Source organism: Vicia villosa, linkage group LG7, assembly GCF_029867415.1.
Source record: "Vicia villosa cultivar HV-30 ecotype Madison, WI linkage group LG7, Vvil1.0, whole genome shotgun sequence".
Lineage (NCBI taxonomy): Eukaryota > Viridiplantae > Streptophyta > Magnoliopsida > Fabales > Fabaceae > Vicia > Vicia villosa.
Window position 1 is genome coordinate 32,975,819 of NC_081186.1, and position 71,341 is coordinate 33,047,159.

General features: G+C 35.3%; 7 protein-coding genes and 1 long non-coding RNA gene across 12 annotated transcripts; 2 read left to right on the plus strand and 6 right to left on the minus strand.

The window, feature by feature from the left end:
* Nucleotides 1-11,501: 11,501 nt before the first annotated feature.
* Nucleotides 11,502-15,250, minus strand: LOC131617092 (uncharacterized). Of its 2 annotated transcripts, none has more exons than XR_009288422.1 (6): nt 14,627-15,250; nt 14,448-14,527; nt 14,100-14,273; nt 13,101-13,989; nt 12,847-12,938; nt 11,502-11,873 (listed from the first exon to the last, which is right to left on the minus strand). It is a non-coding gene; the product is annotated as an uncharacterized LOC131617092 (long non-coding RNA). The 2 variants fall into 2 exon arrangements; XR_009288423.1 differs by having other exon boundaries at nt 11,553-12,710.
* A 4,462-nt stretch (nt 15,251-19,712) lies between these two features.
* On the plus strand, nt 19,713-26,701 carry LOC131620432 (la-related protein 6C-like). Of its 3 annotated transcripts, XM_058891504.1 has the most exons (11): nt 23,327-24,379; nt 24,470-24,564; nt 24,655-24,726; nt 24,826-24,905; nt 25,012-25,090; nt 25,199-25,246; nt 25,340-25,408; nt 25,518-25,646; nt 25,777-25,972; nt 26,077-26,141; nt 26,452-26,701. In XM_058891504.1, the coding sequence occupies exons 1-11, from the start codon at nt 24,295-24,297 to the stop codon at nt 26,572-26,574; spliced, it is 1,041 nt and encodes a 346-aa protein (XP_058747487.1). In that variant the 5' UTR covers nt 23,327-24,294; the 3' UTR covers nt 26,575-26,701. The 3 variants fall into 3 exon arrangements, 1 of the variants encoding a protein (XP_058747487.1); XR_009289111.1 differs by lacking the exons at nt 24,655-24,726; nt 24,826-24,905; nt 25,012-25,090; ... (4 more) ...; nt 26,077-26,141; nt 26,452-26,701 and adding exons at nt 19,713-20,083; nt 20,692-20,746; nt 20,825-23,083; nt 23,170-23,232 and having other exon boundaries at nt 23,321-24,018; nt 24,133-24,379; nt 24,470-24,563; XR_009289110.1 differs by lacking the exons at nt 24,655-24,726; nt 24,826-24,905; nt 25,012-25,090; ... (4 more) ...; nt 26,077-26,141; nt 26,452-26,701 and adding exons at nt 19,713-20,083; nt 20,692-20,746; nt 20,825-23,083; nt 23,170-23,232 and having other exon boundaries at nt 23,321-24,379; nt 24,470-24,563.
* On the plus strand, nt 25,971-28,729 carry LOC131620433 (paired amphipathic helix protein Sin3-like 2). 2 transcript variants are annotated; one of them, XM_058891505.1, is made up of 8 exons: nt 25,971-26,566; nt 26,661-26,758; nt 27,059-27,084; nt 27,389-27,527; nt 27,609-27,761; nt 27,859-28,022; nt 28,117-28,228; nt 28,309-28,729. In XM_058891505.1, exons 2-8 carry the CDS (start codon nt 26,690-26,692, stop codon nt 28,453-28,455), a joined length of 810 nt encoding a protein of 269 aa, XP_058747488.1. In that variant the 5' UTR covers nt 25,971-26,566; nt 26,661-26,689; the 3' UTR covers nt 28,456-28,729. The 2 variants fall into 2 exon arrangements, with proteins under 2 accessions (XP_058747488.1, XP_058747490.1); XM_058891507.1 differs by lacking the exon at nt 27,059-27,084.
* A 154-nt stretch (nt 28,730-28,883) lies between these two features.
* On the minus strand, nt 28,884-30,268 carry LOC131618839 (thioredoxin H9-like). The gene is made up of 4 exons (XM_058889998.1): nt 30,253-30,268; nt 29,704-29,834; nt 29,291-29,413; nt 28,884-29,214 (listed from the first exon to the last, which is right to left on the minus strand). The coding sequence occupies exons 1-4, from the start codon at nt 30,266-30,268 to the stop codon at nt 29,068-29,070; spliced, it is 417 nt and encodes a 138-aa protein (XP_058745981.1). The 3' UTR covers nt 28,884-29,067.
* A 390-nt stretch (nt 30,269-30,658) lies between these two features.
* LOC131620434 (uncharacterized) lies at nt 30,659-31,442 on the minus strand. The gene is made up of 2 exons (XM_058891508.1): nt 31,072-31,442; nt 30,659-30,976 (listed from the first exon to the last, which is right to left on the minus strand). The coding sequence occupies exons 1-2, from the start codon at nt 31,183-31,185 to the stop codon at nt 30,767-30,769; spliced, it is 324 nt and encodes a 107-aa protein (XP_058747491.1). The 5' UTR covers nt 31,186-31,442; the 3' UTR covers nt 30,659-30,766.
* Nucleotides 31,443-38,970: 7,528 nt separating this feature from the next.
* On the minus strand, nt 38,971-39,641 carry LOC131617093 (protein STRICTOSIDINE SYNTHASE-LIKE 12-like). Its single transcript, XM_058888470.1, has 2 exons — nt 39,380-39,641; nt 38,971-39,247 (listed from the first exon to the last, which is right to left on the minus strand). Exons 1-2 carry the CDS (start codon nt 39,616-39,618, stop codon nt 38,971-38,973), a joined length of 516 nt encoding a protein of 171 aa, XP_058744453.1. The 5' UTR covers nt 39,619-39,641.
* Nucleotides 39,642-39,747: 106 nt separating this feature from the next.
* Nucleotides 39,748-41,372, minus strand: LOC131618840 (pentatricopeptide repeat-containing protein At1g80880, mitochondrial-like). The gene is made up of 2 exons (XM_058889999.1): nt 40,972-41,372; nt 39,748-40,603 (listed from the first exon to the last, which is right to left on the minus strand). The coding sequence occupies exons 1-2, from the start codon at nt 41,370-41,372 to the stop codon at nt 39,763-39,765; spliced, it is 1,242 nt and encodes a 413-aa protein (XP_058745982.1). The 3' UTR covers nt 39,748-39,762.
* Nucleotides 41,373-42,883: 1,511 nt separating this feature from the next.
* Nucleotides 42,884-44,802, minus strand: LOC131617094 (uncharacterized). Its single transcript, XM_058888471.1, has 3 exons — nt 44,289-44,802; nt 43,641-43,868; nt 42,884-43,465 (listed from the first exon to the last, which is right to left on the minus strand). The coding sequence occupies exons 1-3, from the start codon at nt 44,338-44,340 to the stop codon at nt 43,263-43,265; spliced, it is 483 nt and encodes a 160-aa protein (XP_058744454.1). The 5' UTR covers nt 44,341-44,802; the 3' UTR covers nt 42,884-43,262.
* Between the last annotated feature and the right edge of the window lie 26,539 nt (nt 44,803-71,341).

A 71,341-nucleotide genomic window follows, 5' to 3' on the forward strand; every position in this document is an offset into this window, starting at 1 on the left:
GATTATTGTTGAAGGTAGGGGAGACTACGTTTTATTCGAAAAGCTCAAGAGGTTGAAGGAGAGAATTAAGTGGTGGAATCGGGAGATTTTTGGGTGGATTGATTTAAAAGTCTCTGAGGAGGTGGAAACTATCAATGAAATGGATTCTTTGTTGATAGATAACGTCGGTGGTAATATAGATGGTTTGGTGGAAAGGAGGAAAGATGCTATTAGTGAAATGTGGAACTGTTTGCAAACGAAGGAAAGTATGTTAAGACTCAAATCTAGACAATTATGGTTGAAGGAGGGTGACAAGAACTCTAGGTTCTTTCATAATTCTATTAAAGACAGACATAGAAAGGGGGCTATTTCGGTGTTGGAGGGAGCCGAGGGTAGGGTGGAGGGTGTTGAGGAGGTCAAAAAGGAGGTTAGGGATCACTTTGAAGGTTTTTTCAAGGAAGAAAATAGCGATAGAGCTGTTCCGGAGGGGCTGGACTTTCGCTCTTTGACCAAAGAAGATAGAGAGTGGTTGGAAAGGCCTTTCTCGGAGGATGAAATCAAGAGGGCGGTTTGGGATTGCGATGGAAACAAAAGTCCGGGCCCGGACGGTTTTACATTGGAATTCTTTCAACAATGTTGGGATACGGTAAAGGCGGATGTAGTGAGATATGTGACAGATTTCTTTGACAAAGCTAAGCTTACGAAAGGTTGTACATCGTCCTTCATTATGCTTATTCCTAAAGTCAAGCACCCTATTAAATTGACCGAGTATAGGCCGATTTGTCTTGTGGGTAGTCTTTATAAGATAATCTCTAAGATATTGGCGGGTAGGATGAAGTGTGTGCTTGGAAAGTTGGTTTCGAAAAATCAAACGGCCTTCGTTCCGGGGAGAAACATTGCGGACGGTGTGTTGGTGGTGAATGAGGTGTTAGATTTAGCCAAAAGAAAGAAGCGGAGGTGTTTAGTAATGAAGGTGGATTTTGAAAAAGCTTATGATCGGGTAAGTTGGAGCTTTTTGAGGTATGTCCTCATCAAAATGGGGTTTGGAGCTAGATGGTTAAGGTGGATGGAGGGATGTGTGTTCACTAGTAGTTTGTCCGTTATCATAAACGGGAGTGTCACTAAGGATTTTAAGGTGGAAAAGGGCCTTCGCCAAGGAGACCCGTTGTCCCCGTTTTTGTTTGTTCTAGCCACCGAAGTGCTAACGGGCCTAATGGAGAAAGCTATCTCGTTAGGAGACTTTAGAGGCTTTATGATTAATGACCAAGAAGCTATAAGTATGCTCCAATTCGCGGACGATACAATTATTTTGGCGGAAGGTGATCTTGAGAATATATGGAGTATCAAATCAATCCTTAGAGGTTTTGAGATCATGTCGGGGTTGAGGGTTAACTTCAATAAGAGCAATATCTTCGGTGTCAATGTGGGAGATTGGTTCATCGAAGCAACTTCGACCTTCCTTGCGTGCAAAGTTGATAAGTTGCCGTTTAAGTTCTTAGGTGTGAGAGTGGGAGATTGTAACACCCCAATTCTACCCAAAGCATTTAGGCAAGAAAATATCAGAGTATTTAAAATTTCATACAACACAATTAGGATGTTACACTAAGTAACCAAACAAACACCTAGAAAATAAACGGACATCAACGATGCCAAAAGCATACACACCTGCCAATAAAATGATACATAACACACGGAAGATATGAACATATATATATATACATATATCTCTCACTCTCAAAGAGGAGTTTTCCAAAATAAAGTGTTTACAATACACATCAACACATTAATCACATATACATGTTCAAAGAGTCATATATAAATAAATAACAACAGACTCCCGACTCCCCGGTGTTACGTATCAGAGCGACCGACAAGACCAACTGGAGAACTACCTCTTCCAAAAGACTCCCAAAGCGGCTAATCTGCAGGATGCCACTCAAGCATCAAATCAGCAGAAGGGTGAGAATATAATTCATAATGAAAGCATGACAATTATAGTAATGCCAACAAGTATCATCAAGAATCATACAACAAAGTAATCCACTCATCTAACCACAATTAATATATAAGTAATGTGACACATGAATGATAACATAATTATAAAGACAGACAATGATGAATGAGACTCGACTATGCATATGCATGTGGTACCAAATCCGGAGTAAAACTCCCTTGTCATTATGACAAATACACCTTTGCCGAGCATTATGCTGGGACTTCTTTCCCTCAGGAAAATACACCTTTGTCGAGCATCAAGCTACGACTAAACGTCATCGAGCATTTAGCCCCCACTGATGACCTCTTGCCACTAGGGCAAATACACCTTTTTACCGAGCATTAAGCCCCCACTGGTAATAATTGCCAATACAGGCCACCTGCTAATAGCATTCCGCCATTAACGTAATGAAATGTTATGCTGTGCAAATATATGACTCTATTACACGACAACAACATCATCAACAATATAACACGGTCACATACCCACGTTACACCGTTTATATTCTATCCAAAAGGATACATCACCAATTAATAACATCGTTATCAATTACATCACACCATAATTACCACACAGGCATTAATAAGCACACAGCACACATTCACCGTTCAAACATACTGGCCACATCGGCATAGATGAACGTATAACACACTTATACACATCAAATTAATATTGGCCATCGGCCCACAACTTCATCAATACATCATCAACAAGTTGTAATAACAACAATTCAACAATGATAATACATCATTCTCATAACAACATTTACTTGCCATAAGGCCACACATCATGTTAATAACAAACAACCAAACATTGTCACATATCAAGAATGAACATTCATTAATACATAACACATATGAACATGATCTCATGTTATCGACAACTAATCACATACCTCGTACCAATACGATAACATTCACACAACACATCATTATCAATTACAACCAAGCACTATGATAATTTCCCAATCATATCGCGCATATAAACAATTATGTGTTTTCATCAACAACACCTCATAACTAACTAATAACAATCTAACCAAGCCTATACTATCATATAGAACATCCAACTAGCTTCCTAACACTTCGAACGGCGTACGAAACGGAGCTAAGGATCAAAAGTTACAAGGTTTCAAAGTTTGGTTAATTGAACATACTACACAACTCATCACTTGATCCTAATAAAAATAATGGGATACTACATCCTATGAATCATTTAATTAGATAATAATATAGGTTATTGCGTTAGCTTTCCAACGCTTCGAACGGCGACAAAATCGGAGTTACGGTTCAAGAGTTACGAAGTTTCAAAGTTTTGGAAAAACAGAAAAAGCTGCCATCCGCTTCAGCTCCGCTCAGCGGACCTGGGCAGAGAAATTTCTGCAACAGAACCTCCGCTCAGCGGACCCACCTCCGCTCAGCGGACCTGCGTAAACCCAGAAAAAACCAGAACGCACCAGAACGGTTCCAGGCCCCTTATACCCACCAAAACCACTCCTAAACATCATTATAACACCAATACAACACATACAAACCATAGAAACAACCTAACATCAAACTTTTCACGGTTAATTCATCAATCTAACTCAAAACCTAACTTTATCTCCAAACTCAAACAAGCCATGGTAATGGAAAACAAACATGATCAATCACCATAACACAACAAGGATATCATTTAATCATCATACAATCATTCTCAAACAAACTTAATTCAAACAAAGATCACACAAGAAAATTGTGGAAATTGGAACAAGAAGAACAAGAACAAGAACAAGACTATAAGAATCATACATCCAAGATAAATTAGATTCACCCCCTTACCTTGCTATAGCAACGATCGGAACTCGAATCGGTCGAGAATCCACCAATCTACACTTTTTCCTTCTTCTCCTCTTCTTCTTTCTCTCTTCTCTTTCTTTCTTTCTTTCTTTTCTTTCTCTTTTTCTTTCTATCTTTGTTTTCTTTATAAAGAAAATATCTTCCTCGCGGAAATGACCAAAATGCCCCTACGCTCAAATATCGTTCAAACGCCCCAAAACGCGGAATATTACCTTAATAATATTTCCGGTACCAAAAATATGAAAACCTTCAATTAAATATTAGTCCGCCATCCCGAACTAATACCGACTGAAACAACTCCAAAAACGGTACAATTCCAATAAACGTCACAAACGTCCAAATCAAGTATATACTTATTTTCCGGGCGTTACAACTCTCCCCCACTTAGAAGATTTCCGTCCTCGGAAATATCCCAAACGCAAACAAACTTGGATACGCTCTTGTATCCGACTAACCAACTATCAAGCCACGAAAGCAACGACACAATCAGCGCCAAACAACGAATTACTCTAGCTAAAAGCAAAACAACTAAAACACAACAACGACAACAAGATGCAATGCCCATACAATGCACTCATCGACTAACACCAAAACACAAGAAATAACCAAGACACAGACAACAACCCAGTCGCACAACATCCAAATAACCATGCCAAGACATAGCAGTCAAACATGTAACCAAAACATCTGGTGGTCTTATAATTCCTACCACATCCACTGTCCATAATTTGAACTCTAACAATTCATACACATACGAACCGCGTCATTTCACGCTCCCGATGCGCACTCTGATTCCCCACAACAAACAGATTTACCAATTCCATAACCATCTTCCAGCTCCTTCTAGTATTCACCAGAAACCCATTGTTCTCTCTTATCATACTCAACCTCTTAATCTGCTGTGTCAGCTTGCACACCAGACAAAAGTCTTTGTATTATCCAATGAAAGGCAAAAAGCTAATCCAAACACATCCTTGTTTCACAACACAAGCCCTCATAGATCCTTAAGTGACCAAATCGTCCTCTCAGTCTGACCATCCGTTTGAGGATGATACGCCAAACTCAAACGCAACTTCGTACCCAAAGTACTTTGTGAACCTTCTCCAAATTTCAAAAATAAACCTCGGATCTCAATCTGAACAATACCTTTCGAAACACCATGCAAACAAACAAACCAACAAACAATTTTATCAACATACCACTCGCCAGTACTTCCATCGGTTAATCCATTCTTATCGAAATAACGTGAGCAGATTTCGTCAATATATCCACAATGACCCCAATCGCCTCACAATTACTCGACGTCCTTGGCAAACCAGAAACAAAATCCATAGAAATGCTATTCCACTTCTACTCAGGAATGGATAACAGTTACATGAAACCAGACGACTCCTGACAAGTCAAACACAAATAAACAAATCCCTTCATATCCTTCTTCATTACCTTGCCACTAAAATGACCTTCTCAAATCTTGATATCTCTTAGTAGCATCAGGATGAATACTCAAATTACTATGACGCACTTCATCCAAAGTCCTCTTTTCAAATCCGAACATTAGGAATACAAACTTGATCATGACATCCCATGATATTGCTCTTATCAATCCGAAGATCACCATCTTTATCTTTGACTACTGAATGTCATCTTATCAACCCATTCAAATCCGATTTCCGACCTTTTCTAATCTCATCAAGAATACCATAAGTAAGCTTCCACATATAAAGCTCAACACTTGAAGAAGTCTCTTTACACACCCAACTCAAATCTCACAACTGTTTCAACAATCACAATACTCGAATCATCCACATAGACGTATGCAATGGTTTCTCATATTCAACTCGTCCTGATCAAATGAATACTTCAAACTCTTGTAGTCACTTACACACACAAATCTCGATCCGAATAATTAGTGCCTTCAAATTTCCCAAACAGAAATAACAACTGCCAACTCTAAATCTTGTGACAGATAAATCCTTTCAAAAATCTTAACTTGCATAAAAGCATAAACCTCCACTTACCCCTTGAACATTCACTTCATTCAACCAAAAACTCACATAAGGAAACTTAGCAAACAACTTCTTCTTCCCAACACGGACAAAACAATTCTCAAGTACTTAGCATGATCATCTTCACACTGATGATACCCATACCTCAAATCAAACTTGCAAAACAAACAAGCTCAAACCAACCCGATCCATCAAAATATCAATCCTCGAAAGTGGATACTTTTCCTTAATTGTCACTTTTCTCAATTGTCTAAAATCGACACAAAGCCTCATAGAACCTTCCTTCTTAACCAACAAAACACATGCACCCTACGGCGACACACTTGAACGAACAAACCTCTTCTCAAGAAAATCCTTAAGTTGACTCCTCAACTCTTTCAACTCAGAAGTTGGCATCCGATACGGAACCCTCGACACAACAATAGTTCTAGGAACTAAATCCGTCAAAATAGAACTCCAAGACAGAATTCCTCTTTTTGACGATGAATCAATTAAACCTTCAAGAAACACTTATACAAATGCATAACTATCCGTAATTCCCAGAATTGCTCTTCTTCAAGAACATCCAAAATCGTCGACAACATAAACAACGTCGTACCACCTTGCACCGACTCATTCGCTTCCAATATTATCAAACTAGCCAGATAATCCTATCACATCCAATACGATTCCGTCTACTATCAACAAGAGATTAAGGGTGATCAAGTCCTCAATTTGTCAATAGGTAGCCGACAATCATAATAGAGTATAAACTATCAGTACTAACATTAATAATATTCTTTTCCAACTTTTGCTCATAGCACAGAAGCACTATGATTCCATAATTCATAAATCTCCCAAGATCATCTGAACCAGCTAACACCGACGTCCAGTAGCTACGTACCAAAACACTTCTAACAATATCTCAAAACAAAATACCTGAGATCCTACTCATCTCTTCATATTCCTAATTCTCACTCGAGTTCCAAAACGTTTCCAACAACGTCAATAACTCCTACAACAAGGTCTACCACGATACCTTCCTTAATCATTGATCCAACAACGACACTTCAAACAAGGCTACTCAAACAACAACTTCATAGTCCATCAGTAGCGTTAGAGCATCACAACTCTCTAAATTCCATTCCTTAGAATTAACCAACATCTACTCCGTGACACTCCAACTTGATTAACAACCAAAGTCTTAAGTCCAAGTCGCCTTCACTTCAGAGAACAACAAATTCCAACAACACTAGTACTGCTGCCCTCAATAGCACACTAACATCTTGCAGCTGAAACATATCCGAGAAGCATATCTTCTCCCTCACTTAGCTTCAAACCACTCCTGCATACAACCGACTAGAGGCACAACAAGTACTGACAGTGCTCCACACACTTATCACGTACTGAGGAATTAAACAACATTAGACAACACTGGCCGGACAGACCGACCTGCTCTGATACCACTAATGTAACACCCCAATTCTACCCAAAGCATTTAGGCAAGAAAATATCAGAGTATTTAAAATTTCATACAACACAATTAGGATGTTACACTAAGTAACCAAACAAACACCTAGAAAATAAACGGACATCAACGATGCCAAAAGCATACACACCTGCCAATAAAATGATACATAACACACGGAAGATATGAACATATATATATATACATATATCTCTCACTCTCAAAGAGGAGTTTTCCAAAATAAAGTGTTTACAATACACATCAACACATTAATCACATATACATGTTCAAAGAGTCATATATAAATAAATAACAACAGACTCCCGACTCCCCGGTGTTACGTATCAGAGCGACCGACAAGACCAACTGGAGAACTACCTCTTCCAAAAGACTCCCAAAGCGGCTAATCTGCAGGATGCCACTCAAGCATCAAATCAGCAGAAGGGTGAGAATATAATTCATAATGAAAGCATGACAATTATAGTAATGCCAACAAGTATCATCAAGAATCATACAACAAAGTAATCCACTCATCTAACCACAATTAATATATAAGTAATGTGACACATGAATGATAACATAATTATAAAGACAGACAATGATGAATGAGACTCGACTATGCATATGCATGTGGTACCAAATCCGGAGTAAAACTCCCTTGTCATTATGACAAATACACCTTTGCCGAGCATTATGCTGGGACTTCTTTCCCTCAGGAAAATACACCTTTGTCGAGCATCAAGCTACGACTAAACGTCATCGAGCATTTAGCCCCCACTGATGACCTCTTGCCACTAGGGCAAATACACCTTTTTACCGAGCATTAAGCCCCCACTGGTAATAATTGCCAATACAGGCCACCTGCTAATAGCATTCCGCCATTAACGTAATGAAATGTTATGCTGTGCAAATATATGACTCTATTACACGACAACAACATCATCAACAATATAACACGGTCACATACCCACGTTACACCGTTTATATTCTATCCAAAAGGATACATCACCAATTAATAACATCGTTATCAATTACATCACACCATAATTACCACACAGGCATTAATAAGCACACAGCACACATTCACCGTTCAAACATACTGGCCACATCGGCATAGATGAACGTATAACACACTTATACACATCAAATTAATATTGGCCATCGGCCCACAACTTCATCAATACATCATCAACAAGTTGTAATAACAACAATTCAACAATGATAATACATCATTCTCATAACAACATTTACTTGCCATAAGGCCACACATCATGTTAATAACAAACAACCAAACATTGTCACATATCAAGAATGAACATTCATTAATACATAACACATATGAACATGATCTCATGTTATCGACAACTAATCACATACCTCGTACCAATACGATAACATTCACACAACACATCATTATCAATTACAACCAAGCACTATGATAATTTCCCAATCATATCGCGCATATAAACAATTATGTGTTTTCATCAACAACACCTCATAACTAACTAATAACAATCTAACCAAGCCTATACTATCATATAGAACATCCAACTAGCTTCCTAACACTTCGAACGGCGTACGAAACGGAGCTAAGGATCAAAAGTTACAAGGTTTCAAAGTTTGGTTAATTGAACATACTACACAACTCATCACTTGATCCTAATAAAAATAATGGGATACTACATCCTATGAATCATTTAATTAGATAATAATATAGGTTATTGCGTTAGCTTTCCAACGCTTCGAACGGCGACAAAATCGGAGTTACGGTTCAAGAGTTACGAAGTTTCAAAGTTTTGGAAAAACAGAAAAAGCTGCCATCCGCTTCAGCTCCGCTCAGCGGACCTGGGCAGAGAAATTTCTGCAACAGAACCTCCGCTCAGCGGACCCACCTCCGCTCAGCGGACCTGCGTAAACCCAGAAAAAACCAGAACGCACCAGAACGGTTCCAGGCCCCTTATACCCACCAAAACCACTCCTAAACATCATTATAACACCAATACAACACATACAAACCATAGAAACAACCTAACATCAAACTTTTCACGGTTAATTCATCAATCTAACTCAAAACCTAACTTTATCTCCAAACTCAAACAAGCCATGGTAATGGAAAACAAACATGATCAATCACCATAACACAACAAGGATATCATTTAATCATCATACAATCATTCTCAAACAAACTTAATTCAAACAAAGATCACACAAGAAAATTGTGGAAATTGGAACAAGAAGAACAAGAACAAGAACAAGACTATAAGAATCATACATCCAAGATAAATTAGATTCACCCCCTTACCTTGCTATAGCAACGATCGGAACTCGAATCGGTCGAGAATCCACCAATCTACACTTTTTCCTTCTTCTCCTCTTCTTCTTTCTCTCTTCTCTTTCTTTCTTTCTTTCTTTTCTTTCTCTTTTTCTTTCTATCTTTGTTTTCTTTATAAAGAAAATATCTTCCTCGCGGAAATGACCAAAATGCCCCTACGCTCAAATATCGTTCAAACGCCCCAAAACGCGGAATATTACCTTAATAATATTTCCGGTACCAAAAATATGAAAACCTTCAATTAAATATTAGTCCGCCATCCCGAACTAATACCGACTGAAACAACTCCAAAAACGGTACAATTCCAATAAACGTCACAAACGTCCAAATCAAGTATATACTTATTTTCCGGGCGTTACAGAGATAGTCCTAGAAAAACTTCGATGTGGAAGGACTTGATATCTCATTTAAAAAGAAGATTAGCCGTGTGGAAAGGATTGAATCTCTCTTTAGTGGGAAGGGTGTGTATGATTAACTCCGTTTTAAACGCTATTCCAATCTACTCTTTGTCCTTCTACAAAGCACCTACGAAGGTTCTCAACGAAATTCGGTCTATCCAATGTTCCTTCCTTTGGAATGGTAGTGAGGAGAAAAGGACCATCCATTGGGTTCGATGGGATACGGTTTGTAAAGATAGAGATGAAGGAGGATTAGGCGTAAAAAATGTAGAGGTGATGAATATAGCGTTGTTGAGCAAATGGAAGTGGAGGATATTGACGGATGAGGAGGCGGTTTGGCGCGGAATTCTCATCTCAAGATATAGAGATGTGAAGAGGAAGGTGTTGGTTGGGGATGTTTCCGTTATAGAGAAGGCCGATTCAATTTGGTGGAGGGATTTGCTTTTATCTGACAATTATTTATCTCTTTTAACTCACAACTTTGCAGGTGCTATTTTCTGTAAAATCGGGAGCGGGACGGATACGCCCTTCTAGCACGGCTGCTGGGCAACCCAGCAATCTCTAGCAGCAGCTTTTCCAGAATTATTTGTGGTGGCTGGCAGCGATTTATTGTCAGTGGCTGAGGCTGGAGTTTTCAACAATCATGTGGGTGAAGGTTTACAAGTGGATTGGTACTATAGACGATTTATCTTACGAGGATTTTCTTAGGTATCCTTTTGCTATGCATAAGGTGAATGGTTCGATTGTTAGGGACACGATAGCGGTAATTTTGTTAGCGTTGGTGTGGGGAGTTTGGTCGGTAAGGAATGCTATCATTTTCAAGCAGGAATCTTTTAAGTTTAGCGATTGTTGGGACGGAGTGGTTTTTAATTCGTGGAGGTGGTTATGTTCTTTCTATAGGCTAAAGTCTTGTTGTAATTACTTTACTTGGAATATTCTTCCGCTCTCTTGTTTTGAGCGGTAGAAGTTTTTCCGCTTTGTATCATCGGGTGAGCACCCCTTATGCTCTTCATTAATTCCATAGCCTATTCAAAAAAAAATTTATAATTAGTATTGCAATCATGGTTTTATGTATAAATCGTCAAAATTAAACCCAAAATCAAATTCCTATTTAAACTTTATCATGTTAAATCCAAAATTAAACCCAAAATCAAATTCCATAATGAGTTTATATAGTTCTTAGGATTTTGTAATCAAATTCCTATATAAACTTTATCATGTTAAATGGTACGTCTTATATGGATATCTCTTTCTTTCTATACTTTTAATATATTTCTTTTATAATTTAAAACAAAGGTATAGAGATACATTAAAATAACTTGGAGGTTAATGCTGGAAAGATAATGGTTTATATTGCAATGGCTACTTATGGTGAACTATAATGCACATCAACTTCTATAGAATGATGTGTTTGAGAAAGTACTCTCCCTCCATACATAGTAAAATCACATGAAAGAGGCTAAAGTTAAATTTTCAACCTTGACTCACAGGACAAATTTGACAGCTGATACATAGTTTCTTGCATGCAAATTCAGCATTTTGTAGAACACTATCAACATTAAACTAACAACTACCCTGCAATTCAGTTTCTCAATAGACTGTATAAATATGAAAACTCACTTCTGAGTTCATAATAGAAATAAAATTACAAAGTAACAAACTCAATCCTTACTTGCTCTAAATATCTTTTACTAAAAAAGCAAACTAATATCTTTTCCTAAAAAAGCAAACAAATATTATTATGGCCATTGACAAAATTTGGATGCACCTGTGTATTTCATCATCTTTCCCTATAACTGGATCAAGTTTTCCTGCTTTTTCCATTGCTGTCAGGTCTTTTCCATATTTTTCTACTGCTTCATACTTTCCTTAGGGATCTGTAGTGTACATATAGTAAGGTTTGATCAATAATAAATGCAAACAATCATATACAATGTGTAACTCCTAAAAGCTTGTAAAGAAGAAGTTCAAGGGTAACATTAATCTACTGCTTCACAATTTTCCCAAAGATATGGAGGTCTTCAATAGGACAAAGTTAACAACTCAAACAACCCTTTTCACCAAACAAAGTTAATAGCACAAGAAGGAAAATGAACATCACACTTTATCATATAATAAAGGATATAAAATGAGACAAATTGATAATGTATTGTTGTTGCGTTGAAGCTGAGTGAAACATATCAATGGAGACGTTATGCTGCGGCGTATTTGTTGCGAAGCTTCAAGTTGAAATTGGTACGGGTCGTAACTTTGATGAAGGTGTAGCGTTCGGTCGTGATGTTGTCGTTGTTTATGATGCAGGTTCACCGAGTGTCAAAGATGTGATGCTGCCTGCTGATGAGAAGCACGCGTATTGCTATGATGCAGATCGGTCGAAGTCGTGATCTGAGTGTGAAGCAGAGTTGTTGTTTGGTTCAAAGATTGATGAAGGTGAGGTCTCAAATTAGTTAAGTGATTATTGATGGAGGAATTTGAGTTTTCGGTTATGTGATGGAAGGTTGTATCAGATCTGTTAAGCTAAAGGTGCAAAGTTTGTTGAGCTTTTTGAAGGTTCAGGTTGTTGAGTGAGAGTATCAAAACTGAAGATGAATGAAGGCCTATATATGGCACTGTTTCTTTTAGAAGAAAATGGATGATTTTTGTATGCTATTATGTGCCTAAGCTCCAGATGCTTTTCCAACAGTAATTTCCATATTACTTTTGATACTTGAAACCTAAACACGGCTTCAAATTTATTTCTAAACTAAATTAATGAAATTAATTATTTCTTCTAAAACTAATCCTCTTCCACATATGGAAAACAAACATAACCATATGTGTATAGAAAGTAAAAAAACAGATTCTACTTACAGCAATTCTCCATCAGCAAGTAATTCTGATGTAAGAAGTTGATCATCCAATCTTATCTGCAAAACTTCTCCTAGCGGTATTCTAGTTTGAGCCTGTAAGTTGGAAAACATAATTGCTATATTGATGAACAAACAAACAGAAGCTAAGGTTAATTAAAACATGTATTAGTAAATAGTACTACATAAATAGAAGCAATTTAAAGAAAATCCAATCGATGAAAAGATGATGAGAGTAATGAATGATCATAGTTTAACCTGCAAGAATGCATTGTTCATGAATCAGCAGCAGTAGCAATATTGAGAAACTGAATCGTAGATGATGATTCTTCACAAACCATTACTCTGTTATTTTATCCAAGAAAACAAAGACTCATTATAATAAGAGTGAAATGAAAAACATGACAACCTTAACCAAGATATAATAAACAAAGGCAACCCTAAATGCAAACACGCGGTAGCAAGATCATCGAGAAGACCAGGTAGCAGAGGAGGTTGAACTATAGTCTTCTCTTTGCGCAAGTTTTAATTCCTATATGCATTCGGGTTTATGTCAGGTTGGATAGATCTCTTCGATCCTGAAACAAATTTCCTTGGCCCGACCATTGTTTTCAAGACTGGATCTACTTTACAGTAGCATGAAACAGAGTCTACGTGTGAAACTTTACATGTTAGTATATGTTGAAAGTATCAAAATATCGAATAGGTATCTAAAGAATTTAAAAGTTCAGGTATTGATTTTTTCTGCAAGAGAAAAAAAATGAAGTACCATACAAATAACTTCCTAAAAGGAACCACTGATACATACATACACCAGAATGAAGAAAGTGATAATGAGAATAATTACAACTCATGCACCGGTATTGTAACTCAACATGCTTTCTTTTCCAAATAATAAAGCATGTTATGTTTATCTGACTCATAAAATATAGAAATACATTTACATGCAATGAATTAAATTTATGAGAGATTAGATAAGGCCAGAAACCATTTATAGATATCATTATGTCAATGGAAAAAGATACAACAATTAAATTATTGGAGGAACACATCTAAGGCTGAATGGAAGGAAGGAATAAAAGGAAATATAGAAGCTCACAAAGGCCAGCCCAGGACTTGTTTCAAAACTCCTAATATACAGAAACTGCTGCAAAGTAGAAAGTCACCAAAACAGAGTCAAAATAATAGTTCTTCAGGAAATAAAGTAAACTACTGAATGAGACAACAGATAGGGTCTAAATTTTCTAGAGTGATTACCTGCATTCTATCCATTGCTAAGCCAATCAATACACCACATACAAACTCATCGTTGCTAACCCATTTCAACCACCACCACCACACTCGTCGTCGCAAGCCCGTTTCCACCACCACCACCATACTGGTAACCCATTGTCTCCACTCATATGTTTCTTCTTCACCATCGAAACACACCTGAAACCAAAAATCGCACCCACACAAATCAAATATCACAAATCTGTAAATATAGTTTAAATTATGTCACTTTAAAACATAACTGAAAGATGGTTAAGTGAAAACAAACAAACAAACATATGGTTAAGTGAAAGATGAAATAACTGTACATGATTAAGTAGTTTGTATACAAACCTTTAAGTACACCTTCACCAGAGACACATGTATTGCTCGATAATCATTGGAATAAGAAAATAACAACAATGTCCTTTCACCTTGTAACAATAATAGGTTGCATAAGAGTAAGAGAATGTGAGAACAATACCAAAAATAAATATCCCGTTTCAGAGAAACAAAGGCCAGAAATATCAAACCTAAAAAAATATGTCGACATGAGAAGGCACGCAACCACCACCACCACTACCACTTATTGCATCCTATACAGAAGAAACATAAAGCGTTGGATCCGCAAACCCTAAGTCATGAAAGTGTTGGATCTGGAAACCCTAAGCCACAAAAGTGTTGGATCTAAAAAACCTAAGCCACGAAAGTGTTGGATCTGGAAAAAAGGATGAAGAGGAAAGCATAATATATCAGAAGCAACTTGGAGTGAAGGTAGAAAACATTACCTTCAAATTGCATAAACAGTGGCCGACCACCACATGTTCGTTACGAATCCGACATCGTCGCCAAATTAGCCTTTCGTCATCTTCTCCCCTGTTCGCACCACTGTAGCCTTTCGTTTCGAGGAAGAAGAGAAAGAGGGAGAAGAGAGTGAATGAAGAAGAAGAGAAAGAGGGAGAAGAAAAACATAGACGTGAGAGAGAGAAAGAGATAAAAAAATGAGAGAAAGAGGGAGAGATAGAAGCAAAGAAATGAGTTGGTGGAAGTCATGAGTTGTTGTGGCATAGAAAGAGCAGGTTTCAAAGAAATGCAAAGAACCCATCCACGTGGCTCACTATCTAAGCAGAGGGGCATTCTGGTCCTTTCCAGAACATCAAACTTTCTTATATTGTAGATAACTACGTAAGAAACTATGTCTTAGTCTCATGGATAATGGATAATGACTAAGTGCATTGTTTTATGATTCAAAGTTGAGTTCATAGTGGTCTCTTTGTTTTCCTTCTCAATGCCGAATGCCGTGTCTTGTTATGATTGGGGTTTGAAATCACTACTAAAGCATGTTATTTTGGTGAATGAGAAACAAGAGCATTAATTCCTCGTCACTATTTATTCACTCCTGTAGAAACATTTTTTTATAGTTTTAATTTAATATATAAGTTATGTATTTTCAATGTAGAATTAGGGTACTCTTTTTTAATTAAGTTAATTTAGATTTTTAGTTTAAGTTGTAATTAAGAAAAATTCAAAACTAATTTTTATTTTTATTATGTATTTAGTTTAGTCTTTTTATTTTATACAAAAACAATTTTTATTCAATAAACTTCTCGATCCAATGTCGAGTTTCTTCTTCACAAAAACATATTCCTCTAATTAAATCGAAAGATCGAGTGACAAGAAGTGAACACCTCTTGAATACCTCGATTCTTTTGGATTAACACCTTTTTTTTTAAAACCTTTCTTAATCAAATCAAAACGATCAAGTGACAAGAAGTGAACACCTCTTGAATACCTTGATCTTTTGAATTAAAATACATTAATCAAATCAAAGTGATCAAGTGACAAGAAGTGAACACCTCTTGAATACCTTGATCCTTTGAATCACAACACATTAATCGAAACAAAGTGATCAAGTGACAAGAAGTGAACACCTCTTGAATACCTTAATCCTTTGAATCAAAACACATTAATCAAAACAAAGTGATCAAGTGACAAGAAGTGAACACCTCTTGAATACTTTGATCCTTTGAATCAAAACAAATTAATCAAAACAAAGTGATCAAGTGACAAGAAGTGAACACCTCTTGAATACCTTGATCCTTTGAATGAAAACAAATTAATTAACAAGGACAACAAGTGACAATGGGGCTCGCTCCTGTTGAATACCTTGGGTAAAGACGCGCTAGGTGCACACCTATGCTCAATCCTTCGCTAAACGTCCGCAAATATCTCCTTACCATTTTAAAACTCTTTTCATAAACGAGAAACTTTGTCAAGTTCAAATGCGAACATACTTCCACATGTGAAGATCGAATATCTTCCACTCGAATGCGATAATGGCTAAAATCTTGTCTCACTCTTGATTTAGTTATCCATTCTTGTAGTGATCTCATATCCATGTGCGCGTAGTATTTCCATTTGAAAGCGATCGAGTACCTCTCGCTAAAATCAACCAACAAAACTTTTGTGGTTCTTCGCCCGAACTACGATTGCTCTGACTTTACCATTGCACTAGGGAATACGTAGGCACAAGATACAAACGTCTTGGCGAGCATAATAATAAAAAATCTTTTCTTTTTCTTTATAATAAGAAAAATCCTAAAAATCCTTTCTTTCATCTTTTCTCGAATAATAAGCTAAAGAGCACAAACATTACGCTAACACTCAAACACAAAACTAACTAAATGGGTCCCATCGAGTACGATGGAGGCGAGGGGTGCTAACACCTTCCCCTTGCTTAACCGACTCCCGACCCCTAATTTGGTTGCGATGACCATCTTATCCATTTAAAGTTCGGTGGTGACTCTGTTGATATTTCGAGCGCGCGATTATGCTCGAGCATATTTTTACCGCTACACCTATTAACTTTCTCCTTTATCTTCCCCATATTTCTCGAGCTCTCGATCCCCTGCAGTTATAACTATTGATCTGATTGAGGCCCTCTCTACTCATATTGTGGTTGGAGTTTAGACTGATACGCCTAATTGTGATGCTATCAAGGTAATTATTATCAGCTTGATCCTTGTCCTTTTTTCTATGATCTATAATGCTATTGTTCTTTCTATAGGTCTTGCACCCTTCTTCTTCCTTTTCTTGATTCTTGTTTTTAAACTTATTAGATTCCTCCTTCTTAGATTGCAAATGAGTCTTGCTGGTGACCCTATTATATGTTTGCTAGTGATTATTATTGCTTTGCTCCAAGTTAGGGTTATTGTTTTGATTTATGCTATTGTAGTACTCCCTCTGTCTGAAAATAATTGTCATAGTTGGTCATTTCACACAGATTAAGAAAATGTGATGAATGAAAGAGAGAGAATAGTATTTTTACCGAACTATCCTTATTTATTATTGGTGTATTCAAATGATCATAAATGCATAGTGAAAGAATAAAAAATTTAGATTATTAATTAGAGGGTAGAGTTGGAAGATTAGAATTAGAATTGAATTGGAAACTAAACGCGACAATTATTTTGGGACAAATAATTTTATCAAATGCAACAATTATTTTGGGACATAAGGAGTAGTAATTATCTACATATTTGGCTATGTCTTAGAATAGTTAGGAGATTTCAACACACCCCCTTTCTCTTGTTGGACTAAGTTATCCTTTACCCAGAAGATCAAGTCCTTGGGCTGATAGTTGCTAAAATTAATGTTTTGGATGGAATCAAACCAGACCTTTTTGGACCAATGGCAGTTTATAAAGATGTTGTTGATAATCTCTTCATTCTTGAGACATATAGGGTAGTAGATGGGGAAGTTGACACCTTTTTGCTGAGGTTATTCATGACAGGTATAGCATTATTAAGGAGTCTCTAGCCAAAGTATTGAATTTTGGCTTGAATATCAATCCTCCATTAATTTTTCCAAAATTTCTTGTTTTCCTCGATTATAGATGTTTCATGGATGAATTCACCTTTAATAGATTGGAACCAGACACCTGTGATATCCACTTTTTGATAGTATAATTACTAGTGGGGTTAGCCATCCACATAAGCTTGTTCTCCTCATATATGTTCCCTAAAGGATTTTGAGTTATTATCTCCCAGTCATAATGTTGACATGTCTTATGAAATGTTGACATGTATTATGAAGGAGTCAGTAGTTCCACTTGGAAGTCCATATATCAATTAGGTCCCTAACCCAAATAATACTTCAGACCGTGTATGAGAAATGGTTGGGGCATTTTTTCCATGGGCAGACCATGGATGAGACTTTTCTCGTGGATATTAGAAAACGAACCAGATAATACTTCAGCATAAAGAATAAATAGGTATGGAGAAAAGGGGTCTCTTTGCCTTATACCTTTACTAGGATGGAAAGTGTTAGTAGGGTTACCATTTATGAGTATAGAGTAGGACACACTAGAAACACAATGCATGATAACATTAATAAGATTGCCAGGGAAACCCATGTAGGTATAAGAGTGTTCTTTATGAAGTTCCACTCTAGCATATCATAAGTCTTAGCCATATCTAGATTTATGCCTACATAACCTTTATTGATGTTATTGCAATTGTTTACGGTATGAATGGATTCATAGACCAAAATAACATTATTAATGATGAGCCTTCCGGGTAGAAAAGCACTTTGGTAAGGTTGAATGATTTTATCATGCATAGGTTATCCTATTGGCAATAACTTTAGTTATAATTTTGAAAATGACATTACCCAAAGAAATAGGTTTAAAGTTAAAGGGAGCAATAATATTCTAACCTTTGATATGAGGTAAATGTATGTGGCATTGAATTTGGAAACATTACCTTTGTTGTTTAGGACTTTAAGAGCCGCATGAGTAACATATTTCCCAACTATTTTAAAATAGTTGTGATAGAAACTAGTTGGGAAGCCATCAGGGCCAGGGGAGGAGTTACCTTTCTTTTTGCTAATGGCTTCAAATACCTCATGAGAGGTGAATTCCTTGGTTATGTCCTCATACATGGCCTCATTGACTGTACCTTTGATAACCTTGAATATGTCTTCTTGATTGTGGTTATTGTCTGGCTTGAAAATATTCTTGAGGTATCTATTGAACTCTTTAGCTATATCTTCTTCTTCTTGTTTATACAGGTTGCCATCATTGGCCAATATTTGACTGATCATATTTTTCTTTTTTCTTTGGTCCATTATAGATTTGAAGTATTTTGTGTTTTTGTCGCCTTCCTTTAGCCCTTCACACTTGGTTGTTGGCTCTTTGGCTCCACCATATTGTCATACCCCAAATTTGTCCGTCTTATTTCTAACATTTAAATTTATTTTAACTTTGGTTTTATTCAATTTTACTAACATTTTAACAGTAATATTTATTTACAAAAAAAATATGTAACAGTCACTTTAAATTATTTGTATTTTCTAAATAAATAAATTTTGCTGGACACTTCACATGTTTTATAGTGCAATTTTATTTTGAATATATTAAATAGCATAATTAGCAAGAAGGTTAAGTCTAGGGTGAGGGCTCAATTAAGTCCCTCACCGGTGAAACCCCTAAAAATAACCATAAGATTAAATGAATGATTGAGATTTAATAAAATAAATTTGAGAACATGCAAAATTAATTATAGGGGATTTTTTTTCCACACTGTAAAAAAAGTATTTTTACTTTTCTGAATAGTATGTTTCGTACATTCTAGTTTGTCCATGTTTCTCCATGTTTCTCACTTTCCAGTTTGAATTTTTCCGCCGTCGCCGTTTGCAAAGAGAAACACCGCAACTCTTGTTCCACACCGCAACCCTTCCTCTTCCTCCACACCACAACTAATTTTCACTTCAACACAACATATTTAACATTGCGAGAACGACCGCTGCAACACAGTTTTATCACCGCCACGAGATCCACCACCGCAACCTAACTTATTTACCGCCCCGAGAGTAACCACTGCGACACAGCCTATCTACCGTTGTGAGAACCACCCTTGCAACACAACCTATTTATTACTGCGAGAGCCACTCCACTCGTAGTCAAATTCTCAATAATCCAATTTTAATCGGTGAGTTTTCACTTCTTCAAATTTTCTTTGATTGATTATATGCTTGCAGCATCGATCAAGCTAATACTGTTACCGAACTCAATTTTAGGTCATTTTCTTGCTGAATTGTTTACGAAACTTGTTTGATGTCGAATTCGAGTTTGTTCTTCTGCGTGAAGCTTGTAGTCTTATGTCTCATGTTTGTGTTCTTTTTTCTGTGAATAACCAATTATATGTGATTATTTATTGAGAGTATTTAAATTTCTTTCCTAGACCAACGATATGTGTGTTTATTTGCTAAGAGTATTTAAATTTCTTTCCTAGACCGTATCTTGCTAAATAATTTTAGTAACTTTGTATTGCTTTATAGATGTTAAATATTGCCCCTCAATATAGCCTATGTTGTTTTGATTTGTCTTCTCGGATTTGCCAATAATGACCTGTTGTAAATAGGTGACTTTGGCTCCTCACTTGTTAATTTTTTAGCCAAGTTTATTTGTAGAATATTTGTTGAGGTGCTTATAAAGTTTTGTTCTTCTAAAGTTATTATTTAGTTAGCCAAGACTTCTTGAGTATACTTATAAGTAATTTTTGTTATGAAAATAACATGGATGACATATTTGGTGCAGGAAGTAGAGAAAGAACAACAATACCATTTGTCGAATAGTTATAGGTGGTATGGAGGTAAAAGGAGAAAATTTTAAATCTTCTTATTCGTGTCCTTTAGTACTTATGTTAAAACTATGTTGTTTATTGTGATAGGGACTAAAAGATGTGTCAACGGAAGTGGTTGATGAAACAGGTGAGACTACTGTTGATGATATTAGTGCTGAGGAGGGAGAATCCATTGAAAATATTATAAATATTGATAGTATGGAGGATATTCTTAGTATGGACTTGAAAAGACTAAGTCCCCACGAGACAAGAAAAATTCAATTTTCAAGTCTGGACATGGCTTATGCGTTCTACAACCAGTATGCTAAAACGAACGGGTTTGCAGTTCGCAAGAGCAAGATCCTTCGAAGCAAGAAAGGAGAAACATTACAGCGGACATTTGTTTGTCACAGACAGGGGTTTAGGGAGGATAGAGGTTTAACAATAGAAAATCGCAAGCGTGAGCGTAAACCTGATACTCGGTGTGGATGTGAAGCAAAATTTCGAGTGCATATAGATATGTTCTCACAATGTTGGTGGATAACAATTTTTAACGATCGGCACAACCATGACCTTTTACATGAAGAGTACCACGGAATGCTAGCTTCACATCGAAAAATGGAAGATTCAGATATAATGCAGATGAATGACATGTTGAAGGTTGGTATAAGACCGTCTCAATTCTATGGTTCGTGTGCCAACCAATCAGGAGGGTATGAAAAAATTGGGTTTCGTAGGAAAGATATATATAATCAGATAGGAAAGCAACGCCTTTTGCAACGATGTGATGGTAAAAATGCTTTGCACTATCTTCATGGACTGGCATCTGATGACCCGATGATGTTTTATCGCCACACTGTTGATGGAGAAGGTAGGCTTGAACACCTTTTTTGGTGCGATGGTATAAGCCAAATGAATTTCAAAGTTTTTGGCGATGTTTTGGCATTTGATGCAACATATGGGACGAACAAATACCATTGCCCTTTAGTGGTGTTTTCCGGAGTTAATAACCATAATCATAATATTATATTTGGTGGTGCCATTGTTGCAAATGAAAAAGAAGAAACGTATGTGTGGGTTCTTGAACAAATGTTGGAAGCAATGTCAGGTAAGTCGCCTATATCTGTCATTACTGATGGCGATCTTGCAATGAAGAAAGCTATAAAAAGGGTGTTTCCGAATGCTTATCATAGGTTGTGTGCTTGGCATCTAATTCGCAATGCAATGTCTAACATTGGAGTTCCTGAATTTGTTGGTCAGTTTAGGAAATGCATGTTGGGTGACTATGACTTGGGTGAGTTTCGGCGCAAGTGGGCTGACATGATTGACACATTTGGGTTGCATGACAACAAGTGGGTTACTGAACTGTATGCAAAGAGAAATATGTGGGCTACAGCGCATATACGTGGCAAATTTTTTGCCGGGTTCAGAACTACCTCCCGGTGTGAGGGGTTACATTCAGAAATGGGAAAGTTTCTTCACTCACGATATAATTTGACTGATTTTTTATTACATTTTCATCGGTGCCTTAATTTCATGCGTTATAAGGAGGTTGAAGATGACCTTGCATCAAATTACGGAGATCGTGTGCTACAAACGAGATTCCAAAGCTTGGAGCGTTGCGCTGGCAAGTTATTTACTAAGGAAATATTCTTTATGTTTCGTGATATTCTTGCAAAGTCTGCAGAGATGGTTGTGGCAACATGCAATCAAACTTATACATGCTTTATATACACAGTTCGCAAGTACCAATCGTCAAAAAGGGAGTGGAACGTATCATTCTATCCTGATGATGACGTGTTTAAATGTTCTTGCAAGAAGATGGAATCATTTGGCCTCCCGTGTGAGCATATTATTGCACTATTGATATTTTTAGATGTCGCAGAGTTGCCAAAGTCTCTGGTGGCAGATCGGTGGACAAAGAACGCGAAGGAAGAGATATGTAGAACAAATAAGCATCTTCCAAAATATTGGGATTCACACAAGTCGTCGAGATATTCTGCTCTTATGTTTCGATATATGCGTTTGAGCAAATTAGTAAGTGAGAATGGTGAAGATTTCGATGATCATATGAAACAGGCTGCTGCTGATATCCGAAAAATGGAAGCAAAAATGGGCTTACATGATGATGGACCCACAAATTCAAGTGAACTTGTCCAGGAGACACTGAAGGATCCTGCTCTAGCTAGAACTAAAGGATGCGCTGGCGATTCTTCATCGCGTCAGAAAAAAAGGAAGCGGACTCAGTGTTCTATTTGCGGAAAATTTGGCCATAACAAGCAAACATGTTCATTTCCTCGACATAATGCTAACACGAAAAATTCGTCACTCGGAGATTTTCACAACATTGAATTCAGTGATGACTCTGTAAGAAATTTCTTTAATGTTGCTATTTAATGGCATCGTTATATATATATATTACCCACTGTGATAAACATCTGTGGTACTTGCAGTTGCATAACGATCTTGATTGAATTGTAAAAGCGCATCTATAAGTGTGAAAACGGATGCACCTCGTAAGTTAACTTAAATATAGTAATTATTTGGATACATATGCAATTGCGATGTGGACTATTGATATTATCTTCTTTTAATTCTTGACAGGAATGTTAAACTTGGTCATGCAAGCTGATTCAAGAAATTCGTAGAATTCTTTCACTGGCTATTGGATCTCAATTCATTTCTTTTCTGTTTGTTTTTATTAAAATATTTTGTTGCATGGATGATGTATTTGTTCCCCACTTGATGATAGTTACGTATTTCAGTTGTGCCTTTTCTATCTGATAGCATTTGATCTGTTAGTTTGGTTATACATGCATTTGTAGTGTGGACTACCCATGTACTTAATAAATTAAATTTTATTTTATTAAATTGATTGTTGGTCTGATTTGGATTAACGTAAGATTGGATAAGATATATCTTGGTCCCATTACAGTTATGTATTACCGTTGTATGTCGCATAAACGAGTTCCCGAGTAAGTTCCAGGCATAGCTTTCTTAACAGGCCCTGGTTTTTGTGTCGGATTCTGGTTTTTAGCTCCATTGCAGTTCCAATTGGTCTCGCTGTGGAGTTGATCGGTGGGTGTGTCGAGGTTGATATAATTAAGCAAAATTGCAGGAGAAAGCTCCAGCATCTGTATTTTATGGTACAATGTCTTGACCAAGTGTGGCAGCTATGAAGACTGTTTTTTTCGGGAGTTTTCTGAAGTTCAAGTTAGTGCATCAACATTCTGCTTTTAGAGGCATGAAAGAACAGTTTAGCAGCAGATTAGTCTTGGTTTTGGACTACAAGGAAATGTTTGGTTTGTTCTTTATGATTCACATCTATTTGGTCTTACTATAACCATAATTGGTATATTAATAATCATGGGACAACAGTGTCCCTAAAACCTCATTTGTGATTTGTTATGAAACAGGGAAGCCACATCAGGATCTATGATGTTGATAAGGACTGGAAAAACCAAATCAGGAAGCCACATCACATTGCTCTGCTTGGTCCTTTATATATAACTTTAATATATTTTCTTCCTTCTCACTTGTTATGAAAATGTTGAGGATAATGAGGAAGATTTCAGTTGATGGTGCCAAATGGTTATGCAAAAAAAGACTTCATGGCAAATGAATCTTTCCAGAAACAGATGAATAAGGATCCTGAAGGCTATGGTAAGGATTTTACAATATTGTTTAACAAAACTCGTATCTAGCTTCCAAGACTAGAATGATTTCAATGAATGATTTTGGTTTTTCTGACAGTTCCAATTACTGTGATTGCTTCCACCAAAAAGATCAAGTCACTTGTTAGCAACATTCCTCTTCTTACACAGGCTATCCGCCAGTCTTCAAAACTTGTGAGTATTTTGGATGGAACAAGGCATTGGTTTGGTCTTCTTATTTTTCTTCTTCAATTTTACGATGTCTGACAGTGCAATTGTTTGAAGGTATTGAGTGCTGATAGCAAGAAGGTTGAACGCAAACATCCTTTCACTGAAAAGGAGAAAGAGGAATTACAGGTAGAGCAACAAAATGGTTTGTTTTTGTGCTTATTGTTTATATCCTAATTTCTTCTGATTCTGGCATAATGAAATTTGATTTTGCTTTTTTTATTGCAGTCTCGTATTGTTGTGGCAGAGAATTTACCCGACGACCATTCCCATCAAAATCTTCAGAAAATATTTTCCGTAGTTGGAAGGTAAATTTCCTTCTCCCCACCCTTTGTTACTTATGTGAGCTTCACATTCCTGCAGTTTCTTACATTTTAAAAATGTTGTTTGAATTGACGGGTGATCTTTGAACAGTGTGAAAACGATTAGAATATGCCATCCCCAAGAACCGAATTCTTCTCGCCCGAAAGGTGATTTCCTCATCAGTAACAAGGTATAAAAAACAATGGCACATACCATATTATTCTGTTGTCTTGGTATTTGAGGAAGAAAAATTATACTTACAATGATTTATTACTGTTTGTTACTTTCCACTATGAAGCTACATGCACTTGTGGAGTATGAGACATCAGATTTAGCTGACAAAGCTGTGAGTAAACTCTTCAATAACTTAAGGCTTAAGATACATATGATTCAATTATTAATACAAGGATAACAGGGAAGATGTTTTATATTTCATTAGGCTGAAAAGTTAAACGATGAAAGGAATTGGAGGAAAGGGATGCGAGTGAGGTTGCTTCTTAGATGCTCGGTATGTAACATTTCTATTGATTATTTATCAATTCTATTATGTATCTACGGTATCGCTTTAATTTCATATGTTCTTATTCGTGGATTGCTTTTTGATGTAAAATTTGTAGCCAAAGTCTGTTTTGAAGAACAGAAAGTCAGAATTTGATGGCTATCTAGATGAGGATGAGAATCTAAATTCTGAAACTGCTGAAGATTCTTCTCATCCAAACAACACTGAAGTATGCGCTGAGAATAATGTAAGTGTCATTGCATATATAGGAAACACAGGCTATATTTTAATTTTAAGCATATGATAGAGATGATGATTATATATAAACTCTATCGTTATCAGATTCTATTTTTATCAACGTATTTTACTCAATTCAGGTTGAAGGTCCAAAATTCCCTGAGGAGATGTTAGTGACACTTCAGAGAGTAGTTAACGACTACTTCTGTCTGGTGGACTCCATCAATGCTTTCAACCCTCGGATTCAAGCTCTCTCCGATGAGCAGTTGGCTGCTAAAACTGGGGATTTTTGCCTCCGGCTTGGGCGAGGGGAGATACTTGCGGATATTCAAGCTGGTTCACTTCACTATTTTTTACTCTGTTTCTTCATTTCGTAATTTGAGTAATCTTTGAACCACGACTTTTGAATGTAATTTTCGATGAATGAATGAATCTTTCAGAGGAGTTCACAGTTGTTCAGGATGCTGCCATAAGGAAACTTGGAATGCGCCATTTTGATGTTCAGGTTTCACTCTCTTGCATCTGTTTGTCTGTTGTATTAAAGAATAAAGTATGGAGTTAAAAATGTGAAAATCGACTATTCAAAATTTGACAATCTTATAGTTTGTTTTGATATAGTTTTGCTTATATTTTTATTATAGTTTTAATTGTTAGAGTGTACTTCTTGTTATAGAAGAGCCAAATCCAATATATCAAGTGCATACTTAGTTTATAGAAGACTAGAAGTAGGTAACTGAATTGTTCTTCATGAAAATTCTTTAGGTTATAATCTAATATATGTGTGAGTTATTGTGTGTGTTTGTTTACATTGGCAGCTTCAACACTTGACCAAGAAGTATTTAGTTTTAATGCCGATGATGTATTTTTTTCACGGAATTGAAGAACTGTTGTCACAGTATAGGGAATGGGTCCCTCAATTACAGCTTTCCAGTATTTGATCATTAATGAAACTTCATCTCATTTTTTATATATTATTTCATTTATCTTCTTGCTTACGCTATTTATCACCTCTAATTCGTGACAGGACCATGATCATTTGCCCCAGTCATTGAGATGGGAATCACAAGAGTTATGAAAAGTGAAGGCTGGTTCAATGTTTTATTGATAATAGCAAAAGGCCAGGTAGAGAATTTTGATATAAAATTGTTTTTATAGGGGTAGATTTCTTTTACAATCAATATTTTATATGATTTATGAAGATCTAAGTTTAATGGTTAAAAACATAGCTACTAAATGAAATTGAAATGGAAGTAAGAATTAACTATAGTTTTCACATTGAACTTGAACTAGCAAGACACGTAGGGATAGCATTAGCTGAACATTCTATCATGGTGTGGTTATGCTTGCTAGTTGTCATCAATTAGCAACTTAAGACTAAGTATGATAAATAGATTAATTTTGAAGATTGTCAACTTTTCGCAGGTGACAAGTGAGACTGAACAAGCCAGGTAATTTATCTGTTTATAATCCTTTATTCATTTTCTTGGTTATAATAATGTGTATCGAATTGTTAGAGTGCCCTTCTTGTTATAGAAGAGCCAAATCCAATATATTTTGTGCATATTTTGTTTATCTATGATGTGTTTGATGGTGGCATATACGAGTCGAGCACATGTTAGGATAACATAATGTACAAATGGACTGGCTATGGTTTTCAATCTTTTTTGTAACAGTAACTGCATAATACGATTTAAGATTTTGATATATTACAAGATTCTGTTTTTCTTATTTTCCACAATTTTTTTGGCTTAGATTTATGGACGCATTATATAATTTGCTCGATGGATCTGTTGAGAATGCTAAATTTGAAGATGAATGTCGAGCAATTCTTGGAAACCAGTCTTATGTGTTATTCACATTGGATAAGTTAATCTATAAACTTATCAGACAGGTATGTTGCTTTGTTCATTTGTCCCGCACTTCCAATATGTTTCTCTTTAAAGGCTCTAAATGTAATACACCTTCACTTCAGCTTCAAACTGTTGCAACCGACGAGGAAGACAATAAGCTTCTCCAATTATACGAGTACGAAAAGTCTCGGAAACCTGGCAAATTAAATGATTCAGTATATCATTCAAATGCACATGTCATCCTTCATGAGGAAAACATTTATCGTTTTCAATGTGTAAGCCCTTTGTAACCAGGAGTCTGTTCTTGATTTCATCATTTGTCATTGACTTATTGTTCTTTATGTTATTTCCATTGTCGTTATCTTATTGCAGTCGTCTAGTCCCTCCCGGCTCTCCATACAACTCATGGACAATATGAATGAAAAGCCCGAGATTGCCGCTGTTTCGGTTGATCCTAATTTTTCTTTTCATCTGCATAATGATTTTCTGTCTGTTCTTCCTACCAAAAAGGAGCCTCATGGCATTTTACTAGAAAGGTAAGCAGATTCTGCAAATTTCATAACCATATTGATAATCATATTCATTTAGGTAAGTCATATAAGTTTCTGCTTTTTATTTTGCTCAACTCAGAAACAAATCAAAATATGGGGACTTAGACGAGCTTTCTGCAATTTGCGCTGTAATGGAAGATGTCAAAGTAGTTAATGGATTGGAATGCAAGATGTCTTGCAACTCATCCAAGGTACGCATCCTTTTCATACTTGCGCCCTTGTATGTGTTTTTCATTTTCTGTCTCTTCATACTCACTAGTTTGATCTGCAGATTTCTTATGTTCTCGACACTCAAGATTTTTTCTTTCGACCAAGAAGGAAAAGACGAACCTCGTCATCATCATCAAGTACATCATCTTCTCGGTCTCGCAGAGAAAGAGAGGAAAGATTTCGCAAATTTATGGCATCCGCCATCTAAACTGTATATTCGTGATGAAGAAGAATTCACACAAATACTTGTGTTCATATAAGAAAAGTCTTGATGTGACAACAACCTAGTAAAAACATTTTAATTTTTAGTCATAATGTTACTTGAATATTCACATGAAGAAGTGAAGGAGGGAAAATATTCATAGGAATGTGTAATCTGTATAAGGTGGTCACATGTAACCATGAGTGTCACTCCTTTGTAAATAGTTTGCTTCATTATTTATTTGTAGAATATTGTGCCAAATTCATATTTTTCTTCAATAGTTGAAACAATGATTTGATGTTGCTTCAATTTCAATCCTTCCAAACTTATATATTAACAAAGGGATCAAGTAGATCAGATTGGGATCCACCTTTCTCATGTTAAGATTTTTAAAACTGTAAAGCTCAACAATTCTTTATATATCAGAAATAAACTTCTTTTAACTACAATGATATCAATTGAATACAAGATATTCGTTTGAAATGTCTGCATATTTACTTACAAAAAAAATAGTGACAAAGCTCTAGGATTACACATTGAATACATATATATCACTGCAGGCTCTGATGAGAGAAGAGTTGCGCATAACTTTTATGAATACGGAAAGTAAAATAATCGCTATTGATGTCGGGGAGCTACATTAACACTAGAAATCTTCCTCTCCAACTCTGGCTTGTTGGCTCCTACAAGTTTGTCAATCTCTTGTCCATCTCTAAGAAAAAAGAAAGTCGGTGTGGCTTTAATGTCCCACGATGTGCTAAAGTCCTGCAATATACAAAAACACATTCAGTTAAATAATGATAATTTGAATAATATTACTATGTATCGCTTGACTACTTACAATTAGTTCATCGACATCAATTAATAAGAACATAATGGATGGATAATGCTCTGATAACTCGCAATAATAAGGTGCAATCATCTTACAAGGACCACACCATGTTGCACTGAAATTTGCAACGACCTGTTGAACACGGAGTTATAGAATTAATTATTGTACTCCTGAAACGAAAAATATGTAACAAGAAATATACGAGAGGAACTGCGAGCAATTAAAACCTCCTACTCTTGAATCACAGCATGCATATTGTTAATCATCAACAAGTAACATAGTAAACTAAAACTGCCAATCATATGCATACATGATAAAACATGGAAAACTAATAAGGTTCTGTCAAACAGTACAACAAAATGGCAATTGGTCACAACATTCAATAGTTTTGTGCTACAAATCAAAAAGACAGTAAAAGTTACAATTTTTCCATCTCCCTTTGCTTGTTCTAACTTTTCGTCCCAAGATTCTTTGGTATTAATAAGATGAACCTTCCCTGAAGCAAATTCCACGTGATGAACAGAATCATCATCTTTCACATGAGAGTGAGACTCTAGACATTAGAAATATGAAACTTTCAGTCAACAAAATTATTGGTGAAAAATGTAAACTGATGCATAATAAAATAAAATTAAAGCATTGAGGTTGAGGTTGAGGTCCTACAAAACTTGTATAAACTACCGAGTACAATTTTGCCTTTTACTCCTTCTAGCCATCCTCACAGTTCAAGTTCAATGTACGCTATTGTCATATGAATGATGAGAGAATATGCATTGAGTTAAGAGTTTATGACATAACCATAAATCATAGATATTCTGACCTTAACCACACAATCTCAATCACTCTCCATGTTCACTGCAAATTGATAAGTTTTATTATATACAAGTCCACTGCAAATTTATCTTTAGAAATCCAGCAAATTGAAGTCCACTGCAAATTGAAGGCCATCAAATACTATTGAATTGGATTACCTTGAAGTAAAATCATTTGTTAATTGTTCAAAGTTTTGACTTTCTTACTGTTATTCTTTATTCAGCACAAACAGGAATTTGTAGGCTTATTTGAGGAAATAGTGTTGCAGAAGCCCGAATTTGAGCCTCCAGTGAGAAATAATTCCTTCATTACTTCTGTCTTTAGAAGTACTATTATGCACTTCTAAACATCATTATGGATATTTGCTAAGTTTAATCGGCACCGAATTTTTCATTTTCTTATTATCTTTTTTCTAGGTGACTAAATCTGTTAGTGCCGTGGAAACTGATTTAAAATCAAACAAGACTGAGCAAAGCATAAAGAATGCAAACAAGCCAGAAACAGACATAAGCAAGGATAAAAACAAAGAAAGAATTTTATTACTTGAAAGAACATAGAATAAAATGAACCGCCTCATTAAAAACCTTATAATAAAAGGAAAAGAGTGCGGTGTAAAACGAAAATAAAAAATCTAAGAAAAATGATTGAATAAAAGCACAGCCAAAAGAGTCATCAACGTTTTTTGGCCTTGTCCACCAAAATGACCCTGTCTCTCTCATCATCATCATCATCATCATCATCATCATCATCATCATCTTCATCTTCATCTTCATCCGATGTTATCAGGATAACTTCGACATTTTCATTAGAAGAAGATTTGGGCGGAGTCCTTCTTTTAGGAACCGACCTAGCCGACTTAGTTTCAAGCTTTTTCAACAAAACCTGAAAGAATTAAACCTTATTAGCAAGAGCAATTATACATGATGAACTTAAATAAATGAGAACCTAAGTAACAAAATATAGGAAATTGAATATACTTGAAGAATTTCCATGACGTCTTCAAGCGAAGATGTCAAACCATGTAAAACAATGAACAGTTCCTTCAAATATTCCGACTGATTTCTGCCCTCCATACTAACATTCAGAGCCATGGTTGTGTTTCTTCCCTGTTGTATGTTATTGTATGTGAATAAGAGAAAGATATTGATGTGGTTTAATATTGAAATAGGATGTTAATATATACCATAAAACAACATGGTAATGGCCATTTATTGCATAAAATTTAGGGTGTTGTGGATAATGGGGGAACATGGTGGAGGAGAAAAAGAAGAGTCGTGGAAAAGAAGGAGTCAAAACAAATGAATTAAGGGTGTTAGGTGGAGGAGAAAAAGAAGGAGTTGTGGAAAAGAATGAGTAGTGGTATGGGTCGAACAGTTACTAACAATAATAAAAATAAAATGAATTAAAAAACTCACCCTGGTATGGTTCGAACACATAAAATATTTATAGATCATGAACATAATAAGCCAATTGCCAACTCAACCAACATTTTCAACCGTTACCATCTTGAATAGAAAGTTTTATATATTTAACAAAAATATAATATCATAATGAAGGCCATATATTACTTTCATATTATGTTTTGCATGCTAACAATAATGTCAAGTATAAATTTTGAAAAAATATTTATTTTCTATTTTCAAGTTATTAGTTAAAGGTACCAGAGACATTTGTTATATTTTTTTATGAATTCAATGAAAAATTGTTCATGTTTGAAACTCTTACATGCGTGCGGAATTTTTTTTCAAATTCTAAGTCCTAACAGAATAATATGGAGGTGCGTTAAATGATTGTAGACTTACTAAGCCAATACTTTTAAATAATTATTTGCATTCTTATAACAATTTGGTTAATTGATTACCGAGAATTCACATAAGATTATAGACCAACTTCGTAACCACATCAAACCACCCTCTAAATAGGTAATATTGGATATAAGGTTTTGTTCGAGTAAGAGTTTATATAAAATGTATTGTTTTAAGGGTTAATACTTTTTTTCACCCCTGCCATATGGGGTTGGTTTGAAAAACCTCCCTGCAAAAAAAAAATTGCAAGAATTTCCCTAACGTTTGAAGACTCTTTCGTTTTAAACCTTGTAAAAAAATTGTTTTTAAATCCAACCTTGGCATTTGAAGATTCAGTCATTTTAAACCCTATAATCTTGTAGATTATGTCATTTTAAACCCTCTGGAATATGACGGACAAGGTTTGTTTTACAAGATTAAAACGAGAGAATCTTCAATTGTTAGGGGAATTCTTGCAACTTTTTTTTTGACAGGGGGATTTTTCAAACCAACCCCATATAGCAGGGATGAAAACAGGTATTAACCCTTATTTTAATTAGGGTTATTACGTCATATGTAGTCTCATATTAGGTAAGGCTGGTCATATGAAACATTAAAATCACGATTCTTTAGTCATATTTAGTCTAATTAAGTAGAATTAGGATCTGAAACGTCGATATTGTAAGTATTAAGTTATACTTAGCCTAATTAAGTAAGAATGAGCATCTTAATCATCGAAATTGAAATTGTTAAGTTGTACTTATCTTAATTAGTTAATAAATGAAAATGGACCATCTTTCGTAAATATCTTTTAAAAATAATAAAATTTATTTCAGACGTTTTATATAAAAATCATATTCATGATTCAAGAAACCTATATAGTCTAATTAGGTAAAGAAACCTTTACTCATAAAATCTATTAATTTTGCAAAAAGAAAAAAAGAAAAAAATGATAGCAGAAGGGATTGAACTCAGTCCCTCTTAATGCTCACATGACATTCTAACCGTTAGGCTAATGCAATTCATTCAAGTATGATGCATACCATTTAATATTTTATGACAAATTTATTTTGATCTAAGCGATTCATTTAAGCTGCCCGCTGTGCTAACTTAAAATACTTCGACAGTAATTCCATAAGTAACTTCTTTTCTAGTCACATGTTGAGTCAAAGAGTGTTGGGCTTTTTCATAGGATTAGAGCCATATTTGAGTCAAAGAGTGTTGGACAAAGGCGTTGTAGTGTAGCATTACATCCCAAAAGCATAGTTCTTTTTTATCATTCAAAAACTGCGAGAATAACTAGGCAAGCTTTAACCTATTGACATAAAAGGTTTGATGACAAAAAGTAGCAATTAAGAGTTCATATAATGTTTAAAAAATCTATCAACAAAAGTTGCAGCTTTGAATCATGCTTGAGTAAAGTGCAACAATGTGGCCAACTTTCCGTTTAGATATTCAAAATCTTTGTTGGAGGCTCCAAAAAAAAAAAAACATATCCACATAGAGGAAATTTAGTATATAATGAATTGAAGCTTCAACTCCCGTCTAAGTAAATATAATTCACTAGAATTTCCAGGACAAGGATATCCACAGAGAAACTTGCTCTACTGATTTCTCAACCCCATATCATTTTGAAAACCAAAAAGATGAGTTTCCATCCCCCAAATTTAAATTCATCCATTTTTAAAAGCAGAGAGAGCTTCATAATTGCATTCCAAGTAATCTATTTAGATAAGATTGGACATATGGTAATTAGGATTATTAAGTCACATGTTGTCTTGCTAGGAAAGGGTGGAAATTCGAATCATCAAAGTTACATTTTTTTAGTCGTGCGTAATCTAATTATATAAGATTAAACACGAGGATCGTCAAAATAATTTTGTTTACCTTCGTTCCTTTATATTACAGACAATTCACTTTTTAGGTTCATTAAATAATAAATGTATTTGGTCAGTTTATAGACTAGATACGTTAATTACTCAATGAACCTAAAAAGTGATTTGTCTTATATAAATGCACGGAGATAATATTAAGCTGCACTTAGTCTAATTTAGCAGACTAGACATATGTATCAACCAAATATTTAATCATATTTGATCTAATTACATAAGATTGGACATTTAAATCGTCGATATTAGGATTATTAAGTTGTACGTAGTCTAATTATTTACAATGAACATTTGAATCATTGAAATTAAAATTCTTAAGACGGGTCATATGAAACATTAAAATCCTAATTTTTTAGTCATATTTAGTCTATTTAAGTAGAATTAGCATATCTGAATCGACAATATTGTAAGTATAAAGTTGTACTTAGCCTAATTAAATAAGAATGAGCATTTTAATCATCAAAATAAAATAGGTAAAATTGATGTATGTGTCTGTCGTGAAGCGAGATTCAATCGACTTACGAAAACTATCATTTAGTAGCGACTTAAAATTTCATGTTAAGCAATGGAGTTACTTACATAAATTTAGAAGCACAAGAAAAAACTTTAGTCATGCGTAATCTAATTAGATAAGATTAAATAAGACTCGTCATATGTACTATCTTAATTAGGATTATTACGACATATGTATTCTCATATTAGGTAAGACTCGTCATATGAAACATTAAAATCATGATTCTTAAGTCATATTTAGGTCTAATTAAGTAGGATTAGAATATCTTAATGGTCGATATCAGTGACGGAGCTACATTGCCAACAATGTAGGCATGTGCCCCCACTTAATTTTGATTTCTATGCATACTACTATGTGTTTCAAATGTCATACATGGGTATAATAATACAAAACTATATACAACACAACTAGATGCAAACATTAAAGTCTCGTGTATATCTCCAACCCCTTTATTTTAATTCATTTAACTTTGAGAAAAAAATATGCTCTTAATAACATATATACTTTTTTACTTTATTTTTTTAGTTTTTATTTTTTAAAGCATACACGTACAATTTTATGCACCTAAATTTTGCATATTTATTATTTTTAAATATAAAGTATAGTATTTTAATTAAAAAAACTAATTGAAACACTTATTTTATTTTTTATTTAAAAATCGATATAAATTAAATAAGCATACATTTATATGTAATCTTGCCCCCACTACTCAAATTTTCTGGCTCCGTCCCTGGTCGATATTGTAAGTATTAAGTTGTATGTAGTCTCATTAGGCAAGACCGGTCATAATAATAGAGGGACTAAAAATGTAAATTAACCTAAAAATCAAAATCATGATATATAAAACCTTTTTAGTCTAATTAGGTAAAAAAACATTACACATAAACCTATTAATTTTTAAGAAACAAAAAAGAAAACAATGATAGCAGGGATAGAACTCAGTCCCTGTCTTTCCTAACATAACATTCCAAGCACTAGGCTGATACATTTATTTTGTTTATGATATGTAACATTTAACAATTGATGAAAGGATAATAAAAATATCGTTATAAAAAAAATGATAAAACCAAAAATTCAATCCATAGGGTTTAACAACGGTAATTCCATAAATCCACCGTCTCCATTGCATCCAACTTCTCCTATTTTTATGGGAACCACATAACTTGTTATTATCACTTCTTACCGTTTTCAAACCCTATGGACTGCTTAACTGAATTCCTCACACAACACGTTCCACTTCCCTTATTTTTCTGCAAAAAAAGTTGAACTTGAATACTTTCGTTTTCTTATAAAACCCTTAACTTTCAAAAACCATATGTCTCGGCTCCTTACTCTGTATTGACATACACATTATAACAAAAGTTAGAGACATGACTATTAATGGTGCTACTAAGGGAACTTTACCTCTCACAAATCAAAAACCTGCGACAGATGATGTAATCCTCGTCTCTTGTTGCCTTCTCCTCATTTATTTCTGATTTTACTTTTCAATTTTCATTTTATGACATGTTATCACTTATATGATACAGGAAATTCAGAGTCACTCTCGCGAAATACTGAAAATTCTGCATGGTTTAAGAACCTCTGTTGATGATGCCATGAACCGTCTTGAGGTATACATCTGATGTATTTTGTTTCTTCAACCAAATTTATTTAACTCCACATTGTTCTTAATAAAAGCAAATCATGCAGGTTCAGGAGGCTAAAATTAATGAGATTCATACCATGATTAACATCATATTGTCCAAAATTGTCATCGTGGACACCAAGTTGGATAAGCCAAAGAATTTGAGCCAAAGTTCTGCACCACTGTCTAAAAGAAGCGGAACTCCAACTTTAAAACAAAAACGTGTTGCCAAGTCGCCTAAGTCGCCGTTTAAACGTTCGAAATATTCATGGGAAGATGATGTTAACAATATTATTATGTTAACATCAGATGATGACACAAACAACAAACTTGACAATAACATTAAGCATTCATCTATGCCTAAGGTAGAACATCAACCTATAATGAGTTTCTGTTTAATTGATTGTTTTTATTCTAAGATTATTAAACTTGTCATAGATGAAAAACAAGTTGTCTCCAATAAGGAATCAAGCATCGGCGTCAAAGAAATTGTCGTCCTTTGCAACTTCATCGAAAGCAACAACGTCAAGGAGATTACCTTTCACAGCTTTGCCCAATGAGAGACAATTAAAAGTTCCAAAATTAGAGATTAAAGGGAAAAAGACGATGTCTAAGGTGAGCATCAATCAACCCTAAATTCATATATTTTATTTTTTTAACTTTGGATGTGTAACCAATTAGTTGTTAACAGCTAGTTGAGACCAACTTCGTAACCACCCAAGAAATGAAACTTAAACCTATAGAAGAACAAGTTTCATATTATGTTTTTCATGCTAAGAATGATCCGAGGTACCAATTTTAAAAAAGTTGAGATTTTCTATTTCCACGGTAACATTTAATGACACCAACTTATATATATTTAATATGTTCATGGATCCAGTGAAGAATTGTTCAAGATTGAAACCATAACATGCTTAAGAAAGAACTTTCTGACTCTGTGTCCTGGAAGGATAATTGACACTGAGGTACTTTTATTGATTGCAGAATTATCAAACTTTTAAAATAATCCCGACTTCATTGAAATAATTTTGTTTACTGATTGCAGATCGTTCACATAATGTCTCTTAAGACAACTTGGATTCAGAGGAACGTTGCGTTCCCATCTATATGGTCACTTCCCCCATCGTTTGTGGTATGTATTCGTTAATGACAATAATTTAACAATATGCTTGATTATGGTGAGCAAACTAATTTTTAAAATAATTGTTTTCATATGTTTGGTAGAGAGACGTATATGATGGTAAAAAAATTGAAGAACTGGTTAGTGAGTATGCAAAGAATTGGATGCCCCATTTTGAGACTCTAAAGCATGTAAGAGTTTGGTATCATAATGCATTACTTCTATCTTAAATATACTGTGAAGCCATTTGACTTTCTTACTCGTCCTTTATTTTTGTTAGATTTATCTACCAATTGAAGATTGTGTTGGAAATTGGTTTCTGATGGTTGCCTCTGTCCAAGACCAGATTTTGTATCATTTGGATCCGGGCTTTGAAGAAAGAAATATAATCCCTAGACAAGATACCATTAAAGAAATGGTAATGTACATGTGATGATTTGTATTTGAATCTTCCACTAATCTATTAACATATTTTGTTTACCAATTGAATTTTGTAGTGGCAAGTTATCACTCAAATGGTGGAGACTATGGTGCAAATTAATTACCTTCCTCCCAACTATCTATTTCAAGCACAACACAAAGATAATTGGGATATCGCTGACCCTGTAGGACTTGTTTCAGAAGGCTTTTGGTACCAAAATATTCAATTCATTTTAACCATTGTGTATTCATTTTCCATATATAAAACACCTTTCCATCTTATGTGATAATTGTTCATTTTCAATAACCAGCCAATACTCCGCGGTGTGGGTTTTAGAATGGCTAGCGATGGGTTCATCGTTCACACCAAACATTCATGTCACGGTGGGTATATTTAAGATATAACATGGTCAATTAATTTTGGAATATTAAATATTTGTCTTGGTGCTAATATTATCAATTAAATTTGACAGATGAATGAAGATGTTGTCAGAATGAAGGTGGCTATTGATTTGCTGTTAGGTGACCACAATGAATATAAAGACAGCTTGATGGTTATGGCTGAAAAAGCTTGGCAGACTGAATGATGTCTAAACATCAAAAAATTTCAATTAGTGTTAGACTTAAGTTAGTTTAGATGACCCTTTTGGTTGTGCTTTTATTCAATCATTTTCCTTAGATCTTTTATTGTTGTTATACCCCGCACTCTTTTCCTTTTATTATAAGGTTTTTAATGAGGCGGTTCCGTTTATTCTATTTTATTGTTCTTTCAAGTAATAAAGTTTTTTCTTGTGTTTCTAAATTTTTGTAAGTAACTCCATTGTTTAACATGAAATTTTAAGTCGTTACTAAACGATAGTTATCGTAAGTCAATTGAATCTCGCTTCACGACTGACACATACAGCAGATTACTGCCACCAGAAACAGCTTGCACATTTCTTATTAGTTGCTGATAGGGATTGGGAATTGTAATATAAAAAACAAAGAGAATTATTGAAAACAAGATCAGTATTATTTGATTGAAAGGGAAGGTTTACATACTCACCCACAAGAGACACAATCCGTAAAACTAAACCATTCTCTGTGACTCTGACTCCTGCAGGCAATGTAGAACGTCTTGGAAATCTAGGTGGTCCTACAATACTATTTACTGAAATCCAAAATAGTCCTCTTGAATTCCTCTTGATGTTATCTGGTCTTCCAGCTAGTATTGTGAATAATTCTGCTGAATTGGCTCTTGGACCTTTCAGCCACACTCTCTGAATTCTGTTTGCTAGATATTCACTAACAAGTACAAATGAACCATCTCTGCTTACTGCCACCCCAGATGGCACTTCAAAATCTTAGCAATACTGTTGTTTGGTTGGTGCTTGGATCATATTTCAATAAGCTTCCTGAATTATCTCCACTATTTAGCAGTGTTTGATAATCTCTGCAAGGTAAATCAAGATATGCATAATTACTACTGCAATGCATTATAACTATGATTACTTGACAACATTGTAAGAATAAAAAAATATGCTTACTTGAGTTGGAAATTGGTGCTATCTATGGTAAAATAGACGATTCCGGTGTCAGGATCTACATCCAAACCATCAGCAAACATTGTAGTATTGCCTTGTTTAGGTCCAACTAATTGGGTTACATTTCCTCCATCCGGACCAACCTTAACAAATCCAAAATAAGCATCAGTTGCATACAAATCACCTGTCTGATGGTTGAAACCCATCCCTAAAGGCCTTCCACATGTTGCTTGGAGTGCTGAGAAATCAGCAAGTCCATCACAGATTGTCTTGTTCCTGAACACAAAAAAACATTTTTGACACTTATTTTATGTTTTTACTTTATCATAGTCTTGTAATTAAAAGTGAAAATAGTATTTTTAGGCTTTGAATCTAATTAGCATGTTTGATGATGACAAATGTATTTACCTGTTTGGGGAAGTGTAAGCATATTCCTTGAAACCATCATTTGGACCAATATATTTGAAGATTCTTCCATCAGAAGAAGACCCATAAGGTCCTCCACCGTTTCTATCAAATGCAAGGGACTCAGGTCCTGTCACTGGTGTTGGTAGCTGAAGCTTGTTGAGTAATATAGCTACTGATGATGGAGAACACAATAGGAGGATAACAAGAGTTATAGTGACAACCATTGCCATGTTTAACATGATTGCTAATAACAAATTTGAGGTAACTTCGTAAGGTGTGAATGAATCCTATTCAAGAACTAAGCAATATATTTATAGGCATGTTGGTATCATGCCCTGCATGCTGTGCAATAGGTGAAAAATGTGATGACTACTCATCAGTCATCATGTTATAAGCCCTTCAACCATTTTTCTATAATGAATACAGGTGGGCACCACTTCACATTTCTTCATTTCGTCCCAAATTTTCAATGCATTTACAGGCTGCTTCAACTTAAAGAGTTTTACCAGAATTATAAGAAAGGAATCCTTATTTGGACTCAAGCCAAAGCCTTTCATCTTACTCAGAAATTCTAAAGTTCCATGATAATCCGCTGCTTCGAAAAATGCATGGTAGGTGTCAACAGTTGGACTAATATTCTCCTCTACCATTGTGTTCAACACTATTCTTGCCATTGCTAGTTTTCCAGCTTCACAAAGAGGCACTATCATGGAGTTAAATTTGGCAGAATCTGGCTGCAAACCTTGTTCCTTCAACTTATCTATAGTTTTGAGAGCTTCCTTAGGACAATTTTCACGAGTTAAAACATACACTAAAGAATTGTAGATCTCTATCCCCGGGACCCAATCCCTTTTCTTCATCTGATCATAGAGTCTAAGAGAGTCAAAAAGATTCCCTTCCTTTGAAAAGCAGGAAATCATGTGGCTATATGAAGTACCATCGGGTGTTATACAGTATTTTAACATGTCTCTCCAAACTCTTTTTGCTTCATATACATCCGTTGTTATGTTACACCATCCATTAAGAATAATGTTGAAGCTCTCAATTTCAAGCGGAAACAGATTCTTGTTCACTAGCATAAACTCTTCAGCCTCTTCAACGTTACCATATTTACAAAGAGCAGTCAAAAGTGCACGAAATGCTTTCTGATCAGGAGTCAATCTGAACTTGTTCATAAAGTTGAATGTTTCAATAGCCTTAGTAGCATTATTTGCAGAAGCATATCTGATTGAAATAAAATAACACTGTGAATAGGGGAAAACTGAGTTATCTGACACTAACAAGAATTGGTGAAATTTATCATTGACACAAGACAGCAAAAACTAAGTGTTATAATTGCAAGAAAAATCACAACCTAATCGGTTATACGCTATACATTAACTAAATGCACCATCGAGTTACTCGGGTCACACTCCAGATGTTTAGTCCTAGGCATGAGGTGCGAACTTGATACAATCCGATACATCAAAAGTGAATGTTGCTTCATATTTTCCCTTCCTACATACTATCAATTCTAGCAATTTCAATAGAAAAGGCATATGATTTTGTGTTTGAATTCATTCATAAGAAGGATAATGAAAAGTAATATATACCTATCAATGATAATAAGCATAGCCTGATGCGTGGAGAGAGACGAGCTGTGCATATCTCGAATAATGGACCAAGCAGTAGAAAAATTTCCATGAGTTCCCAAAACCCAAATCATCAAGTTGCAAGCTTTCTCATCATTACAAGAACTATTCAATTCGAAGGCACGCAGTGCATGTTTCCAATCTTCCCTTAAGACCCAAATTGCAGAACAGATTAAATCTCTACTTGGTTGCAGTGATGAAAGGCAATGTTCATCATCCTTTTTGAGAAATTGGAGGACTTGCAGTAGAGATGGATCATCCAAATCAAAATTGAAGTTCAGAGGTGGAGATTGACTCTTTGAATGAGAAGGTAGTGAAAGTGTAATGCTGTGCAATAGGTGAAAAATGTGATGACTACTCATCAGTCATCATTGTTAATCTCATCAAAAGAACACACAAATTAAGCAAAGCAATAGTACTTTCCCTGTCAAAAGAAACGTTCATACTAGTTTGTTACAAGTTTTGATTGGTTTAATAATCATGTCTTTATGAACACAACATAACATGTGAAAACTACAAAATTAAAATGTGAGTATGTGACTTATGAAAAATACATACTCGGTTTTACAGTTTTGTTTGCACTTTTGTAAATCCACACTATATCTCGTTTTTGTGACTCTTGAAAACTCCTCTTCTACAAATGTAACGTTCTAATGTGCACCCAGTTGCGTGAACTGATTTTTTTTTCTTAATGCGTGAAAACACATAAAGAACCAGCACTGTATATAGGTGGAGCAGTTCATTTTAATGTATGGTTTGTAGTCAACCTTATAACTAATTAATTAGAGTAACAGACATTGAATCAGAGCCACAAAAACCTCATACAAAAAAATATTAGGAGTTCACACTGTCCTAGTGCAGCTGCAAACTGATATTGTTAATATAATTGTTCCTCGGCATCCAGAACATGGACGAGAAATTGCCAAAGTCCGTATCTTGTCAATAAAAGCTGCCACTCTGCTGAACCAGAAAAGTAATTATTCACAACAGCTTTCCTATCTTTCCACTAGTAAGAAATTGGAATCCTATTTCCTTCCAAATTAAACACTTTCACCAAATCAAGTGAACTTAAGGTGTCATCACTCATAAAGCTGAAGATCTTTTTTTTGTGTAATATTTTGTCTACTGTCTTGGAGGCACTTAATGATTAAGATTATTTAATAAAAGGCAAAGAAGAACAGATGTCGCAAATTATTATTTGTGTCCATGTTGTGCTTATCCGAGACATAAGTTTTTGTTGCAAATTTTATAAACACTTTGAGTACTCCTAATGGTATTTTACAATTATTCTACTTACTGTTTCCTTAACTTTTGTTCCTTCCTAGCTTAAAAGGACCAAACATAACATTTTAAATTTTTAATTGATTGAGTTCAAATTTACTTATCCAAACAAGCATTTCTGTAAGAAGCCTATAGAGATTTCTATTGGAGTTAAATATTGAGGCAGTTAATTTAACCTCATAATTATAGTATAAGATGTGGTTCTTGTTGCTCATTACTTAGTAAACTCTAAACTTATTCGTGTCTACTTTTGAAAATGACATACATTGAAATTATGATAGTAATGATGCAAGTGTTAATCATGTCTTATTTTCTATCTATAAATCTATCACATAATATCTAAACTTTATTTACAAGAAAGATAAGTAACTTCTGAATAAGAAACAATATATAAACTGCATGGCATACTTGTGGACACATGCTCTTGAAATTAGAAATTTCAAACATGGGCTTTGTACTTTTGCCATGTCAGTATTATAAATGTCAACATGGCTTTGGAGAGCAAGTGTTTACTACTTCATAATGTGATATTTTTTTATAGGATCTTGCTTATAATTGCTGGCAGGGGCATTCTCAAAGAAGAATTCTTAATGATGAAATTCGTCTTAGAAAAAACATTTTAATATTCAATGAACAAAATGAAATGCATACAAGGATATAGTCAATCAAATATAATAACAGAAATAATAAAATATCACCCTTGGATTATATTGATCCTTTACTGCATAGTAAAAAATTAAAAGGCTATATTATATTGAACTGATACTGACAGATCAGAGTACATGAGTAGAAAATGGAAACAAGCATAACAAACTCAGCAGCAGCAGCAGATAAATGCCAACTTCCTGCCTAACTAGACCCTAAGCCGATTCCATTAAACCAAAATGCATCTTGCCTTCCATAAAAAACCATGTCCATACCCTCTTCACAACCACCTCCCGTCTTATAATCTTCCTGGCCCCACTCAATATCTAAAAAGCATAACCTTCCCTAAGTTTCTTCTGTGTTCCTATCTTCTTTTTCCTGGAATATACCTTCTCTAGCCCCAAGTCTCTTCCATGTGTTCCTATCTTCCCTTTCTTGGAATATACCTTCCATATCTTGGCGCTATAACTCAACTGCTGTACTATAGGGCTATTAACACCAACTAATATATTTGGCTCCTGAGTCGTCACTGTAGAGAGGATCTTGATTAAATGATAAATCACAACATGACAAGAATGTAAAGATAACAACAGATGCAATGTCATGAACACAATGTAAAAAATGTTTAAAAATTGAAGTAGTTATAAGCATGTAATAGATATTTATGAAAGCAGAGAGAGTTTAGATAGGAAAGCCTGACAGACCTACAACATTTGTTAGCTTATCCAGACATCGAGCAAAACCATCATGTATGGAGTATTGTTCAAAAGAGCTACAGTTCTCGCCAATGGCTAATTCTGACAAATCATTTTGCTCAAGCTTATCTTCTTTGGAGGAGTCTTCTCTGGTATCAACCATTTCTGAAATTACTTTTGGAATTTCACTCAATAAACGTAATTGTTCTGATGGAGATTCCAGCTTCATTTTTCGATCTATGTATTGAGCAAGTGTATGAAAATATGGTTAAGGCACAAATTGTCAGCACTAAATTTCTAAACTGTACTAAATACATTACAAACTGGATACAAACAAAAATAGTACTTGAATAAGTTCAAGTTCATTTTGTTACTAAACACTTGCATAAAATCATACTATAGTACTTCACAAAACCATATAGTTAAAGGCATACTTCACCTTTTATATGTCTATATAAATCCATATATATAAAGTTGCTCAAAAACAAACATTGATATATAAGACTCATAAGCCTTTAGAACCAGGAAGATCAATCCAGTGCACACTGATTTCAACTTCACCACATTCCACATTTTGCAATCTAAGAATCATATCTTGAATAATCTTTCCGCTGTTATAATAGATATGGCTCTCCTCGGTAAGGCAGTTGTGCTTACTTGGTTGAATTCTTTTGAGTATGGTGCCGTTTGAAAGGCCGGTTGTGTTCATCCTTAAGGCTTCTATATAGGCCGTCAAACTCAGAATTTCCCAGATTGAAATGAAAACAAAAACTAGGTTAAAAATGATAATCAATGAACAAGTAGCAAAATCAGAGTGTGTAGTACCTGGCAGCTAGCGGTGGCTGGTGAGAAACAAAAATATTTTTCGAAAAAGCTCAACAGAAAAGATTTGGTTCCTAATCTCTCTTTAAATTGTCAACGGAGAGGGTTTGTCCCCAAGAATAGAAAAGAGAAGAAGAGATTTGTGTATCTATGTTTATGTACGAAACATAAAAGAAGAAAGCGACTGAGAGAGAGGAATGAGAATTTGGGATTAAGAATTTGGTACAGCTTTATAAAACACCAAGCATCAAACCATGGAAATTGGACATAGTCTGCTTTGCTTCTACCGCTGCCGGAAAAAATAAAGGAAAAAAAATTGAGACTTTACTGAGAAACATGGAGAGATGGAGAGATGTTTTAGATAGGTACGAAACACAATTCGTACAAAAGTAAATATTTTTGACACAGTAAAAAGATTTTTTTACACTGTGGAAACAAAATCCCCTATAATTAATTTTACATGTTCTCAAATTTATTTTATTAAATCTCAAGCATTCATTTAATCTTATGGTTATTTTTAGGGGTTTCACCGGTGAGGGACTTAATTGAGCCCTCACCCTAGACTTAACCTAGCAAGAAAACATATCTAAGTACTTATTAGTGTCCAAGGCCACTGGTTTGAATCTTACATTTTGACATTTTTTTCCTTTTGTTGTTATTAATTTAATTTTATTCAAAAAATCACATAAAATATATTTTTATTCTAATTTTCATTTAACTACTATTACTAATAATTAGCACTTCATTTCTATTTTAAATACTTTTCCCCTTTTAATATTAGATTTAATTAGACGTTAATTTATATGAAAAAAGAAAAGAAAGTCTATTTTATTTTTATTATTTTTAGTGCTATTATTACTTTATTCCATTTTTAGAAATCCATTCTTTTTCCTTTTGTCATTATTTACCATTTAAGAAAAGAAAAAGAGAGAGTTTTTTTTTTTTTATTTACCGTTTGTTACTATCATTATTTGCTAATGCTATTATAATATTTGTTATTTTGGTAATTACTATTGTCTAAATATTATTAGTTTATTTATAAAAAAAAACCAAACCTGGCATTTTTAGCATATTGAAGTAAAGACTGAATCAATTTTCTAATGACTAGTATCAACAAAATAAACCATCATTCATGTGAATATCAGAAAATCCCAAGAATCAGAACGAATCAAGACCAAATTAAAAGTCATTCAAAGAAATGTTTAAACGAATTTGAAATTTGAACAACTCAATAAATTCTCTTCATCATAATTCTCACTATAAAACCACAACAAACTCATCAACCAGGGGGGTCCTTCAGAAAACTGAAACAAAACACTCTGCAATATCTTTTACAGTAATATCATTTTCAACTATTACCAGCCCCTTGGTACATATATTGGTTGTATTCTATGAATTCTTTTTGATGCAGGTTTATGACAATTTCTATAGCAGAAGAAAGAAAAAGTGATTCAAAGCACCGCGGTGACCTCGACCATTCCGACGAGCACCCACGACCGGAGCAGATCTCCACCGCGAATCGCACAAACCAACAGAGGAGGTCTTAGAACCGCAAGTGCCATACTCTCCAATACACAACATCGATCCGACAATACAACGACAAGGCCTCCATCAACCGAAATCCACACCCATCCGGTACCATTTACATTTCTCCCTTTTTACTTCTTAGTTTATTGGTTCTTTATTATAATATTATTATGTCATGTTTTTTTTTGATCAATATTATTATGTCATGTTGTAATATAGAAATTATGAGAATAATGTGAGAATATGGATATGTGGATGCTACTGTCGTGTAAGCACTTTTCTTTTTTCTTTTTCTGTTTTAATTATTTCCTTCAGTATTTTTTAGGTAGTTATGTCAATTAGATGTTAGGATTTTTACTAATCTTTTAATCTTAGGATTAAAATAATAAAAACATGTTTAGTACGTTTCATTTAAAAATAAGAATATAAAGAAAAACAGGTATTTTATTTTATTATATAAAAACACAAAAATAAGAATTCAATTATTTAATTAAGTTTATTAATATAGCTTTACTAATTTATCTAAATTTTTTATTAATAAAATATAAAACACCAAAAATGTACTTTTAGTTTTTATAATAATTTACGCAAACTCATCGAATATTTTATCAATTAAACTTCTCGCCCCATGCAATTAATCAAGTTCAAATATTTTTTAAAACTAAAAAACACCAACCAACATACGAACTACGGTACTCTGACTTCCTCATTGCACTAGAGGATACGTAGGTATAGGGTTTCGAAACCCTAGCGAGTATAACTATAAAAAACACTAACATTCAATCTAATTCCCTTGAAATATCGATAAAACCATTTTTTTTTAGATGTGGGTGAACGTACGTTTACCGTATCTCAAATTTAAAATTTATTAAACCTAAACCTAGAAGGGGTCCCCTTGAATACAAGGGAGACGAAGGGTGCCTAACACCTTCCCTCCGTTTAACCGACTCGCGAATTTAGAATCTCTAACCATAGGGTAATCCGTTTAATTCCCTTCCTTTAGGATAAAATAAACGGTGGCGACTCTTTTCCTTAAAATTTTAAGCCGGTTGCTACACATATTTCTTCATGTATAAGACATTTATCTACATCTTCCTCTTCCTCTACTTCCCATATCTCTTTTACGAGGTCTTTGATCTTTACTTGTCTTTGAAGCTTGTTAAGCTTCCTTTGGACATATTTCCTATTAGTTGGGATACTTCCAAAGGTTTTAGACCTCCAGCTAGCTAGACTAGAGAGAGCCCTTCTCTAATAGTCACAATTTGTTCTCTTTACTTAATAAACATAAATCATTTGAAGGTAATTTGTTAAAATTAACAGTGTAAGTATTTCCTCTTCTTTGACTAGTAAAAATAGTTTGTTTATTTTTAATTTTTACAACTCTGTGTAATACGGTGGGAGAACTGACTTTTTTAAATGTTGCGGATAGCAGGAGTCGCCACTGACTTTTATTTTATCCAATTGGAAAGGCAAAATGAACAGGAAAGACCTTTTAAAAGACTTGAGTTTGGGGGGTAGGTTATACAAAGGGAAGGTGTAAGAACCCTTTGTATCCATGGTTATCCATGGGCTCTTAATAGCTTAGCTTACTTGTTTGTTTGAATTTTTGAAAAAGTGTCGTGTGTGTTTAGTAAAAGATTTTTTGAATAAGGACTTTAACTTGTAAATAAGTGTAGCCTTTTTGAAAGTAATTTGAAAAGAGGTGTGAAAAGTAATCTTGAAGTATTGAATGTTGAGCAAGCAATTAAGAGCGCCTACCCTAAGAGTGGATCTTTCTTGTTTTTTAAGTCTTTCGTTTGAAAGGGCTATCCATACCATAGGGAGGGTAGGTAGTCCTTTCATTGGATGTGCGGGTCATCGAGGGTCATCGTTTGCCATAAGTCTATCCATACCATAAGAAGGGTAGGAAGCCTTTAGGAAAGGATGTGAATAGTCATTTGTAGGCAACCAGTAAGGATACCTTAGCGATCGAAAGGGACTATCATCAAGATCATTTATCATAGGCAACATCTAAGGGACAATATCTTTTTAAGATGATTTTATTTGTAGGCAGCAGGCTAAGGTATCCCTACATCCGAGGGACTTGACTATTTAATCGAAAGGCAGTATAAGAGGGATTACCCTAAAGGTGAGTGTGTGAAACAAAATGATTGATTTATTTAATCCTGAAAATTAGGGTTCTTCTATGTTTAGTTTTATCTTGCCTTACAATCCTATTAACATACATCTAAACAGTTTATAGCAGTTTATAGGTGCGGAAAGTAAAAGCAGAAAAAATAAAGTCCTACGCTATTACAAGGTTTCGGGGCGGGGGGGGGGGGATTTCATAAACAAAAACGAGGGAAGTGCAGAAAAGTAAAGACCCTAATTACTATTACATCACAAAAATTTGCAACCTATACACCTTCTAGAATTTAAATAAATAGATAAATGAATAATTAAATAAAATACCAAAATTAAACAAACATGCGACAATCATAGAGTATTAGATGAGAAGAGAAGATCGCGAGTTGAAATTTAAGGTTTGAAAATAAGTGAAAATAAACCTAAAATTATAAACCAAAATTATCTAATTAATTATTGGTTAAAACCTAATTAATTAAATTGGTTAAAAACCTAATGGATTAAAAAACCTAATTAATCAAATTAATTATTATGGCTAAAAAACCTAATTAATCAAATTAATTATTATGGCTAAAAACCTAATTGATTAAAAAACCTAATTAATAAAATTAATTTTTTTTTACTAAAAAAACCTAATTAATTTTTTTTTTTAAAAAAACCTTGACTTATTTAAAAAGAGGATAAAAAAGGGTTAGCAAAAACAAACCAAGGTGGGTGCAATCACCAAGAGAAAACATAGGCCAAGAGCCCACTAAGCCCAACACCATAATTGGGTCCAAGTTGTAATTCAATTTGGGAGGGATATGCAATTCCATGGTGTACGCGCAATCTGCTCCCTTTTGGCCAAAGAAAGTACCTGCAAAAGTAAGATAATAATAAGAATAGTAATATTAACAACACAAGAAAATAATTGGGGTTTAGAAAATTAAATTATGGCCAAAATTATGAATAACCTTGATTTGGCCAAAAACCTCAAATACGAATAACCTGGATTTGGTCAAAAACCAAAAGGTTTTTGGCCAAATACGAATAACCTTGATTTGGCCAAAAGCCAAAAGGTTTTTGGCCAAAAAACACTTGGGGTACCCCTTGAGGTCAAGGGATAAAGCTCCTTCCACTTGGCCAATCCATAGGAAACCTGTTCATAAACCACTACAATGTTACGGTTAAGAAAACCAATGGAAAAATAGAAAAGTGATCAAAATAAAATCAAAAAATATAAAAACCTGATTATAAATCAAATAAAATAAGATAACGAAGCTATAATTTTTTTGAGATTTTTTTGAAAATATGAAAATAGAAATTAAATCAAATAAAATAGAAAAACGAAGAATTTGCGATTTTGAGCGTCAAAATCCTTTAGAATTTTATTCTAAAGGAGTATTGTTCCTCAATTTTTTTATGAACTTCTGGAAAAAATTCGGAGCAAATCGAAATTGTAGTTTCAGAATTCGGCTGATAGGCTGGAAAATTTATCACTCTGTTGCAACCGAAATTAGAGTGACGGAAGACTATTCGTAACAGTCAGAAACGATGGTAAAGGGTTTTTTGTGGATGGGTGTAAAATTATGAGAGTTGTTGATTGTTAGTGTATGGGAACGGAGAATTTGGTAGAGGCCAATCGTTGGTGAATAAGGGTTGTTAGTTATTTATAAGAAAATATTAGGTTAAAAGAAAAATGGGCTTGGACCTTACTAAGAGCTTAATTTATTTTATTTTCCTTATTTTGAATTATTTAAATGAATAAATCAAAACAATTGAAATAAAACAATTTAAGGGGTGATTGGATTAAAACTGTGGCCCAATAATGAATTTGCTCAATTTGGACTTTATGCATCGACTCAAAATTTCTCAACTTTTACCAGTCATAATTTTCTCAATTTTCATTATTTGGGAATAATTTTGAATTTGTTGGAAAGCTTAGGGTGTCCTCTTCAGTTATTCTTGCATTTGAAGATTTTTGTCTTTAAAAATGAAAGGGCAAATTTTGGGGTATGGCAGCTGCCCCTGTTCAATCTTCTTACACCTGAGGATGTAGATTGGCCTGTGGGCCTGTTGGAATCTGAAGGTAGAAGATGATTAAACACTAGAATACCAAGAAATTTGCCCTTGATGATGCAGGGACTTTTTGCCGGAGATGGGATTAAAGATGTCATTCGGATGTTGACTGAAAGTTATCGGGGATGGGCTTAAAGATGCCATCTGGATTCGATAATACGAAAGTAAGAATAAGTTGTACATTAGACTGTATCTGAGCTCGATGTATTGAGAAGTGTTTGTTGGAGATGGGCTTGTAGATGCCATCTATTTTTAGAGATTGATCGTGTCAGCACCGTTCATGGCGACCGAATTAGATCTTTGAAGAATGATCGTGTCTACACCGTTCGTGATGATAGAATTAGATCTTTGAATGTTAATTGTGTCAGCACCGTTCGTAGTAACTGGATTAGATCTTTGAATGTTGATCGTGTCAGCACCGTTTGTGATAACTGAATTAGATCTTTGTGTCAAACTCCATGCAAGCCTTAAAACTAAGGACACTTGTGTGACTTGCTTGTGTGTGCTGTTAACCCTTTGATTTCCTTGCAGGTTTTGTTGTAGGACTTGTTTGTCCTTACTATCTTACGCTTTGCCTGATGCACTTCATTCGCATAACATCATGACATCATAACATCATAACATCACATGTTAGCTAACCCTTTCAAGGATCTTAGGAATTTAGGGCGCACAATTTCAGGTGCTCTTATCAAGGGCTGAATTCCTATCAAGGGGCAAGAGGATTTATTTTCTTCTGGCCACATACCTTCCAATTCAGAGACTCAGTACCTATCAATGGGAAATAGGATTTATTTTCCTCTATCCATGTATCTTCCAATTCAGAAGTATCCCGAATCAGAGGCGATGACCCACTCGATATGGTGAGCTTGATTCTCAAAGAAGGACGTTCAAGGACGAAAGCCAAGATTCTCCAGACAAAGCTGTGACTGATTCAATGTCTAAATGTCGTGAACTAAATTTCCTAAAGATCCTTGAAAATATTGCATCTGCATTCATAACATCACTTAGAACTAACTTTGCCTTTCAGGTCGACCAACCGGTCAGACAAATGCCATCAACAAATCAATCTCTATCAGATATATTCTCTGGAAAGCATATCCCTCCAGACATTTTGAAGACATTCCAATAAGATATACATTCCGGAAGCTCGAACCCCAGACATTCTGAAAGTTCCAATCAGATGAACATTCTGGAAGTTGACCCCCAGACTTCTGAAACATTCCAATCAGATATACATTCCGGAAGCTCGAACCCCGAACATTCTGAAACATTCCAATCAGATATACATTCCGGAAGCTCGAACCCCGGACATTCTGAAACATTCTTATCAGATACACATTCCGAAAGCTCGAACCCCGGATACTCTGAATCTCTACACCAGTTCCACAACAACGACGCAAGCCAGACACACCTAAGCGTCAATTCACCCAGATTAACATGTCACTGGCTCAGGCATTACAATACTTGTTGAAATCAGAGTTGATTACTTTAAAGGATCCCCCTAAGAATCCTAGTACTTCTGCTCATGGCTATAGTCCCAATGCGAGGTGTGCATACCACTCCAATAGCCCTGGACATGATACGAATGATTGTTGGCCATTGAAAAATAAGATCCAAGACATGATTGATGCTGGTGAAGTTGAGTTCGACAGTCCTAAAATTCCTATAGTGATCACTGCTCCCATGCCTAATCATGACAAGACTGATTAACGTCTAGAAGGATGGACTATTGGTTCATTAGCTTTACTTTCATTTGCAAATTCTATCCCGTTTGTTTAAACATTCGACTTATGATAGACATTATCTGTTTTAATAATCATCATCAGTGCATTGCATATGTTTGTCTTGAATAATTTTGCTATCACTCATTTTTAACTGCGTCTTTACTTTGCATAATGTTTTGTGATATTTAACTCCTGCTAAAGCTGTATGCCTTTTGAGGGAGGATGACGAAAATGATACTGCAACCTCATACAACATGCTTTTGAATGGACTACGCTGACGATGTACAGCCAGTGTTTCAATTTCTAAACAGTGGAGATATAAGGATGTTAATCCCTCGTCAACCCCTTTTGAGCCTAAGGAGTAGAAGTTTTTCTCATATGCAATTTGAAACCCTTTAATTATAAACCTGGGGCAGGATAGCTACTCAGTTAACTCAATTATGCTAGCCAAATAATGATGGGTTCCCGCATCCATTAAGTCAGGTAGTCAATATCCATCAAAAAGAGAAGAAGCTGTTAAGTCAAAACCTATGAAGGAGACTTATCAAAAATCAAAACATCGTTGAATGTAATCTCAAAATAAACAGTTCAGGCAAAAGTTAGGGATAACAAAGTCAAAGTTAAAAAGGAGGTTGCTAAAAAATTTCCTCGACAAAAGAAAACATTTCAAAAGACGTCACTACGAATCCTCGACAAAAAGAAAGTAGTACAAAAAAAAGAGGATGACTGCCTGTCCAAATAATCCTCCGGTACTTTAACCATCATCAAATATCAATGTTACAACTTCAAGCTTTGCTAAGGCTTAAACGCAGAGTTAACGGAGCATAAGATCGAAGAACATCATGAAGATTGGGATGGGTATAAATAAATTTTTGAGCCATTATCCTTTGTTTCTTAAACCGTGAACCAAGCCACGTTACAACCCTTGAAAGTCCTAACTGAAGCATGGTTAGTTCGAAAGCATACTGTCACCAAAAAAGGTATCCTGACTCCTTAAGGTTACCAAAAATGCTGAGTTGATATTTCGTTTTTACAAACATCACGTTTTTACAAATATCACGCTTTTACATCTCCTGTTTTAATGTTTTCCAAAAAAAAAAAACAAGACAGACATATGCATTGCATCTCATGAATTCATTATTAAACATATTCTGCTACATAATTTCAAATGTTAGCAACAGGAAGAATTTGCACAGGGTACAACTAATGACTAACAATTATCCCGACAGACAAGATCATTCCAGAAGCAATGAATACAAGGGGCACGACGTGCTTTGTCCAAACAATCTGGGGCAATCAGGTAAAAATTCCGAGAATCTCTCAAAGAATACAAATCAATCAGGGGCATGCACCCAAGCGGGTCTGAAGCTACCTCTCGATCAGTTAGGGGCATCATCCTCAGTTTATGATTACTAGGGGCAAGTCTCCCATAGTACACATCTCATAAGGTCCTCACAAGGCGAATCTATTCAAATTCCCTACTAGTAGAGGCAAAGCTGTGCAAAACCTGTTTGACACTTCGACCAACATTCATTACAAATCCAGGAATGGCAGTTACTATAATACTGGGAGCAACGTTCAAAGCGTCCATGCCTTCTCACAGTGGCGGTTTCACGGGATCATATCCCCACAGAGTAGTCCTCGAGAAGATATCTTCAAATGTCGTCTTCCCAACAGAGATTTAGCTCCCCAACGAAGTTTACATCTCCGACACTGCCGGCTCCCCGATACTTTTCTTTTCTCCAAACAGGGTTATTCATCTCTCTTATCCCCAGTCAGGGTACGTCCAGATCAATCATTCAAATTACTTTCATCCCTAAGCAGAAGTCAAAGATCCCCAGCTGAATATCCTCGAGCATGGAGCGGGAGTTCCTACTAAAACAGAAGACTTATACTCCGTATAGCCGTCAGGGATTTATTTTCCCCGCCAGACTATTCTATGATCTACTGTCATCGTTGACAACATGTTGTATACATACATCATTCATAATTAACCATTACATAACTACATACCATGCATCATGACCTTGCATGCTTCTAACTTTGTTTTTCAGGTAAGCTCCCAAGCGGACAAATATCATCAAACAACTTATCAACTCTAACAATCAAATTTTCTTCTCCAAAAGCAATCTGGACGAATATTCGTTCTGATAATCATTCATATCAAACTCTCATCACATTAGTCCCCTGACAGTGAAATATCACATTAGTCCCCTAGCAATGATATGTTACATCAGTCCCCTGGCAGTAACCAAAATCTACTCCTATCATGTTAGTCCCCTGGCGATGATATACAACAACAACTTATTACATTGGTCTCCGAGCAGTAGTAAGTTATCTCCCTATCATGTTAGTCCCCCGACAATGATATATCTACATCATTCCCTTGGCAGTAATCAAAATCCTTCTCATCATGTTAGCCCCTTGGCGGTGATCAGTTGGCCCTTATCATATTAGTCCCTTGGCAATGATATCTACATCAGTCCCCTAGCAGTAATCAAAACTTTTCCAAGATCTAATTCAGTTACTACGAACGGTGCTGACACGGTCAACTCTCAAAGATCTAATTCTATCATCACGAACGGTGTAGACACAATCATCTTCCAAGATCTAATTCAGTTACTACGAACGGTACTGACACGGTCAACTTTCAAAGATCTAATTCTATCATCACGAACGGTGTAGACACGATCATCTTCCCAAGATCTAATTCAGATACTACGAACGGTACTGACACGATCAATATTCCAAGATCTAATTCTATCATCACGAACGGTGTAGACACGATCATCCTTCCAAGATCTAATTCAGTTACTACGAACGGTGCTGACACGATCAATCTCCAACAAACACTTATCAATACAAAGGATTTAGTCTAACGTACGACTCATCCTAGGATACAACCTGACGTACGGTGTATCCTGACAACTATCAACACAGGGGATCTGGTCTATGTACGACCCATCCTTCAGCCTAACGTACGGCTTTTCCAGACATTTAACAATGCAAATTGGACCCAGTCTAGCGTATGACTCGTCCTAAAAAGTATAGCCTAACGTACGGCTTACTTTGACACTTATCAATACAGTGGATTCAGTCTAACGTACGACTCGTCCTAAGTATGTCCTTTAGATACGGTCTAACGTACGACGTATTCTGACTCTCAAGTCTATCAAGCTGGATGGCATCTTTGAGCCCATCTCAATCAATTCTCTCAAACAACTAGGTGGAATCTTTAAGCCCATCTCATACATCTTTTTCCAATACTTGGACGACATCTTTAAGCCCGTCGCCAGCAAAGGTCCCTATTTCAGCTAGGGCAAATTCCTGGGTATTCTAGTGTTCAATCCTCTTCTACCTTCAGATTCCGACAGACACACATGCCAATCTACATCCTCAAGTATAAGAAGATTGAACAGGGGCAGCTGTCATACCCCAAAATTTGCCCACCACATTTTGATATTTAAGCTCATTTGAATATCAAAGTCTCAATACTTGACTAAATATACACTCTCCTGAACAACAACCCTCCAACTAGGGTTTTGCCTTTCTCAAAGTAAAATCAGGTTCTGACACCTCAAGTGGTCCTCATGGTATCTCACATGCCTCAAAGGATCCTCATGCCAAGTTTCAAGCTCTGACTCACAAGTTTGCTCAGTCAACTGCTCACATAGTCAACAGTCGACTAGTTTGACCTAAAAGTCAACTGTGGTCAAAATACAGTCAAAGTTCCTGATTTTTGGTCAACATCCTTATTTTGAAGTCACATTCATCATTTGATCAAAGGTTGATCAAGATTCATCAAGAAAAGCTCAGAAATCATCAAAAGGACAAGTTTCTAAATTAGGGTTCCTAGGCAAAAGTCAACTCAACTTTGACTGATCATATCTCTTTCACACTTTCTCAGAAATTCCTCAACCAAAGCTCATTCACAAGGAAATTTGATTCTCTACAACTTTGATGTTGGGCCCAAGATCCAGAAATGCTTCAGCATAAGAGATATGAGCCAAAACATTACAGGTCCTTCTAGAAGCTCGCAAAAACCTGTTTTTTGTCAGGAGCAATACCATGAAGATAAAATCTCCAAATGAAAAATATGTTCCAAAGTGGCTTGTAGAAGACATCCTGGGCTTTCCAAAAAGTACTAGAACATTGTCATATGATGAAAATTGAAGGAGATACGAGGCTCAGAAGTTGGTCAAAATTCAAGAAAGACACCAAACCCTAACTGCATAATTTTGTGCTTATGGATTAATGGGCCTAGGTTTTGGATCCTAAACATGTTTGTGACTTAAAAAGGGACCTACTATTTTGTCTTCATATTTTTATGACCTTTAGTTAATTTATTTGGATTTTTATTCATTAAAAAGCTAAATAAATTGATTAAAATTATAAAAATAATGAAGATAAATTGTATGGATCCACTTTTAATCATCTAATGGCCCAAATACCCATATAATAGAGTCCAAGTCTCGTTTGCATGGTTATGGAGAGAGGTTGTCCAAAATTAGAAAGAAAAATAACATTTTGTATCAAATTTTCACTCATGAAATAACCTAAAGGTCCAAGCCCATTCATGACCTAATTCTCTCATATAAATACACTCCATAAGATCAGAATAAGGGGAGGACGAAGAAGAGGGGAGGAAGAGCTAGGGTTGTGGCAAAGCAAAACTTCAAGAAACAAAAAATTGGTATCAATGTTCTCAGCCATCTTCAATCAATCTCATTCGTCTCATTCATCTACCAAGGTAATAGAGGGAATGTTTGGATCACTAACCATACTTGAATTCGCTTAGAAATTCGCTTGCCATGTTTACCATACTTACAAGCATTCTTGAATTTTGTATCTCACGTTTTAGTGTGCTTGAATGAAATATAACCACATATACAAGCTCCTGGGGAGGATTTGAACAGGATTGAACCATTAGTTTGAAGTTTTGGTGGAGATATCACGTGAAGCCATGGCTAGGGCACCAAGAAGCATGTCGTTCGTAATCGTACTTGCAGGGGTTGTTCGACCAAAATAATGCCACCATTGAATTTGTGGAGGCCAAATTAGTGGATCTGGGCACTCTTGTTGTTTGGCTAACGTTGTTTCAATGAGTTTTCGTTGTTTGCAGAAATCGAAGGATAAATCGCAGGTAAAATCGTGGCAATAAACGCAAGAGAATCCGCAGGAAACATGAAGATGATGATGAACAGTGCATGGACCTTTGACTCACACGCGTGGCGCAGTCTGGTTCGGTGGTCAACCAATACGCCATCTCTCTTCACGCGTGGCTCTCACCTATTCGCTGGTCAACCGGTCCAACTTCTCTTCCCACTTTTCATTGGCCCAAGCGTGCATCCAAGGGTCCCACATTGGAGTTTTATTTTGAATTCCCCATTCAAATCATGTTTCATATATATATATATATATATATATATATATATTAATTGGATTGCACTTATATTAATGATTTATTGTGCTGACTAATTGGCAGGAGGGAAAGAGTTATTGCCTGGGAAACCTGTGTTCGATTCTGGGCAAGAACATTAATTTTTAACAATTGCTTTCTTTCAGATCCGATGCACGCAAATGCACACGCCCATCATGCTCCCTCATGCAAAGGCCATTGGATTCACGTTATCTCAGATCAAATGGATCCAGACGCATGCCTACCATGGTCACCCTCAGCCCTTCCACACAGAATACCTGCACAGGTTTCTTTTAAATTTACTTCTTTTTCATTTATTCAATTATTGTCTTTTCTTTTTTTAATAAAAATTGTTTCCTTTTAAACTTTGAACAAAATCTTTTTTTAAAAACATTTAGTTAATTGGTTTTTTTAATAACTAGTTTTAATCTTTAATTAGGTTAATTATTTAATTTAGTTCCCAATAATCATTTAATTTTTAAATTTAATTATGTTAATTAGGTGATTAATTAGGATAACTAATTTAGTGAATTAGGATTAATATTTTTTTATATTAATTAGTTAACTTTAATTTAGTAATTAGGTTTCAATTAATTTAATTTCCATTTAGTAATTAATTTAGGATTTCATTTAAATTCTTTAAATCAAACTTTTTTTTCACTTAACTTCAATCTCTCGCGATCTTCTTTCTCATCTCCACTCTATGATTGTCGCGTGCATGTTTTAATTTTTAAATCTCATTTAAATTCTGCTTTTATTTAATTATGCCATTTATCTAATTATTTAATTTCCTCCATTTAAATTCTAGAAATTATGTATAGGTCGCTCATTCAATTTTTATGTAATAGTAATTAGGATTTAATTTCCGCACGTTACTTTCCGCATCCCCCGTTTTGGTGTTGTAGTCCCTATCCCGAAGCCTTGTAATAGCGTAGGATATTTATTTTCCGCAATTTATTTTTCTGCATGATATTAACTGTGTGGTTAGTAAAATAGGGAGTGCAAGATAATTAATTGAACGTAGCTCACTAATTTAAGATAAATATTTTAATACGATCACGTGATTGTTGCACACACACACCTATGAGGTAACCACTCTTATGCTGCCTTTCTCGATCAAATAGTCAAGTCCCTTCGAGCGTAGGGATACCTTAGCTTGCTGCCTACGAATTCAAATCATCATAGTCCCTCGGAATAAAAGATCATAGTCCCTTCGAGTTGCCTACGAATAAAATGATCTCGTCCCTCGATGCTGCCTCGATAAATGATGATAGTCCCTTCGAATGCTAAGGTATCCTCACTGTTGGTGTTGCCTAAATGACTATTATATCCTTCCCTAAAGACTACCTACTCTCTATATGGCAGGGACAGTCTTATGGTGAACGATAACTCCAATGACCCTCAACATCCAATAAAAGGACTTCCTACCCTCCTATGGTATGGATAGCCCTGAAAAGCTAAAAGAACAAATTTTAAAACTTAGGGTAATTGCTACTAATTGCTTGCTCTAAAAATTCAAAACTCTTTTCACACCTCCTTTTCAAAACGATTTCCAAAAGGCTACGCTTATTTACAAGCTAAAGTCCTTATTCAAATCTTTTCAAATCACACACGACACCCTTTCAAACTTTTTCAAGCAAACAAAAAGTGAGCTAAGCAATTAAGAGCCCATGGATAACCATGGATACAAAGGGTGCTTACACCTTCCCTTTGTATAACCTACCCCCCGAACTCAAAATCTTTTTAAAAGGTCCTTTCCTGTTTGTCATACCCCAAAATTTGCCCTCATATAATTGCAAATGTCATTTTATTTCGATTAAGTGACATAGCACAGTTGGTAAGAATTTGCGGGTAAAAGGTACAAGAGCGAGAGGTCTCGAGTTCGAATCCCACTACTAACATTTTTTCCCTTTTATAAGTTTTTAATTTTACCTCTAACTTTATTCACATTTATTCAAAAATTCACAAAAATTGTTTTCTTTTTATATTTAAATAGTATTTTCGTTTTTATTATTTATTATTTACTAAAAAATATTTTTTTACTTTATTCACATTTTATTCACAAAAATATCCAAAAAATCATAAAATAAAAATTTTGAAAGATTTTGTTCTCCTTTTCTTTTTTAGATGGTAATCTCTATTTTAGGAGAGAATTTATATAATTGGTTAAAATAATTATAAATTTAAATCAAACAATATTTGATTTTGGATTTTTATTATTTTAATTGATTGTTGATTTTGTTCTCTCTTAATCATTCTAACCTAATATTTTTCCTATATAAACCAAAAATTTCTAACCTATTGGAGGACTTTTTTCCCAACCCTATTTTCGACCTCTCCACTCTCACGGTACAAAATCTCTGCAGCTAACAATTTCAGCCTCTATCTTTTTCAACTAACAATTAACCCTATTCTCTATATCTTTTTCACCAATTTAGATGTACAGTATCACTACCACTATCTCCAACTACAAACCAACAAACCTTAAGCCTCTTCTTTAACCAAACCTTTAGACTCTCTCATGTAGAAATTTCCCCACCACTGTATATTCATTCTTATACTTTGAACAACACTAACCCTTTTTCCATTTGTTTCATGTGCAAAAATTCATCCACCATTTATACCAAAAAAAACCAATTCATAAACCTCACAAAGTCTCACCATAAGCATATTATTTTTTCTTATAACATTTTTTATATTGCAGTCACAGTAAATCAGAAACAGGGGAGGGTGAAAATCAAAGAAAATCCAAATCGTTTCCGCTCCTGTGTTCCCGCCCCAGCCGGTCGACAACAAACAACAACAAACCAAATCGAAACAACCGAGAACCACCGATGAGCCGTCGACGAAACAACAACAACAATCATTGTCATAATTTACAAATGTTCAGATGATGGCAAATTGAAATAAGTATTGTAACTATGCTGTTTGTTTTTGTTTATTGCAGAAAATCAAATCAGAACAAAGAAGAAATCAGGAGGAACAAGAAGACCGACGACAACCACGCAGCCAGATTCAATCACTGCGGCATCATCGCGTGACAGCCCATCTGACGCACCGCACAACCTTCCGCCGCCGACAAGCTTTCGTTGCACACGGCCGCACCACCCACAGATCCGCCACACAACCGCCTTGTTACGGTCTGAGCACTTTGGTCACTGTCGAGTCCGTATATCCAGGTTCTTTATATTTATTTTTAATCTTCGTGTGTGTTGTTGCATATTGTGTTTGTTTGCTTGCTATTAAGTAATATATGTGGTACTGTGTGAGGTGCTATCATTATCTGTTTAAAAAAAGAGGATTATATGCGTAGGATTGATAATGGACCGCAAATAGCACAGGAATTTGTCAAATATTCAAAAGCTGTTTTTATCTGTGCATAGACCATAAAGGGATACCGCCCCTACTCACCATGGCCATGTTTTCTTTTTTTGTTTGTTAACGTTTTGGGTAGATATTTTACTGTTAGTAAATGACTAGGATGTAGTTTTAGTTAATTAACTTTTTTATGATGAAATTAATTTAATTAATATTTTTCTAATTAGCATATTAACCATTAAATAAATTTAACAAATTAGGATGAGGGTTTTAGGTTGACCAATCAATTTTTTCCTTAACTTTGACTTATTTAATTTAATTCAATTAGGATTTTAATTTAGCTTTAATCCACTTAATCATAAAAATACAAAAATAAATTAGATTTAGGTTTTAATTAGTTTAATATTTTTAATTAATGAGTAATTAGTTTTTAATTTAGCCTTGATTTAATTTTAAGTTTATAATTAATTAATTATGTTTGTAAGTTTAGTCTTATCAATAAACCATAGGTATTTTGTTATCAACAATGTAACAGTTGTCTATTAAACTGTAGGCTTAGGTTCCCTTAGGTTTTTACCGTAGGCTTTTAAACCCTGTTTTGCCTTCTCAACAAAATTGTTTATTCGCGATTCTCCCCTCATCTTCCACTCCAGTGTATGTCGCATGCCTTTAATTTCAATTGTTTATTTTATTTAAATTTTTCTTTTATTATTTATTTATTTATTTAAATTATGTACCTTTATTTTGCCTTTTTATTATTTTGGATTTTATTTTATTATTCACATTACTATTGCTGGCTATTATTATGTATCTGCCCCAAAGCCTTGTAAAAAGTTTTCTGCCCCACAGGTGTTTATTGTAATAGCGTAGGAATTTTTGTTTTCCTGCCTTTAATTTCTGCAATCTTAAACTGCGTGGTTAGTAATTTAGGGAGTGCAAGACTATTAACTGAATATAGATCACTAACTTATAAGATAAATATCATCGAAGTTAACCACGTGATTGTTGCACCCACACACCTTTAGGGTAATCCCTCTTGTTGCCTGTTGCCTTATATTGTTGCCTTGCTGCCTTAATTATTGTTGCCTAAAAATAGTCAAGTCCCTCGATCCCGAGGATACCTAAAGCAATGTTGCCTTCAAAGTTATTGGAACTCCCTCGAGGTTGCCTTATAAAGTATAATTGTCCCAATTGCTAAGGTATCCTCGCATGATGCCTAAACCGATAAAATGACTATTATATCCTTCCCTTAGACTACCTGCCCTCTTTATGGCATTGGACAGTCTTATGGCGAACGATTTTTCGATGACCCTTAAACATCCAATTGAAAGGCTTCCTGCCCTCTTATGGCATGGATAGATCCTTTCGCCCGAAAAGCTAAAAGAACAAATTTTTAAACTTAGGGTAGTTGCTACTAATTGCTTGCTCTAATTCAAATTACTTTTTACACCTCTTTTCAAAATCAAATTCGAAAAGACTACGCTTATTTACAAGCTAAAGTTCTTATTCAAAATTTCTATTCACACCCTCATTTTCAAACAATTCAAACATTTTCAAAGTGAGCTAAGCAATTAAGAGCCCATGGATAACCATGGATACAAAGGGTGCCTTACACCTTCCCTTTGTATAACTTACCCCCCGAACTCAAAATCTTTCAAAGGTCTTTCCTGTTCTTTTTGCCTTTCCAATTGGATAAAATAAAAGTCGGTGGCGACTCTTGCTTACCGCGACATTCCGACCGATTATAAAAGTCAGTTCACCGTATTACAGAACTGGCGACTCTGCTGGGGATGTTTCGATTAAGAGGGGTTACCTTAAAAGTTTAGGATTCACCTTAAAATGTTTTCTATTGTTTGCTTTGTTTGTTTTATTTTTCAGGGGTGTTTTGGGAATTAAATGAAGGACGAATCCTATTCCCGGATTCAAGTACACCTAAGTTTAGGAGCGACATAGTCATGGAGACCCCCCTTGTGCATGCTTGGGGTTGGTCAAAATGAAGTTCGCACTTGAGTTAGGCCTCCACTGGTTATTGTGTACCTCTTTTGCATGAGAGAGGTTTATGCATGTATCTTTGGGTGCGTCGGAGCTCAAGGACCTTTAGTCACCTTTAACCCATCCTGACTTTTAGGGACGTAGTGGGAGGGCTATTCTTGGTGCATGCCAAGTTATGGTCGCTACCCGATACTACAGCTCAGATAGGTTTCTTCCTAAAGTATCATTGCGTGGTATGCATGTACCATGTTCGAGGGTGCTTTAGAGGGGGCTGACAATTCTGGGTAACTTGGTAGAACCCGTTGCTGATATCATCCTTATCCTTAGAAGTACCTTTGGGGAAGGGTAGTTACCCGGTCATACTCCATGCAAGCCTTTAAACTTAAGGACTCTTGTGTGACTTGTTTGTTATCTAACCTTTCCATTTCCTTGCAGGATTTGCTTGTAGGACATTTCGTCCTCATTACCTTATGCTCTAACCTTTCCATTTCCTTGCAGGATTTGCTGGTAGGACATTTCGTCCTCATTACCTTATGCTTTAACCTTTTATTTCCTTGCAGGATTTGCCTGTAGGACATCTCGTCCTTATGACCTTATGCTTCACTTAATGCATTGCATCGCACTCGCATTACATCATGACATCATAACATAGCATGTTAACTAACCCTTTCAAGGATCTTAGGGATTTAGGGCGCACAATTTCAGGTACTCTTATCAAGGACTAAAATCCTATCAAGGGGCAAGAGGATTTATTTTCCTCTAGCCACATACATGTCGATTCAAAGGTTTAGCACCTAACAAGGGGCAAGAGGATTTACTTTCCTCTGGCCATGTACCTCCAAATTCAGAAGTATCCCGAATCAGAGGCGATGACCCACTCGATATGGTGAGCTTGATTCTCAAAGAAGGATGTTCAAAGACAAGAGTCAGAATTCTTCAAACAAATATGCGACCCAATCACTTTCCAATGTTGCTAACTTAACTCCTAAAGATCCTTGAAAACATTGCATTTTCATTCATGACATTGCATACTTTGTTTTCAGGTTCCGCCTCGACAATCATTCCTCTCAGATATAATCGAGTTGGAGATTCATTCTGACAAGCCTTTTTCCAAAACTTCGTCAAATAACTCATCAACTCTAACAAGCAAGCATTCTCTATCAGATATGGTCTAATGTACGACCCGTTCCGGTATTCCCTATCAGATATGGTCCAATGTATGACCCGTTCCGGTATCTTCAGTCAGATATGGTCTAATGTATGACTCGTTCTGGCATTATTCATCAGATATGGTCTAATGTATGACTCGTTCTGACATTCCCCTTCAGATATGGTTTAATGAATAACTCGTTCTGATATCCTTCAACAGATATAGTCCAATGTATGACTCGTTCTGACATTCCAACAGATATGGTCTAACGTACGACTCGTTCTGCTATTCCTCAACAGATATAGTCTAATGTATGGCTCGTTCTGATATTCCTCCTCAGATATGGTCTAATGTATGACTCGTTCTGACACTCCTCTACAGATATGGTCTAAAGCATGACCCGTTCTGGTCTTCTCAATCAGATACACATTCCGGAAGCTCGAACCCCGGATACTCTGAATCTCTACACCAAGTTCCACAACAACGAAGAAAGCCAGACGTACCTATGCGTCAATTCACCGAGATCAATATGTCATTGGCTCAAGCATTACAACATCCATTGAAGATCGAATTGATTACTCTGAGGGACCCTCCTAAGAATGCTAACACCTCCACTCATGGCTATAAACTCAATGCGAGGTGCGCGTATCATTCCAACATTCCTGGACATTACAAAAACAATTGCTGGACATTGAGGAATAAGATTCAAGATCTGATCAACGACGGAGAAATCAAATCCAACCCTCCTGAAAACTCCTGTGGTGATCACCGCTCCTATGCCTAATCATGACAAGACTGATTGACGTCTAGACGGACGAACTTTTGGATCATTAGATCTACTTTCATTTGCAATTTCTTTTTTTGTTTGTTTAAACATTCGACTTATGATAGACATTATCTGTTTTAATAATCATCATCAGTGCACTGCATATGTTTGTCTTGAGTAATTTGTTTCGCTATCACTCATTTTAAATTATGTATTTACTTTGCATATGTTTTATGATACTCAATTCCTGCTAAAGCTGTAAGCCTTTTTGAGGGAGGATGACGAAAATGATACCTCAACCTCATACAGTATGCTTTTGAACGGACCATGCTGACGATGTACAGGCATTGTGTCAATTCCTAAACACTGGAGATATAAGGATGTTAATCCCTCGTCAACCCCTTTGAGCCTAAAAAGGAGAAGTTTCTTTTTTATACTAAAACCCTTGATCATAACCTGGGGCAGGGTAGTTCTCAGTTAATTTGGCTGTGCATTCTGTTTTAAGAGAATCATTCAGTACACCTTTCAACAAAGGTTTCAATCGCAAGCGTTCATCCGCACACATCAAAGAAGTGTTGGAGATGTCAATCAAAAGACAATGACGGTTCATCAATCATCAAACAAGGCAGTCAATATCTTTCAAAAAAAGAAAAAAATGGAAAAAACATATATACAAAGAAAAGCCTGCTAAGTCAAAAATCAAAAAGAAGACTTAGGCAAAAATCAAGGCGTCCCGCTGACTGTAAGCTCAAAAGAGACAGTTCAGGCAAAAGTTAGGGATATCAAAAAGATGAAAAAAGAAGTCAATAAATTCTTGAACAACTCAAAGTTGCGACTACCAAAAGGAAGAAGTGACTGCCATCTCAAAAGTTCTCTCTGCTTGTGAACCATCATCATTATCAAAGGTGCAAATCCAAAAGTCTCTTGGAACCTGAATGCATAAGTCGAATTAACTGAGCTTAGGACTGAAGATCATCACGAAGAGGGGTGGGTACAATCAAATTTTGAGCCTTTATCCTTTGTTTCTTAAACCGTGAACCAAGCCACGTTACAACCCTTGAAAGTCCTAACTGAAGCATGGTTAGTTCGAAAGCATACTGTCACAACAAAAGGTATCCCGACTCCTTAAGGGTTACAAAAAATGCTGAGTTGATATTTCGTTTTACAAACATCACGTTGTTACAAATATCATTTTTTTACAAATATTCACGCTTTTACATATTTTGTTTTAATGTTTTTTTTAAAACTCAAGACAAACGTATGCATTGCATCTCATGAATGCATTATTAAACATATTCTGCTACATAATTTCAAATGTTAGCATCAGAAAGAACTTGCACAGGATACAACTAATGACTGAAAGTTATCCCGACAAACAAAAATCACTCCAAGAAGCCATGTCTCTTACGTATACAAGGGGCATGACATGTTTTGCCCAATCAATATGGGGCAATCAAGTCAAGATTCCGAGAATCTCTCATGGACGCTCGAACAATCAAGGGCACGCGTCCAAGTACATCTTAATCTATTTCCAATCAACATGGGGCACTGTCCTGGGCCGATGATTACTAGGGGCATGTCGCCCATAGTTCATATCTCATAAAGTCCTCGCGAGGCGAATCTTACCAAAGTTCCTGCTAACTGGGGCAAATCTATGCAAGTCCAGTTCAACATTTCGATCAATACTCAGTAGCGTGTCCTGAATCGAGTAGTAAATTACTATGATACTGGGGGCAACTTTCAAGACACCCACATCTCCCCACAGAGCCAGAAGATTATATCCCCTCAGAGTAATCATTAAGAAGATATCTTCAAATGTGCTCGTCCCGACAAAGACATGACTCCCCAACAGAGTTTACATCCTCGACACTATTATTTCTCCAACAAGTTGCTCTTCTTCAACATGGTCCATTTATATCTCTAAATCAGGGTACATCAAATTACTGATCATCCCCAAGCAGAAACCGTAAATCCCTAGCTGAACATCTTCAAAGATACAGAGATTTATTTTCTCAATCAAGACAACATGAATCATATTCACATATCACATGTCATAAACATGTTCATACAATTGCATACACGTTCATACATAATACATAAAACAGCGCGACAATTGCATACATAAACATACAAAGTTTCTCATTTATTTTGAGAATCCCGTCACATAAACGCATTACATGCATCATGACATTGCATAAAGATTAAACTTACCCTTCTGCAGAATACAGGTACAGACAAACGAACGAAAACTCCAACTTTCCAAGGTCTAATTCATCTACCACGAACGGTAATGACACGATCATTTTCAAGATCTAATTCAGCTACCACGAACGGTACTGACACGGTCAATGCTCCAAGGTCTAATTCATTTACCACGAACGGTAATGACACGATCATTTTCAAGATCTAATTCAGCTACTGCAAACGGTACTGACACAGTCAATGCTCGAAGATCTAATTCGGTTACCACGCACGGTACTGACACAATCAAGCGATCAGAGGTCTAATTCTATCATCACGAACGGTGTGGACACGATCACTGGCCTTCCCAGTCTAATTCAGTCACTACGAACGGTGCTGACACGACAAGAGAATCTAATTCTATCATCACGAACGATGAAGACACGATTATCTCTTCAGATCTAATTCTATCATCACAAATGGTGTAGACACGATCATCTTTCCAAGATCTAATTCAAGTATCACGAACGATACTGACACGATCAATTCCCAAGGATCTAATTCATTTACCACGAACGGTAATGACACGATCAACGCACAAACAACATCTTCTCAAAATTCAACTACCAGATGGCATCCACAAGCCCATCTCCGACAAAAGTCCCTACTTCAGCTAGGGCAAATTTCTTGGTATTCTAGTGTTCAATCATCTTCCACCTTCAGATACCGAGTAGTGTACAAACCATTCTACATCTTCAGGTTTAAGATAATTGAACAGGGGCAGCTGTCATACCCCAAAATTTGCCCTCATATAATTGCAAATGTCATTTTATTTCGATTAAGTGACATAGCACAGTTGGTAAGAATTTGCGGGTAAAAGGTACAAGAGCGAGAGGTCTCGAGTTCGAATCCCACTACTAACATTTTTTCCCTTTTATAAGTTTTTAATTTTACCTCTAACTTTATTCACATTTATTCAAAAATTCACAAAAATTGTTTTCTTTTTATATTTAAATAGTATTTTCGTTTTTATTATTTATTATTTACTAAAAAATATTTTTTTACTTTATTCACATTTTATTCACAAAAATATCCAAAAAATCATAAAATAAAAATTTTGAAAGATTTTGTTCTCCTTTTCTTTTTTAGATGGTAATCTCTATTTTAGGAGAGAATTTATATAATTGGTTAAAATAATTATAAATTTAAATCAAACAATATTTGATTTTGGATTTTTATTATTTTAATTGATTGTTGATTTTGTTCTCTCTTAATCATTCTAACCTAATATTTTTCCTATATAAACCAAAAATTTCTAACCTATTGGAGGACTTTTTTCCCAACCCTATTTTCGACCTCTCCACTCTCACGGTACAAAATCTCTGCAGCTAACAATTTCAGCCTCTATCTTTTTCAACTAACAATTAACCCTATTCTCTATATCTTTTTCACCAATTTAGATGTACAGTATCACTACCACTATCTCCAACTACAAACCAACAAACCTTAAGCCTCTTCTTTAACCAAACCTTTAGACTCTCTCATGTAGAAATTTCCCCACCACTGTATATTCATTCTTATACTTTGAACAACACTAACCCTTTTTCCATTTGTTTCATGTGCAAAAATTCATCCACCATTTATACCAAAAAAAACCAATTCATAAACCTCACAAAGTCTCACCATAAGCATATTATTTTTTCTTATAACATTTTTTATATTGCAGTCACAGTAAATCAGAAACAGGGGAGGGTGAAAATCAAAGAAAATCCAAATCGTTTCCGCTCCTGTGTTCCCGCCCCAGCCGGTCGACAACAAACAACAACAAACCAAATCGAAACAACCGAGAACCACCGATGAGCCGTCGACGAAACAACAACAACAATCATTGTCATAATTTACAAATGTTCAGATGATGGCAAATTGAAATAAGTATTGTAACTATGCTGTTTGTTTTTGTTTATTGCAGAAAATCAAATCAGAACAAAGAAGAAATCAGGAGGAACAAGAAGACCGACGACAACCACGCAGCCAGATTCAATCACTGCGGCATCATCGCGTGACAGCCCATCTGACGCACCGCACAACCTTCCGCCGCCGACAAGCTTTCGTTGCACACGGCCGCACCACCCACAGATCCGCCACACAACCGCCTTGTTACGGTCTGAGCACTTTGGTCACTGTCGAGTCCGTATATCCAGGTTCTTTATATTTATTTTTAATCTTCGTGTGTGTTGTTGCATATTGTGTTTGTTTGCTTGCTATTAAGTAATATATGTGGTACTGTGTGAGGTGCTATCATTATCTGTTTAAAAAAAGAGGATTATATGCGTAGGATTGATAATGGACCGCAAATAGCACAGGAATTTGTCAAATATTCAAAAGCTGTTTTTATCTGTGCATAGACCATAAAGGGATACCGCCCCTACTCACCATGGCCATGTTTTCTTTTTTTGTTTGTTAACGTTTTGGGTAGATATTTTACTGTTAGTAAATGACTAGGATGTAGTTTTAGTTAATTAACTTTTTTATGATGAAATTAATTTAATTAATATTTTTCTAATTAGCATATTAACCATTAAATAAATTTAACAAATTAGGATGAGGGTTTTAGGTTGACCAATCAATTTTTTCCTTAACTTTGACTTATTTAATTTAATTCAATTAGGATTTTAATTTAGCTTTAATCCACTTAATCATAAAAATACAAAAATAAATTAGATTTAGGTTTTAATTAGTTTAATATTTTTAATTAATGAGTAATTAGTTTTTAATTTAGCCTTGATTTAATTTTAAGTTTATAATTAATTAATTATGTTTGTAAGTTTAGTCTTATCAATAAACCATAGGTATTTTGTTATCAACAATGTAACAGTTGTCTATTAAACTGTAGGCTTAGGTTCCCTTAGGTTTTTACCGTAGGCTTTTAAACCCTGTTTTGCCTTCTCAACAAAATTGTTTATTCGCGATTCTCCCCTCATCTTCCACTCCAGTGTATGTCGCATGCCTTTAATTTCAATTGTTTATTTTATTTAAATTTTTCTTTTATTATTTATTTATTTATTTAAATTATGTACCTTTATTTTGCCTTTTTATTATTTTGGATTTTATTTTATTATTCACATTACTATTGCTGGCTATTATTATGTATCTGCCCCAAAGCCTTGTAAAAAGTTTTCTGCCCCACAGGTGTTTATTGTAATAGCGTAGGAATTTTTGTTTTCCTGCCTTTAATTTCTGCAATCTTAAACTGCGTGGTTAGTAATTTAGGGAGTGCAAGACTATTAACTGAATATAGATCACTAACTTATAAGATAAATATCATCGAAGTTAACCACGTGATTGTTGCACCCACACACCTTTAGGGTAATCCCTCTTGTTGCCTGTTGCCTTATATTGTTGCCTTGCTGCCTTAATTATTGTTGCCTAAAAATAGTCAAGTCCCTCGATCCCGAGGATACCTAAAGCAATGTTGCCTTCAAAGTTATTGGAACTCCCTCGAGGTTGCCTTATAAAGTATAATTGTCCCAATTGCTAAGGTATCCTCGCATGATGCCTAAACCGATAAAATGACTATTATATCCTTCCCTTAGACTACCTGCCCTCTTTATGGCATTGGACAGTCTTATGGCGAACGATTTTTCGATGACCCTTAAACATCCAATTGAAAGGCTTCCTGCCCTCTTATGGCATGGATAGATCCTTTCGCCCGAAAAGCTAAAAGAACAAATTTTTAAACTTAGGGTAGTTGCTACTAATTGCTTGCTCTAATTCAAATTACTTTTTACACCTCTTTTCAAAATCAAATTCGAAAAGACTACGCTTATTTACAAGCTAAAGTTCTTATTCAAAATTTCTATTCACACCCTCATTTTCAAACAATTCAAACATTTTCAAAGTGAGCTAAGCAATTAAGAGCCCATGGATAACCATGGATACAAAGGGTGCCTTACACCTTCCCTTTGTATAACTTACCCCCCGAACTCAAAATCTTTCAAAGGTCTTTCCTGTTCTTTTTGCCTTTCCAATTGGATAAAATAAAAGTCGGTGGCGACTCTTGCTTACCGCGACATTCCGACCGATTATAAAAGTCAGTTCACCGTATTACACTGTTCTTTTAGCCTTTCTATATATTGGATAAAATAAAAGTTGGTGGCGACTCTTGCTTACCGCGACATTTCAATAAAGCCAGTTCACCGTATTACACGTACCCTGTGCAGATTCTTCCTAATGCTAACATTTGAAATTATGTAGCAGAATATATTTAATAATGAATTCATGAGATGCAATACATATGTCTGTCTTGATTTTTTGAAAAACATTAAAACAGAAGATGTAAAAGCGTGATATTTGTAAGAACGTGATATCAACTCCACATTTATGGCAAACCTTAAGGAGTTAGGATACCTTTTTGGTGACAGTATGCTTTCGGACTAACCATGCGTCAGTTAGGACTTTCAAAGGTTGTAACGTGGCTTGGTTCACGGTTTAAGAAACAAAGGATAATGGCTCAAAGTTTATTTGTACCCATCCCAATCTTCGTGATGTTCTTCGATCCTATGCTCAGTTAACTTTGCGTTTAAGTCCTAGCAGAGCTTGAAGTCGTAATATTGACATTTGATGTTGGTT

Coding starts and splice junctions, on each gene's coding strand:
- LOC131618839 (XM_058889998.1), bottom strand. Junction 29,414..29,703: donor CAAAGGGAGATGGAAAAATT/GTAACTTTTACT, acceptor CGTGTTCAACAG/GTCGTTGCAAATTTCAGTGC. Junction 29,215..29,290: donor TTGATGTCGATGAACTAATT/GTAAGTAGTCAA, acceptor TGTATATTGCAG/GACTTTAGCACATCGTGGGA.
- LOC131617094 (XM_058888471.1), bottom strand. CDS start 44,340: ATGAACACAACCGGCCTTTCAAACGGCACCATACTCAAAAGAATTCAA. Junction 43,869..44,288: donor ACTCAAAAGAATTCAACCAA/GTAAGCACAACT, acceptor CTCAATACATAG/ATCGAAAAATGAAGCTGGAA. Junction 43,466..43,640: donor TAAGCTAACAAATGTTGTAG/GTCTGTCAGGCT, acceptor TCCTCTCTACAG/TGACGACTCAGGAGCCAAAT.
- LOC131617093 (XM_058888470.1), bottom strand. CDS start 39,618: ATGTTAAACATGGCAATGGTTGTCACTATAACTCTTGTTATCCTCCTA. Junction 39,248..39,379: donor GCTTACACTTCCCCAAACAG/GTAAATACATTT, acceptor TTTTGTGTTCAG/GAACAAGACAATCTGTGATG.
- LOC131620432 (XM_058891504.1), top strand. CDS start 24,295: ATGGTGCCAAATGGTTATGCAAAAAAAGACTTCATGGCAAATGAATCT. Junction 24,380..24,469: donor TAAGGATCCTGAAGGCTATG/GTAAGGATTTTA, acceptor TTTTTCTGACAG/TTCCAATTACTGTGATTGCT. Junction 25,091..25,198: donor ATTTCCTCATCAGTAACAAG/GTATAAAAAACA, acceptor TCCACTATGAAG/CTACATGCACTTGTGGAGTA.
- LOC131618840 (XM_058889999.1), bottom strand. CDS start 41,372: ATGAGTAGTCATCACATTTTTCACCTATTGCACAGCATTACACTTTCA. Junction 40,604..40,971: donor ATGCTTATTATCATTGATAG/GTATATATTACT, acceptor TATTTCAATCAG/ATATGCTTCTGCAAATAATG.
- LOC131620434 (XM_058891508.1), bottom strand. CDS start 31,185: ATGGCTCTGAATGTTAGTATGGAGGGCAGAAATCAGTCGGAATATTTG. Junction 30,977..31,071: donor ACGTCATGGAAATTCTTCAA/GTATATTCAATT, acceptor TAATTCTTTCAG/GTTTTGTTGAAAAAGCTTGA.
- LOC131620433 (XM_058891505.1), top strand. CDS start 26,690: ATGGGAATCACAAGAGTTATGAAAAGTGAAGGCTGGTTCAATGTTTTA. Junction 26,759..27,058: donor TGATAATAGCAAAAGGCCAG/GTAGAGAATTTT, acceptor AACTTTTCGCAG/GTGACAAGTGAGACTGAACA. Junction 27,085..27,388: donor AGTGAGACTGAACAAGCCAG/GTAATTTATCTG, acceptor TTTTTGGCTTAG/ATTTATGGACGCATTATATA.